The sequence below is a fragment of the Phaethon aethereus genome (assembly GCF_964289735.1).
Source record: "Phaethon aethereus genome assembly, chromosome: 26".
Taxonomy (NCBI): Eukaryota; Metazoa; Chordata; class Aves; order Phaethontiformes; family Phaethontidae; genus Phaethon; species Phaethon aethereus.
Window position 1 is genome coordinate 658,439 of NC_138602.1, and position 72,089 is coordinate 730,527.

Below are 72,089 nucleotides of genomic sequence, written 5' to 3' on the forward strand. Positions count from 1 at the left end.
CTGTCTACAGAAAACCTAGGCTCAGAACAGGACACACACACAGGTTAGGTACATCGCATTGTATACACCGGCTTAGCAGTCTGGGAATCATCTGGAACAAGCTTCCCCTCTTCAACTGTTTGTTATTCTAACTATCAACCATTATGCAAACTAAAATATTAAGTTCAAAGCACTAAAGAGACTAATTAACCCACACACCAGCTCTGGAAGACAGGAAAAGAAATCATATTATAATATCTATTGGGTCAGAAGAGAAGAAAAATCAGAAGACTCAAGTAGCTTGTCCCATACTACATGAGGACATCCTAGTGGAAAAAGTAAAATTAAGATGGCAAGAGCCTAGTATCGTTATTTTACTATTCAAACTCACTGGTATAAAAAGAACACTACTCTCTTGTACTCTGAAGTCTAGTATCAAGAACAATGCATATGCTTTGGTTAACCCACTGCTTACAGCTCTTAGAAGTCACTAACTTAAGCATATGACCTGCTTATTGAATGTAAGTTATTGAGAATGGAATTAAAGTGATGCAAAGTAAAAAAAAAAAACCACAAAACTAGTCTATGAACATGCAGAATTACTCAAAATGCACAACGCAAGTGCTCAGCATTTCAGTTATGCAAGCTGGTAAGTTCTACCATCTCTTAATTTACAAGTGCTATCTTCCTAACTTAGGTTATTTCTTCATTTGTATGGGTTCTTGTGTTAATAAAAATGTTAAACACCCACCCCATAAATCTTACGCTTTACAGTTCTGGCTTTCAAAACTACAGCATCAACTTCTGGAAGCTGAGCAAGGGGCCTAATGAAAATGGAAGCAAAGTACATAGAGACAGCCTTATTTTACAAAAACATGTAAAAGTTTATCTCTTTAAGAAATAGTGCAATCCAAAGAACAAACCTTGTCTCTGTTTGAAGTTCTGAATTTTGTAAGAGTCTCTACACACTCTTGCTAGTGTAACGAGGTGCAGCTCAATGAGGAATCTGAATGGCACAGGATTTACACTTCTGCAGAAAACATTTTTATTTAAAAAAAAAGCACAGATACAAAGCCTTCTGGAATGCCCCAACAGCTGGACTTACAGCTACCACTCACCATCATTACACAAAGAGATTAACTGTGATAGCCACTGGACTTAAAATAATCAAATAGCAATAACGTGCTTTAGCCAGGATCACGGTAAGAGGAGGGGGAAAAACACCACCAGCAACAAATTGGGAAGTCTTAAGAGCACTGCAGCCGCCTTCAAACCCACCAAGAACATACACTGCTGCCTGTGCGAACGGCCACACAATTCCAGCTCCTCTGAACCAGGCTGGGGCCAGGGAGAACACCAGCATCCTGGTGCCCAAACAAAGAAAATGGTCTAGTAACAACACGCTGGTTTGTAATGAAGAATCCAGGCTTAGGTGCCCTTACTGACAAAGCTATGGCAATGAGTCATGGGCAGACAAAAAAACCATCTCGGGTAAGCAGGTCTTGGGCCGTATGGGGCTGTATGAGTGAATGCCTGATGCTCCCTGGCAGCTGCACATGGGAAGATGCCTGTTTAGCTAAGCAAGCCCCTGCATTCCTCACCAAATACAGCCTCCAGATGGTTTTAGTCTGCAACTCAATTAGGAACACACTGTTTGAGCCCAGTATTACAAAGATAATTCTGAGAAGGATACTAATTCAATGATGACCACCACAACTCCTTGACTGGCTCTGGACAGCAAACAACTGTGTCTCTTATCACTGCAATGCCATCACTAATGTTACTTGGAGAGAAGTGTTAAGCTGTCTGAAGTCAAAAATTTTGGCAGTTCAACAGAAGGTTTCTGCATTGTCCACGATTCATTCATTTTACTGCACCCTCAACGTACATGACACCCTCACTTCCACTCATGTCCCATGCCCAGCTAGGAAACCACCAAACTGCTCAACTGGTTCATTGTCGGAATAAGAAAAGAAGGATGGTTCAGTTCAAAACTAACAGCATGTCAAAAGACTTGGGCCTTTTTGTCTATTCCCTCATAAGCAAGAAGAGTGCAACAGCACTGTCATGCACATCCAAAAAGCTTCTCTGCAAGCGCTCACTGCAGCCTGTTTGGAAGAGAGAAATCACTAACTGGCCATTCTGAGCCTCTCCCCTTCCATGCCACCCATGAGACAAACCCCTGAACAACCAGATGGATCAAGATTTCCAAGTTCTCATCAACAGCCTTCCACTACATTTTCATAAAAGAACGTGTGGCAAGGTAGACAGTAGATTGTCCTAGAAATTATTTCCTCATTCCCAACCTCCTGCACCTCCTAGCCAAAGAATACAGACCAATGGCAGATGTAGCAGGTGCAAATGGACCAACCCACTCATGTTTATCATCTTGAGAGCTTCAGTCCTGTGTCACAAGATGCCATGAAGCCCATGACTCATCACGTGAACTCTCCTGCTCCTACAGGTCCCAGAATAATTTACACCCAAAGTTTCCTCTTCACAAAAGTGTTCCACAACCATGTCATCACTGGTTGTAGTTCCGCACACCTGGTTCCTGAACGTGCATGTCTGTACGCTCCTGTTCATCATGCCAGACCCATGCTCTATGCAAGATCATTTATACTTCTCATACCTCTCCAAAACCTTTTCTCATACTCATGAAAAACTGGGAGAAGGGTTAAGGAGGAGGAAGTTAGGGAAGAGCTACAGCATCTCTCAGCAATTTCCAGCTGACTATTTCATAGCTCATTAAGTAGTACTTCAACATAAATAAATGCTGAAAATGCATCCCAAAAAGCTGAGAAATTCAGTGTCCCCCCAGCTGAAAACCTCCTGCTTAACTTTCCCCGCTGCTGTCTTTAAAGACACTCCTACGTTAAATTTCCTGTATTTATAATTACCTAAGTTTACTTAGTGTTATGCAATACCATTTCAAATGCTTTACAAAAGTCTAGGTAAATAGGAGATACTACATAATTTTTTAGGTTATGCCTTGGTGGGATCAAGTCTCCTCAGTGCACAGCCCCTTGGGAGAAGCTGCGACAGCCTTCACTTCCTAGGCTTAGCACTTTGCAGGGCTAAGTGTCCTGCCTACCGAAATGCATCGCGTAGTACAGAGATCAGATTAATGGGGTTGCACCTGCCCACACCACATTCCCCTATACACATTTGCCTGTTACTTGCCACCTTCCACTCATAAGATACTACTAGGACTGATGAGTTAATACATTTACTACCAGAACTCCAGTGCTAATGATGCACTTACACTTAAGAACGTATTAGTCTCTTTGCTTTGCATCAACTAGAACAGTCATTTCCTTGTAGGTACGCTTACTCTTATCACCGATCCTTCTTCTGCCAAATATATCACATTCTTACTTTAGCTGAAAATGAAGTCTCTCTCTTTCCCACCTCACAGCATCATGAACAACTCCTTCACTTCCTGATCTTTTACGTGTATCTTTTGTTGCTAACCAGTCTTCCCTCACCTCCATTTACTCTTATTTTCCTTTAATATTTTGGGTTGCATTTTTTCTAGCCCACTTTTTTTTTTTTTTTCTCTCTTGCCAGGAATGTAGGCCAATGATTGTACCTGCAATTTTGACCAAGAAGCAACTCTAACAGTCCTTCACGTCCATGTAGTTCACCTTCTAGTCTAGCTGGTTTCCCTGAATAGTTCCTCCGGTTTCGTCAAGCCACCCAGCTGACACCAAGCACTCAAAGCATGTTTGAGTGCATCTTTTGATGGCAGTGCCCCTTTAAGCAGCCCCATGCTCAGCTGTTTGATCCCACCCTTTAACTGTCCCTTCCGCAGTGCTGGTATGTATATCCTCATGGGACTACAGGGAAAACAGATCCAAAAACTGATCCAGGTTTAAAGTAACCACTGGTGAGGCTAATCTTTCATTTAAGTAAGTCCTACCAACAGTTTTATCAGCACAAATAAGATCATGTTGGAGGGCTGGTATAAAATGCTGGAGATTGAAGCATTTATAGCAACACCGTCACCTAAAACCATATCCAGAACTCACCTGTGGAGTCTCCTTTATGTCTACAATGACATTCAATTATTATTGGTTGGGGTTTTTTTTAGGACCTGGACACCCAAAATCCTCTTGTCATAACAATATTTTTGAAGCCGTATCACATCATGTCATTTTAATAACCTACTTAGCTTTCACACAGATATGAGTGCCGACAGTGTGAAAGTGCAGCCGCTGTAAGGAATTTCTCATTCAGCTACCTCCAATAAGGAGCAGGAGATGGACAGGCCTCAGCTGACAGCAGAGCTCCAGCAGCAGCAGCGCTGGCCAGCAGGCAAGACGATCCCACTAGAGCATATATACTACAAAAGACTAAAACATTTCTGAGCAAAAACATTTAATCCTTGCTCATATTAGGGCATCACACCTCTTCTCCTCCTTTGGTTTGTGCAACAGAAAGTTTGCTTAGGATTAGATGACGTTCACCTTTCTCACTGAGCAAAGGGGTGAAATGGCTCAGCTCTCCCATTCAAACAACTCCCTACCCCACAGCGACACAGAGCATGGCCACCAACACTCCTACTCAGAGATACCTTCCTTTTGCTGAGCTTAACACGCAGCAGCTATGAGACTGTCACCAAGTTATTCTTTGCAGAAGGAGTGTTTCACAAATTCCGTCAGGCTGCCTTAATCTCACCAATTCAACAAAAAATCTGTCCTCTTCCCTTTTTATTCTTTCCTGGATATGACCAGCTTGCATTATTCCCTCACCCAAACCCTGAACGCATACCAGCAAAGGAACCGGGAAATCAGATTCCACACAGCGGATATTAGAGCTGTTCTTCTGTAAGATCAGTATTTGTGATACGAACATGGAGAGGCCAAATTCAGGGCAAACATTCCTTCATCAAGGCCACCGGCAGTCCAACAGCATGTGAGGCTCAAACCTGCGCATGCTGTACACCGAGACTAGGAGGAAAACACAAAGCTTCAAAACAAGACTCCATCTTGCATCGCATCTCTGGCGCTGCCTTTGAGAATTACTGTGTTTAAGTAACGTAAGATGCAAAATCAGGACAGCCAGCATGCTCCCTAGGAATATCACAGTGCTGGAGACACCGCTGCCCAAGAATAAGACAACTGGTGCAAGTCCTTATAAGCCAGCCAAGTGATTGAACAAGGCAAACACATCAACATGTGTCATACTGCAAACCTTAACTTTGCCTTGTACAGAAAAGAAGCACTTAAAACACCCGTGGCAAGGCTTCAGTATGTTTTATCTAAGCTAGCACACGCAGCCAGGACGTCTATCCTGGAATCCAGTGATAGGGCTGGGGGAGCAGGGCCCGGCGGTGCACCCCAGGCTGTGTGCCATGGCATACGCAGTCAGTCACTGCCATTTCACTAGAATCACAGTCCTTCTTGAAGCTGAATTGTCTTCCTTCCTCCATTCCTGCAGTAAGAAAGGATTAAAACATTAAGGCCCATGAAATATGGTAAAACAAAAAGGGGAAAGAACTCAGTAAAGGTGGCTTAAAACAAAATGAAAATAATTTCAGAAGTCACTGACTCCCAAAGGAGCGACAGCATTTTGTCTCACAGGGAGAAGTGAAGAGGAGGTGCTCCCTGAAAAGCAGTGATATTCTGCATTACAGGACCACTGTGGAGAAATATTAAGATACAATATATAGATGTGGCCATTTTTATAGTTATTTCAAGCCAAACTTTAGAAAAATTTGGATGTTAAATTTTTACCCAGCTGAAGATTAATTTTCTTAAACTTCCATAGCTTGCTCATCACATTACTGTACCTTATAACTGCGAAATTTTATATAAATTTGGATTTTTAAGGATATACATCGTTGTATTAATTATTTCTATACTGTGTAGGCATGTAGAATAGCATGTATGTGCATATACAGCAGATATACAATGCTAATACATACAATCAGATACATGTATGTATACTAAACAAACTATAAATACAGTCTACATACATTAACACACACACAGGTATTATATGTGTGTATGTACACACATACAAAAGTATATGTATACTGTGTCTCCTGAAAGATGTCAAAGCAGAAAGACCAATCTGGGACAGAAAGGTGAAAGAGGATATATGGTCACAAAAATGTTTCATCCCAATTTTTCCAAGTCCAGTTTGACTGAGACCAAAACCATTTGTGCCATGACTCTAGAGAAGCACGCAAGCTTACTTACCATAGCCATTCGTAGGCTGCAATACAGCCTTGAAATCCTGAACACATGAGCGCACACTCCTTCCACGATACCTGAGCTGGAGCCTACTGAAGTCTATGAGAAGGAAGCAGCTCAGCACTGTTTATACTGACTCAACACTGCTCCTAAGCCAAACAATTTCTGCTTTGCTCTCCTTTACGATCTTTCTTTGTAGCATGCACGGGCTGGACTTGGGGGCAGAATCTGTTCCAACACATTCAAACAGAATTTCAGTTAAAGTAAGTTTAAGAGGACCACCGATACCTACTCAAAGAATACAGGAAGCCCCAAACTCATTTTTATTAAACTCAGTGAAGTTCCTTGTGTGTTATAGTTTAAGTTGAGAACATGCTCTTTAATAAGTGCTCCAGCTACAGCTCTGCAGAAAGAAGTCAATCCATTTTGAAAAGTTCAACATTTAAAGCATTATATACTATACTTACAATTCAAACAAATAAAATCTGTATTTTAACTGTGACAAATTTTGTTTAAATTAATTTTGTTGCAAAGAAAAAATATTTGCCAGTGAGATGTTAGTAGAAGTTATGTTCTGACAAACTACATTCAGATTCCCATTTTGCTAAATTCATTGCTTCTGTACATAAATACTTTTTAAAAAGAAAAAAAAAAGTAAGTATGTCACAGTACAAAGAGTGAAACATCACTATTTATTCCCCTTCATTCAGCTGCATGGGTAACACACACGTATGTAAAAAAAGTTACCCCAGAAGTTCCACTTTTCCTTCCAGTCTCCTGCTGTCAGCAAGCGATGAAAGCAGAAGACAGTTTAAGGAAAAGGAAGGCAGCTTCAAAAATCAAGCAGCAAAAGGAGAGGAGATATTACGGGAACAGGCAGGGCCCCTCTGACATCCAACTGCTGTGCATGCTGGGGAGCATGACGGGAATGAAGGGATGGTGGCCAGGCTTAATGTGCTTTCCTTAAATAGCTTCTCTTACTGCCACTGCTGGAGACAAAATCCTGAGCTAAACTCACCATTAACATGACCCAGGAGGACATTCCTTATACTAATATTTTCCCATGTTTTTTTTTTTTTTTAAAGACAGGAGATGCAGAGAAAAATATAAAGACAGGATGAAATTTTTTCCACCTCGCTTCCCGACATACCAGAAAGATGGTAATCAGTGCAGTTTAACACCCCCCACTCCTCCTTCCTCCCCCACCCATTCTAGAAATGGAGGGGGTGTAATTTCGCAGTAGGATACCCCAACAGTCCCCGCAGCAGAGGAAGTGGGGGAAGAGTCAAAAGCCAGGGAGTCTATTGGGAATTCTGTGAAAGCAGAATCTCCACCTGGGGGTTAATGGGTCTGCACTATATTTTTTGTTCTGCTTTTGAAAAAACAGACATTTCTGAGAGGGGCCCATACTTCACACAGCCATATTTTGTTACTAAGCTTTTTTGGTGGTTAATACATGTTTTCCCTCAAGGCTTTTCATAGAAGAAAAACCTGCAAAATACAATGGTAGTCAGAATGAACCTGCATGAAGTGAATCACATGGCACTAACATCTGGGAGGAGTAAGAACACAGAAGTTGTCGCAGCTCCATCCAAAGGAAAACCCAGGAAAGGCCTAAAATTCTGCACTGGTGATTAAGTGTTCCTGATTACAATGATGCTGCACGTTCAATAATACGTTGTTATACTTGTAGTAACAAAAAATGCTCATTTCCGCTCTTTATCAGTTTAGCCCAAAGAATAATTCCGACTTGGTTAACAGTGCTGGACTGAACAATTCCCATAGCAAGAAAAAACCAAGCTGGAAATCTAGTTTTCCACTGCACCACAATGCCTGAGCTGACGCAGCATTGCCATCTATTCCATGTTATCATGCATAAGACTATTTTTTTCTTATTTTACATCCCTTTTCACAGGTAAATCATTAAGGTAAGAGAAAAATCAGAGCATATGCCTCAAAGGTATGATGATTAGCCCAGCTCTGAAAGAGATGGATAATTTCTGCAACTAAAGAATGCAGCACGGTACCTGCTGAAACTCAGTAGGAGCTGACCTCAATTTATCAAAACTTTAAAAATTTGTCTTGGTGAAAAAGGGAGTAACACTTGAATACAGTCTGTTCAGAGCCAGCAGTAGCATATGGGTTCCTTCTGACTGAAAGGTCATGGTTTCATGAGCATTTCTTAAAAAGGTCATTTACACAACCTCCCCCATGGCCGTTACATCAGGGTGCCTATCCTGCCTCAGAGCTGCAACTGGACAAGAGGAACAGGAGTACCCTGCCTGACCTGAAGACTGATGGATTTCTTGTTCTCAAGAGCCCTCTTCAAAAGTTTCAATGCACATTTCTGAGTAATAGTGTAGCTGGGCTTTGGTTTTGGTTTAATCAGGATGAACACCATAAGATGGAGAGAACAACTTTTTTTCCTGAAAAATAAAAAGGAAATCATGTACCATCGTTTAATTCCATCTTTCTAATAATGCTACAAGTAACAAAATCTTTAGGGGGGTAAGCTTGATTAGCCTATTCATGAACACAGTTCAGATTCTTCTGAAAAAAAGTAAAATTCCAAATTGCACAATAATAATCCAATTCCTGCAGGAAAAAGAAGACAAAATATGAACAATTAAGTAAAAGCCTAACTCTATTTTGCAGAACATCACCTTTCATCATGGATCATTTAAAAACATCATGAGTATGTTCCAAACAAGTACTCAACAAAACCAGTAATGAACATGTGGCAAAAGTACAAAACTCCTTTGCACTATTAACAGATAAGTTCATTTAAGTATTAATACTAGCGTAAAATATGTAGGCGTTGTTTCATTTAATTTTGAAAATACCATATAAAAAACAATGCTCATAATTCCATCCACGGGATTCTACAAAGCTGCTGCTTCATTCAACAAATTTAAACTGTTTCAATATGAAAATTGCTCAAAAATCATTGCAGAGAATTTCCAAGCACTTGAACTGAAGCACAATCAAAGTATGAACTTGGTACATTTTTGCAGTTATTTCTAAAATAAGTTAATTTACATAAGTAGTCTCAAAATAACACAATGGGATTCAACTTCATTTTAGACATTTGGAAAGCAGTGTCATACTTTATTTAAAATAAACCCATGTAAAAACAAAGTTTAAATGAAAATGGTACCTGAAAAATAAATTATCTGATATAAAACAAATCAATAACTTAAAAACACACTAAATATACAAAATGTTTAACCATATACTGTACAGTATGGAAAACAATTAATAAAACCTTCTGTCCCACAAACAGATTAATTTATAAACAAAAGATTACATAAGGGAAATTAAATCAATAAAAAGACTAGAAGTACAGTATTATTCAAAATTACTGGTCAAATAAAGGTTTATCCCAACTTTTGTGTCAAATGTCTCAAGTAATTTTCTTCTCAATGACCAAGTGAAAAAGTTCAGCTGTACTACTGAAAAGGTGCTCAAAAATGTTTAAAAATAAGGAACAATAGTATGAGAATAAAGATTCTAAAACGTGAACACAGTAGCAATTTTTCAAGGTTTCAGGTGGCAGTTCTACTATTACTGATTTTTCCATCGTTACCAACAAAAAGAATTTAAGTGCTGAAAATTCCACTCAACAGAAAAATATTTCTAGTTCAACCTTTGTAAATATTTTACCAAGTGTGATATATAACCAATAACCACAGCAAGCCTGAAGAAAACAATACAGGATTTAAAGTCAAATCCACTCACTGAGTGTTGTGTTTTGCTTTAGAGATCATAAAGGCTTCAACTGGTTTTTAAATCATGCAGAGGAGAAAGCAACACTTACAAGTTTTGTTTAGTTTTACTACATAGGACCACTACAAAAAAGCAATCACAAAATGATGCTGTACCCGATTACTCTAAGAGTAGACACTTCTAGAAATTAACTGCAATTTTCAATTCTGCTGGCTGTGTCATGGAGAAGTCTCACAATACGCAGGTACCACCGCTTACAAGCAAGAGGGAGCTAATTGCGACCCTCTTTATGAAGTCTGCATTTTTTTTAAATTAAGTCGAAAACCAACAAGGTATAAGAAACATAGAAAACAAATGCTAGCCTTTTGATCTTCATATTCATCAGTTCTATCGTGCTGAGTCTCCAACATTGAGAAGTGCAGAGATACGTTAGAGGAACTTGCCTACAGCACAGAAAGATTCTTCTCCTTCCAAATATAGAGATTAAAGTACCTAGGGTGACAAATTCACTTCCGGGGTGGGGGGGGAAGTGCTGCTCCACTAAGGGAGCTATGTTTTCTTGTGCTAAATGTGAATTTGGTCCCTTCACTCTAAAGCTATTCTTAGGAGCCTAAAAGTAGAAATGTTACAACAAGGTGCTTCGCTGACAGTGTTACAAAGGACAAATTTCCTCATTATCAAAGTCAAAAATATGGTAACATTATGATAGAGGTAGCATTAGGATAAATTGCTCTGTATTTAACTTTCATGACTGAACCATGAGATCACTGTCAGCAGTTCACAAAAAGCTGTATATTAAAAAAACCTCCCACAAACCCTAACGTTTTGCAAGTAGATGTATCAGAGGACCTACTTTCAATAAACAGTTTATGTTATTATAAGACCTGTTTATTTCATTAAAAAAGTAAGCATGGGCACATTCTCCAAGTTTGTTTTTTTAAAGCACATATGTAACTATAAACTACCCAAAAAGTACCTTTAGTTATTACAGTTTATAATACACTGAAAAAAAAAAATCTCGCCTGAAATAGCTGAAGAATCTCTATTTTATTGACCTTATCCAGAATATTAAAGCAACATAGAACTATAATAAATGTTTAAGTACCTTAGGGACTACTCATTGCCAAAACTTAACATTCAAAATAATGGATCACCTTTACAGTTATTTCATCATTTTGGTTGTAACTGCTGAACATTCTTTCTATAAATAAACTGACCGACTAGTACTCACTGCAGCAGGAAATTTATCCTATTTTAGTGACTTGTGTATCTCTGGATTTTCAGCGGGTTTCATGCTATCATGATACAGACGTGCTGAAAAAACATAGCCAACCAAAGGGAAGGAAAAAGATGTGTGGACACTATGGGGACACTGTTCTGGACAGTGGTGTTTCCTGCCTTCTCCTTCCACCCTAAAAGATGGATCCTCAAGTCCTTCTCAGGCCCAGATCTAGAGCAGAAGCAAAGGGATTGGCACAAACTGAGCACAGGAGGCAACATTAACTGCATTGGCTTGGCTCCCCTCCCTCCACACAGGAGAGTGGAGCAGAGCATCTCAAGTAAGCCAAATTCTACGATGATGTAGCTTGAAGAACAAAATAAATTCAGCACTTTAGTATAGAAACACCATCTAAAATGGGATCACTAGAGACCTAAACACACTAAGCTGCTTTGATCTGCTTGTGTTTATAGCTTTTCTGATGTTGTGATCTCCTCATCTGAAGGAACTGTACTTGCCTTTGCCAGCTTATATAAAGTACACAGCAACATTAGAGTTTCTTTTTCTGTATTTACTGTGAAATTTCCCTATCTACAAATGGTTAACAGAAGGTTTAAATTGTGGTTAGACTTGTGGCTAGCTTTCTGCACAGGAGTGAATTCCACTCATAGTGGAAATCTAGGAAGCAAATGTAAGTTACTGAGCAGGAATAAAAACTTATTAATAAATCAAGAGACTGGAAAAGACCAAGTCTTAATAAAGCCTTCAAGGAATTTTAATTTTGACAAAACTCAAATTTTTTACATACTAAGAAAACCTGTTTTGGTGAGGTTTTTTTGTTTGGTTTTGGGGGGTTTTTTTTGTTTGGTTTGTTTCGTTTTTATTCTGTACAACACAACTCAAGCCCAGAACACCTTCAGAGACGTTTGGAGGTGGTCTTCAACCACAGTCAGGACAGTTTTGCTCTTAACTAGGCGTTGTCTCATTTTTAGAGTGAAACTCCACAGTCTTGCAAAGAATGAAGACTGCTCATGTGCAATTTTGGAAGCAGCCCCATAACAAGAGTGTTTAGCAGCCACACCTTGGCCTGGTATGAGCTTTCTTGGAGTGCCAGATACAACAAGTACTTGAAAAAAAAAGTGGAGAAAAGGATAGGTACCAAGTAAGGGCAGCAGAGCTTCCCTTTCAAAAGAAATACCAAGATTAAAAAAAGTGATTCTAAAGCTAAAAGTGACAAAGCAATAATTAAAGTAACGCTAGACATTCAACAGCTGGTAAAATTTCCTGAAAAAGATAATTGGCTTAACATTCAAAGTCCTGAAGGATGATCAAGTCCCTACGAATGATCCTGCCCTCGCATAGTCAGCCTTTTTATTGCCACAGAAGCTAAGACTCAAAGGCGACTGATTTGCAGACTGCCTTCCAAACAAGATGGCTCATGGCCAGCAAAGCGAAAACCCAGGGTGACTCACCGCCGGAAAAAGCTACAGAAGCAAAGGCCTGTTTCTGCTGAAGTGCTAAGCATTCACATAGAAACAAGTTCTCTCTTTGTGAAAGCAAGTGAGTTTTGGATGCAAAGCAAATAGGTCCATTTGAAATTAGAGCCCAGCTGAAGCCTGACAACACTATCGCCGCTCTTGCCATAATATTCCCAATTGGCAAATCTTTAGCTCTGAAGCTAACCTTGACCGTAAGGAGATCAATGAAAAAGCCTTCTCTCCCTTTTCTTTTTAAACACAGGCAGATAAACGTCTCATTTTGTCACCGTATTCGTCTGTCTGATCAAATAAGCATAAAAAGGAAATGGTGTCACCCAAATTGCAGGTTCACGAAAACCAGATTGATACCTTCAGAAATGCTGGCACAAAAAAAACTTGCCCTGACCTCCAAGACATCGTAATTCTCTTCAAAATCTACACGTGAGACCCTGCAATAGGAGCATGGCCATTACTCTATTTTCATTAGGAATTATACCTCATCCTTCAGAAGCACATCCTGCCAGGCTTCTAACCTATTCTAAAGGACCCCAAAACATTCCTATCACAGCTGTTCCCTGTAGCACATCTGCAGTATGGACCATCAAATCCAGGCCTTTAAAATCTGATCATCACATCCCAATCCAGCAACCAAGACTTTCTAGTATTCTCCACCTTATTGAGCCTACTGCATCTTATGAGAAATATAAGAGACCTCTGCTTTGAGACAGGCCTTTGGTTTTACGAAGATCTTGTAAGCACTGAGACAGAAGTATCACCTGAAAGAAACATCTGTATTTCATCAAATTAGAGGACGAAAAATCAGAATATATCTGCAGTTTTTCTAAACTCCCTGAAGATTAAGAGGTCAAAACCTCTCTTGAAACAGGTATGTTCAAAGGAGAGCTTCAAAGGAGATTATGCTGGATGACATGGTAAGGAAGCCAGTTGCTCATACCTTTGAGTAGAAACACTGCTGGCATATTACTTGTTGTTAGAATTTTAAGACCAGAAGTTTCCTTTTGGTCTTTACTAGTAGGATGCATAGCCTATAGTTTTCCAAAAGCATCAAGAATACATACACAATTTTTTCTTGACTTTAGCTATTTATTCCATGTATTTATTGACTGTTAGAATGCAGCAGACCATATACTTCTTCTGGAATCAGCTCTTGATATTTTAGCATTTCCCCCCCCCTCTTTCCTGACTCAAGCAGCAGTGCTTTGCTCACACAAATTGCCTGGTAACTATTTTCAGTGCAATTCAAAGGAATCTGGGATCAGATGTTTCCTAAAAGAGATGTTTTTATACCACTACTGAAACAATATCCTGCATTTCCTTCTTGTTTAGCAAAGAACGAGAGATGGAAACATAGGGAAGCAGTCAGATGACAGTGGTGCCAAAAACACTCCATGAAGACGTTTTTTTTAAAAAAAAAAAAGTGACAGCTAGCAAGCTCACAGCAGTGTGCTGCTGATATGGTTGCAATGGCCAGCATGCTTGCAAGGATTACTGATGCACAGTCATATTTAGGGAGTCATTCATTGGAAGTCTGAACCCCCCACCTAAATGCTGTGATAAAACAGCAACTCTCATTTAGTTTGAAAATTAATCTTTATATGAAATAAGGCAAGAGAGAATGACAGGAAATTGGAGAGGATTGCAGACCCAATCCTGTGAACATGATAGTGTGAGGTTAAAAGGTGATGGGACACAGTAAGAGGACTTCCTTATACTAAGCAGTTTTAACTTGGGAGAAATCCCCCGAATGCTTCTGAATCTCTCCTTGTACACAGAAAAGAAATATTTGTTGAAGTGATAAGTGATGATAAATTCATGGAAACATCTGGAATAGACCTACAATAGACAGCCAGAAAGCACACTTTGGGGGTGGGAGTTGGTTGGTGCTTTGTCACAGCCACTGTTTTAGAGATCATCGTGCTTCTCAAAAGTGAACAGCAGAGTGAACAGCACTGTCGGGAAAGGCAAGGCTGAATGCATTAATAGCAAAAATCCCACTTAGGTTCACTGCACACAAGCTCAAAACCCCTGGGAGGCTGCTCATTGTGCCAAGGCCTATCTACGTGTCTTTAAGTATGCCATAGGCAGTTCCAGAAATATCAGCAACAGCATTTCCTAGACAGTGCTGAAGGTAGTTAAGGCAGATGGGCAGCTACTTCAGCCGATCTTCAGCGGCAGCACGCAGAGATGCTGATGCAGACTTCTTCAGTCTGTGCAAGACTGCAGACTCTATTGTAGAAAGAGAAACGATTGCAAACACAAGGCAAGGTCAGTGAGGGATGGAGTGATACAGGCAGCTGGCATAGAATGGTCTCTGGAATTCAAAAATAAGCTTTGGGACTGGTAGAGGTTCACACACAAAAAAGGAGACACTCCAATAAAACTGCCACTCTCCCCCTTCTGGCAACTGAACATAAACCCTAGACCTGAAAGTTGCCCAGGCCAAGTCACTAGTCGTTCACAGTATCCTTACACAGCCTTTACTTGATAGAGTAATCCTTTCCAGCTTTCCTATCAAAGAACACCTGCAGGGTTACATCAGTCTGTGGCACATAGTTTCTATGTCAGAGATTTATTGTAGTGCTCTTCTTTCACAACCCTTTTTCTTCTACTCATCTGTCAAAGGAGTTAATTTAAAACTCTTTAAGAGGAACTACCGTTCTTTAAAACGACACTCTTTGAAAGCTGGACACTTCGTGCAATACTTAGCAAAAAAAGAACAGAAAATAAAAAACAAAACAAAATTTGAGCAAAACAAAATCAAATTTAATGTTCTTAAATGCAAAAGTAAAAACAAACAAAAAACACAAAAAAGCAAAAGAAAATTAACAGAAACAGAACAACTCAAAGTTTCAAGGCAGTCTGCAGAAAACTTGGGGGATTAATCTTTAAATCTACAAATCAAAGGTTTTTTTTGTTAATATCTAACTTGCAAGTAGTAAGTACTTTTCTGCTGAGTGTTCAATAAGTAAAGCTAGTTGTCAAAACAAAATCCTATTAAAATAGAAAAATCTAGCACTCATTAGAAGGGATGCGAGAAATACAATGCTCAAATGTTTAACTTTTTTCTTTACAAAATAGAACTACCAAAGGAATTCAAACTATAATGATCTTTGTAAATGAGTAAGTATCTTGCTGCATTATAATGTACCAGTAAGTAGTGCACCATGCATTAAATATTTGGACAGAAGAGATTCAGTTCGATAAAGTAGCAACACATATTCGCACTCTTTTTGGAGTTGCATTTTGACTCTGAAATCTTGCTGGAGTTTCTTTGAAACTCTTTGGTCCATTCCTATTAGAAAGCGGGCTTTAAAAGTAATGTTTCTAAAACCTTTGAATTTGACAGCTTGGCCACTGCTCAGTGTGCAACTTACCTCATCAATGGTGTTAAAAGTTATGCTGGCATGCTACTACTTACAAGACCTTGACTTTAAAAAGCCTAATCCTCAACGATATATGTAGTAATGAATATTAATTGATTAAACAATTTACTGTCAACTAAAAACATTAGTATTTCTCAACTTTTCTTCCATACTACCAAAACTGGGGTAGAGAAGGTCAAGGGAATGGGTAGGAAAAACAACAACATAAAAAACCCAAGAAAATTAATTCAGCCTGATATTTTTCAGAAAATTCCAGTTTTTGCAGACAACATTCAATGGAACAAATGTTAGTCTCATAAGTGAAAGCATGCTTCAATTTTACCACCATCCAGAGGGTCTAGTTAATGCAATCTACTTAAGATTTCAGGGGATTTTTAACATGTTTTAAATGAAATAACTTAAAGGAACTTAAAATTGGTCTAACATTGTGGGATTTCAAACATTTGAACATGTCAGTTGCATCCCAGAATATAAAACCTTTTTCACTTCTCATTTAGACTAAGACAAACACTTGTGAAAATTGGCGCAAAATGAGTTTACACTAACAAAAATGTTTCAACTTCTGTCACTCAATTATCTATTTCATACAAAAAGCACGAGCAAGTTATTTGTGGGACTTGTTGGTTTTGAAGGAAACCTGTAAGATTTTGTCCCCCAGGCGGTAGCCATTAAGACTTGCTATGGCCATTGCAGCTTCTTCATAGTTTGTCATGGTCACAAAACCAAAACCTTTGCACTTGTTGGTGTTGAAATCTCGAATAACTTTCACATTGGTAACCGCACCAAAGGGGCCAAACATCTGCCAGAGGATTCCCTCATCAGCATCTTGACCAAGGTTGTAGATGAAGATACACCAGCCAGAAGATGCGTTTCCTGGAACATTTACACCAGAAAGCCCACTCATGTGATCTACACCCATAGGAGAGAACCTAGCAAATAAAAAGCACAATATTTCATGTAAAAGTTCAATTCAATTAAGCAAATTAACTTGAATGGGAAGCAACTGAAAATGAGTATTTTCTACATGGACATCAAAACCGCCAGAAACGTTTCCCCATTCAAATTGACAATCAAATTGACAGCTGCCAGGAAAAAAAAAAAAGTTAAGCATTCCAACTACTTTATCAATAGGGAACTAACCTTAGAAATAGGTAGGCAACAGAACAGTTGCAAGGCAAGATTAGGTGATCACCTTCACAGGGGACCTGGACTGATCTTTGAAACTTAGCTAGGCTGTTAAGAGTGCTCCATGGCATCAGTGCAGAATTGCTCGAGTACAGGTAACAGGCAACACCCCCCCAGAGGCCCCAGCTTGCTTCAGGCCACCCCCAGGCATCTCCCACTTATTTTGCTCAAGGAGTTTGCATCGCACATCCTACTTTTCTTGCCTCTAAAACAGCATGTTGGGAACTCTTAAGTCAAAGCATTTCTTTGGGTTTTGCTGGGGGGAGGGAAGGGGTGTTTTGTTGTTAGGAGTAGAGATTGTGCATATTAATTTTTTTTTTGTGGAACAGAACAAAACCTACTCCCTTTTCCACCATAAGGCAGCAGGTGCAGGCAAACACTCCCCAAACCAGCAGGCTACTAAATAAGCCACAGTCATGCATACCTGCAGCTAATAGGCAGCTAAGGAAATATTAGCACTTCCTCAATCAATTCTCAGTTGCTGGGATGCCCCACATTTCCAGCTACAGAATTTAAATCTCAGGTTTTTATTCCTTAATACCAGTTATGCAGCTATTCTAACTGCAGCAGCTTTCAAACATCAAAACAGCAAACCACATTTAAGTACACAGTTTTACAATTTCAGTATGCATGTATGGTTTTCTTATTAATTTTACATCTGACTTTACTGTACCGGATTTTTTAAAAATCACCTACCCACTCTTCCTAAACCCTGCCTCCTGCATAGTACCCAGCAGTATTTATGCATAACAAAAAGCAAAAAACCTGTCCTTTTTATACCTTGCTTTGTGTTACTTTATTTTCTCCTATAACCCACATCTCTAATTCCCCTTTATTCTATTTCTGGTCTCCACCCTAGAAATTCAAAGTTTCAGAATATTTTAATGCAATATTACAGTTGCACAGCTAAGCACTCAAAGGTCAGGAAATGTGAAAGTTAAGGTAAAAAACTCAATTTGATCCCTTGTGCTTGTGTATTATTTAAAAATGTGAGATCACATGATTGTAGAAATATAATTATACTATACCAGGGGTTCCCAAACTGTGGTGTACCACTGGTGATATGCAAACCACTTAAAAGCGGTACACGTGCTGCTCTCTGCCAAGAACATGGCGGTGGCAGTTCCTGATTCTCTGCTGACCTGGAGAAAACAGGGAACGGATGTCTGGGCAGTGAACGCTGCATTAAGTGCCAAACAGTTCCTCGCTGACTTTTTCTTGCCCTGCGTAAAGATAGGAGCTGCTGCTGTCTTTACACAGAAGGGAGGGCTCAAGGCAATGTGTATCAGAAGGAAGGGAAGTGGAGCTGCAGCAGCACACACATCCACGCAGGGAAGTCAGCTCATGTTCAGTATGGCACTTTGGCTGATGTACTCGTACAAGACTACTCAGTCACCATCTCTCCCACCCCAGGCTCTCCATTGCTCAGAGCTCATTTCCTTGGGCCCCTGAGCTATTAGACCCTCCTGTACCCAGAGGCGGGGGAGCTTTGGTGGTACAGACCCCTTCCCCTCCATCACACCCTAGCTGCTGCTGACTGCCTGGAGCCAGCCAGAGTTGACCTGGCTCAGCCCGGCTGCAACACAGCCGGTCGCTGACACTGCTGTTTGTAGAGCACAGTGTGGACACACCTGAGCTCATGCTGCACATACTCACTGCTGCTGCCACTGTTGGCCAGCCCCAAGCAAATCCAAGTTTGGGAATCCTTGTACTAGTAAAACTGAAAAAGCAGTTAAGAGTATCAGAATGTGAATCAGACACACTAATCCGTGTAATCTGGTAACTATGTGACATATTTACTGTTTATTTTGCTTTTATGTAGAAATGTTCCTGTGTTTGCATGCTTTACACGCTTACTTTTTCTGACACACACGTTCAGCTCTGTAGCTTCTTTCCATTTGAGTAATGACCTGGTAGGATGTATTTATCTTAATATCTGGAAAGTTTTCATCTCAACAGATCACCAGTCTTGGGTTCCTGTTCATAGGTATGTGGAGCAAAAAAAAAAAAAAAAAAAAAAAAAAAAAATCACTAAGCTCAGAATTCTATAATCTTGGTTCCAGCAGTCAGTGTAGCTCTGAACCCACTTGCTATAAAGCCTTGAGCTCGGCCCAGAAGCCCAGATCAACAGTACATCAAGGACTGGAAACACTTGTAGAAGAGCAGCTCAGCTGGAGGTTGAATGCAGGAAGACAACAAATCTAAATGCATATTACAGGCAAAATGATTGAAAATAGCAAGAACCTCTGTTCTTTGGATAGACTAATTTTCAAACAGATTCTCCTCTCTTCCTGCTTTGACTCAGAAAAACATACACACAAAAAAAACAAACCAGGGTAAAAACAACCCCTAAAGGACTTGAAAAGTAATTTCAAAAAAAACACCATATTACCTCACACATAATATCCCTCTTACCCAGATCTAACATGTTTTTCTAAAGTGAAGCTATACTTTGCAAGTTCACATGAAAAAGAAACCTTTCACAGAAGTTTCTGGCTAGTTAAAAAGCAACCATCAAAAAAAATTTACAAAATTGACTGTAAACATGGTACAGGATTAGACCTATGTGAAAGGCTAAATTTACATTTAGACATGGAAGCATCACACAGGACATGTGGCATGAGGGAGAGCACTCACACAATGAGTAGAGCAGGCTCCTCCTGCAATTCAGATGACCTGGCAAATCTCTATGCTTATGCTAGACCAAAGGCCTGCATAAGAGGGACACAAGATCTCTTTGATTAGCTTGGGATAACAGCCTGTATGTAGCCAGGCACAGAGTAGCTGACACATAATACCTCTTTGTCCTTTAAGATTACTCCTAGGAAGTTATACTTATTAAGGATGTTCAAAAAGACTGTCTGATTTGGGCAAACACTAAAGCACACAGAGATCCAAGATGTTTCGGAGAAAATTTTAAAATTCCATTAATACTGTAATTTGAGTGTTCTCAGTCTTATCATACTTACTGCTAGCATCCTCACTTTTGCATTTATTTTTATACTGTCTCTTCTACTTTGCTTTTTCAATCCTCCCTAAGCATCTGTAGATGATGTTATCTATGAATGGTTCTTTTAAGTAATGCTAATCTCAAAAGTCTGACATCTTGTGACATTTAAGTATCAACACAGTATAAGTCTTTTTAAATTGTAATCTTTTTCATTTTATACGCTTCTCATTTATATGAATGGTCTTTGCTCTACTGTTATGAGACACTGTTTCATTTAATAGATTCTAGGATTATTTTACACAGTAGAGTACATAATCTCAAAAGTGACACTCCCAAACAAAAACAATGTTTTTAGTTCTATGAAAGTCCTATAAATTCTTTTTGCTGAACTCTTTTCACTGCAATATGAGAACGGCTATATACAGCATCACAGGTGGGAGCAACCCCACAGCTTACATAATGCTAATAAGCAGTAATGTTATTTTTATTATTAGCCTGTGTTGCCTCCACACATGAGCTTGGCATCCTTTCATTTTTGAGTAGTTTCACAAAGAGCAGGAATTCAACTACACTGATACTGGTCATGTCCACCATTTTCCCCACAAGTAACTTTTTCTCCTATACCCTGATACAGATAGGAAACAATCTACTGTGTACAAAACAAGTCTTGTTGAGTATTCAGTGATACAAGCTTTAAGTCTGAAATAACAGGGTATTAAATCAAACAGCCACACATCAGAGAGCAGCAGCAATCAAAATAAGGGGTTTCAGTACCACATTCTTCTAAAACTTTAATGAAATACTATTCTGGATGAAATATTTTCTTCTCTAGCGTTCTCAACACAGACAACTTGCATCTACATTACAAATTGGCTTAGAAGTTGAAAATTTAAACAATTTCACTGGAGTGAAACAAAACAGATGTGTGGGAGCTGTTCGAGCAATCATGTCAGTGACAGGGTTAAACACTAGATCTAGAGTCTTCTCATATTTCCACTTCATCAAAGAATTATCAAGAAATAACAACTCCCCTTCAGGCATTTTGGACCTAGCTCATAGACTCCGGTATTGATAGAAGTATGCCCATTAAAATAAGACAGAAATGGCTCCAGCCCTGAACAAGCCTGAAAGCAAAGCCATCTGAACTGGGAATATTATTGAGATTTGAAAAAACATTCTTCTAGCATACAGTTCTGGTGAACTGTAAAAGCATAGGACTTCTAGAGACTTTCACCAGCCTTCTCAAGCTTTAGGAGCTAAACTCCTTAATTTCAGAGTTCAACACCTAAAGATCTGCTATTCTGTTTAAGTAACCAAATCTTACACTCAAAGAAACCCTTGCCCCAGATGTTTCATCTATACTCCAAACACAATCCCATTCTGCAGTGCCATTACTTTTGGATGGAAATGGAGAACACTTTGGACCATGTCTCAGAATTAGCAGGCCAACCCAGCATTCCAGTAGAACAAGGCATTAAGGCCAGTTCCTGCTGTGAGCCACAAATACCACAGTAACTACAAAGGATTAACAGAACGTTAAACAAAGGGTCTGAGAGTTATCTGTAGAAATAAATAATTACAAATTAGAGATACTGAAGGCTTAATCCTGGATTTACAGGGATATGATGGAATGAAATGAAGTGTAATCAAAATGTCAAGTTTAAGTATTCAACTTCTACATAGCAGAGACCACAACTGTAATTTATACAGACTATGAGCTCTTTGGAAGTAGCTTATCCTTTCATTATGTTTTGCTCACTACACAAAACAAGACTCAGTCCAAGCTAAGGTTCCTAAGCTTTACCACAGTATCAATCATTATAATGCATTAAGTTCAGCATCCTTTAAGGAAGACTCACAGAAAAACTTGCAGTTAACACCAAAGGTGGGAAGAAAAACAAGAAGGGCTGTGGGATAGTGCATGTGTTGTGCATATGTGTACATATGAGCATGCATGCACATATGACTCAGGGAATGAAGATTTATAGTAAGTGTTAAAGTTCTTGCAAGTCTGTGACAAGACATGAAGAGAGATGGCCAGTTCTAGTCTTCAAGTCAACTGGTGAATCTTGTCTCCACGGTGTATTCGGAACAGCATGGCTTAACCTAGAATTAACTCAGCTCTATTACTACCTCTGCCAATCTATAGCACCTAAAAATCTTCATCTCTTTCTCCATCAGCAAGCCTATAACTAGCAGCAGAAGTTCGTCAAAATGTGTTGACAAATAAGGACTGGGTACAGACAACTTGAATGGACATAGCTACCACAGAAGCAGGAATGGAACAGAAAGAGACAGAACATGTTCTTTTATCTTATCCCTACTTGTGAAGACTCATGCCTGTAGAAACATAGGAAATGCACACAAATAACATTAATGTTGCCCTTAATGGTACAATAAAAGAACAATGAACAAACTGAAGTGGAACCAAACAGTAACAAGCTTGGTGGTTCATCTAGCTTGGAGGTATCGCCAAGGTTGAGTCAGCCTATGCCCTGCATCAAAACCGCTTCCGTGAAGAGGTGGGTCATTGTCATAGGAGAATGAAGGGAACAGAAGACCCAGTGTGCAGACCAGATCCACTTAGGGAAGTCCGCTGCCTCCCTGGGGCCTGTGTTAAAGATGTGAAGAGAAAGCTTCCTACCTTGGAACAGCCCTTAGAGTATTATCCATTATTGATTTTTTCACATAGGCAGCGATGAAGTTGCTACAAGAAGTCTGAGGACAATCAAGAGAGACCTCAGGGCCTTGGTACGACTGCAATCCTGACTCTGGGATTGGGAGCGTAAGTAGTGTTCTCCTCTATCCTTCCAATTGCAGGGAATGATGAGGGAAGAAGCACAAAGAGCCAGCAGATCAATAGCTGGCTCCAAGCCTGGAGTCACCAGCAGAATTTTGTGGGTTTTGATCATGGGTCAGTTTACACAACATTGGCCTGCTGGTGGGGTACATCTGTCTCAAAGGGGGAAAAGGATCTTTGCACAGGAGTTAGCAGGGCTCATTAAAAGAGGTTTAAACTAGATTTGAAGGGGGAAAGGATAAAACCAGGCTTGCTAGAGATAAGCCTGGGGGCAGCATGCCAATGTTTGAGGGACAGCGTGCTAGTGAGGTCCTTCTGTTTGCCATCTCAGTGGAGGAAGGGGATGGAGATGAGGCAGCAAAGTCGCAAGGGTTATTGATGTGTTAGAAACCATGGAAGCACCTGTGAAAGGTCATATAGGGATTAGGGCTCCTCCCCCAAAAAAGGTGGCAGGATCAATAGCCCAACTGAAGTGCATCTACACCAATGCATGCAGCATGGGCAACAAACAGGAGGAGCTGGAAGCCATTGTGCAGCGGGAAAACTATGATATAGTTGCAATCACAGAAACATGGTGGGGTGCTGTAATGGATGGCTGTAAACTCTTCAGAAGGGATAGGCAAGGAATGAGAGGCAGTGGGGTAGCCTTATATATTAGGGAGTGTTTGGACTGTTTAGAGCTTGATGATGGTAGCGATAGGGTTGTTTATGGGGAAGGGGAAAGGCCAACAAGGCAGGTATCATGGTAGGAGTCTATTACAGACCACCCAACCAGGATGAAGAGGCAGATGACATACTCTATAAGCAGCCCTTAATCACTAGCCCTTGTTCTCTTGAGAGACTTCAACTTACCAGAAATCTGCTGGAAATACAATACAGCAGAGAGGAAACAGTCTAGGAATGTGTGGAAGATAACTAGGGAAGGCACCCTGGTGGACCTGTTGTTTATTAACAGAGAAGGGCTTATGGCTGATGTGATGGCTGGAGACCACTTTGGGCACAATGATCATGAAATGATAGTTTTCAATTCTTGGAGAAGTAAGGAGGAAGGTTAGCAGAACTGCCACCTTGGACTTCTGGGAGGCAGACTTTGGCCTGTTTAGAAGACTGGTAGGAGCAGTCCTGAAGGGCAAAGGAGTCCAGGAAGGCTGGACATTCTTCAAGAAGGAAATCTTCAAGGTGCAGAAGCAGGCCGTCCCCATGTGCTGGAAGATAAGCCAGAGGGGAAGATGACCAGCCTGGCTGAACTCAGCTGGAACTCAGGGGGGAAAAAAAGTTTATGACCTTTGGAAGAAGGGGCAGGCAACTCAGGACGACAAGGATGTCATGAGGTTATGCAGGGCGAAAATTAGAAAAGCCAAAGCCCAACTAGAACTTAATCTGGCTACTGCTGTAAAAGACAATTAAAAAAAAGTTTCTAAAAATACATTAACAACAAAAGGAGGGCTAAGGAGAAACTCCATAATTTTATTAGATACAGGTTGAAACATAGTGAGAAGGATGAGGAAAAGGCTGAGGTACTTAATGCCTTCTTTGTCTCAATCTTTAATAGTAAGGCCAGTTGTTCTCTGGGTACCCAGTCCCCTGAGCTGGAAGACAGGGACAGGGTGCAGAACAAAGCCCCCATAATCCAAGAGGAAGTGGTCAGTGACCTGACAGAGACACACACACACAAGCCTATGGGGCTGAATGGGATCCACCCAAGGGTACTGAAGGTGCTGGCAGAAGTGCTCACCAAGCCACTTCCAATCATTTACCAGCAGTCCTGGCTAACTGAGAAGGTCCTACTTGACTGGAAGTTACCAAATGTGATGCCTATCTACAAGAAGGGCCAGAAGAAGGATCCAGGAAACTACAGGCCTGTCACTCTGACCTTGGTGCCGGGGAAAGTTATGGAGCAGACCATCTTGAGTGCCACCACATGGCATGTACAGGACAACCAGGCAAACAGGCCCAGTCAGGATGGCCGAGCCCAGAGAGTTGTAGTGAATGGAGTTAAATCCAGTTGGCAGATGGTCACAAGTGGTGTTCCCCAGGGCTCAGTATTAGGGCCAGTTCTGTTTAATATCTTTAGCAATGATCTGGATGAGGGGATCGAGTGCTCCCTCAGTAAGTTTGCAGACGACACCAAGTTGGTGGGAGTGTTGATCTGCTGGAGGGTAGGAAGGCTCTGCAAAGGGATCTGGACAGGCTGGATCAATGGCCCAAGGCCAATTGCGTGAGGTTCAACAAGGCCAAGTGCCAGGTCCTGCACTTTAGTCACAACAATGCCATGCAACGCTACAGGCTTGGGGAGCAGTGGCTGGAAAGCTGCCCGGCCAAAAAGGACCCAGGGGTGCTGGCTGACAGCCGACTGAAGACAAGCCAGCAGTGTGCACAGGTGGCCAAGGTGGCCAACAGCATCCTGTACCAGAAATAGTGTGGCCAGCAGGAGCAGGGAAGTGATCATGCCCCAGTACTCTGCATTGGTGAGGCCCCACCTCGAATCCTGTGTTCAGTTTTGGGTCCCTCACTACAAGAAGGGCATTGAGGTGCTGGAGCATGTCCAGAGAAGGGCAACAAAGCTGGTGAGGGGTCTGGAGCACAAGTGTAATGAGGAGCACCTGAGGGAACTGGGTTTGTTTATTCTGGAGAAGAGGAGGCTGAGGGGAGACCTCATCGCTCTCTACAACTACCTGAAAGGAGGTTGTAGCAAGGTGGGGGGTCAGTCTCTTCTCCCAAGTAACTAGCAATACAACGTCAGGAAATGGCCTCAAGTTACGCCTGGGGAGGTTTAGACTGGATATTAGGAAAAAAAAAATTTTACTGAAAGAGTGGTCAAGCACTGGAGCAGGCTGCCTAGGGAAGTGTTGGAATCACCATCACTGGGAGGCATTTAAAAGACATGTAGATGTGGTGCTTGGGGACATGGTTTAGTGCTGGACTTGGCAGTGCTAGGTTAACGGTTGGACTTGATGATTTTAAAGGTCTTTTCCAACCTAAATGATTCTGTGACTCTATGATTGTAACTGGTGGTTAAAATTTAGTTTCACTTGCTACTACTAACGTAAATACATTAATAATTTCTACTATTACTGAGTGATCGTTACCAAATAACTTTAATTCTGTCCTGTATCTTAATTACGGATGTGAATATTATTTGTACTGCTTATTCTGACGCATCTTAATTCTGCTATAAATTTTAAGGGGAAGAATGACAATGAAAATGTCCAATTACATCAAAAATTGAAACATGAGACATAAGCCTCACGACTTTATAGGACCAGAACACATTGAAGCCCTGGGTGACACAAAAGACAGACATGTATGGTTTTTAATAGCTTACTTAACTGCCAACAATGTAGAATTTCATTCCTTGGTGTGGCTTAGAAAGCTTGGGTGTGGAGATCTGAATGAGTGTTTCAGAGAAATGAAATCTTGTTTGAGGAGCTGCCTGCATCAAACTTGCCTGGGCTACAGTTGAATAGAACCAGAGAATGACTGAGGTTGGCAGGGACCTCTTGAAATTCTCTAGTAAACCTCCCCACTCAGAAGAGGGGCACCTAGAGCAGGCTGATCAGGCCCATTCCAGTCAGGTTTTGAGCATCTGCAAGAATATCGGTCCACAGTCTCTTTCGGCAACCTGTTCAATCACCCTTAGTGTAACACAGATGACTGTGAAGTACTAATTCTCACTGGAGACACATTACACTAAAGCTTTATGGAAAAGCCACAACAATACTGCAACAGTAGCACTGCAAAAAGCTACTTGACTTTTTAGTCCAATTTTGCTGAGCTAATTGGATATCCCAGAGGAAAAAAAGAAAAAGAAAAAAGTAAATTCTCAGCAGGGAAACACTACTCTTGGAAACTCTCATGTACACATCTCATAACAAAGCCTAATACTTATCTGCAAGACAGTAAAAACAATGCATCTTCCAGAATGCTGTCCAACTATCAACACCCTCCTTTAAGCAGCTAAGGCAATTCAAATTCAAGCCTATTCATATTCAAAGCAACTAAGGCAATTCTCAAAGGCAAAATACATATTATCTTCCACAGCTCTGGAAACAGACAATATGTTGCAATAACTTACAAGAAGTCAAGGAAAGACAGAACACTGCACAGCTCAAGATGTAGGAAGAAATCCCACAGAATCTCTTAATCAGAAATAAGGTTTTCCTATTTTACTATGACACCTCTCTGCTGGAACCAATGATTCAGAGCTTTAATTAAGTTGCCAAATTATATTTGCATTCAGATATATGGACTACAGAATGGGGATCTGTTGAGACATGCATCTACCAATACCCATATGGAATCTGCTACTTTCTATCATCTCACTATACACTCAATTGCAGGAATAGACACTGTAGTGTACGTACCTTTACATAATTAACTTAAATATAAATTTTACAAGTAAAATTGTACATTAATCATATTTTAATTCAACAATTTATTTACATAACACTGCAGGACATATAGTGCACTATGTATTCATTCACACATGCTGCAATGAAGGTATTGCTGCACAGCTGCAAGATCACAGTTTCCCAGACGGACACGGGAATAGTAGTACCGCCTTAAATGCATTATTCTTCCTAACCTACCTGAATCTTTGCGCCTGGTGATGCACTGGCCCTCCAAACCGTCTAGCTGGTGAATGACACAGCTGCGATAACAGTGCCACATTTTTGTTCTGGTTAGGATTGGCTGCAAACTTCACTGTAATGGGTTCGGAGGAACCTGGGGGTTTGTGACCATTGAAATTTGTAATTGCCTCTTCTGCTTCTGACCTTTTGTCAAACCGGATAAATGCGACCCCTCTGGACAAACCTTTTAACCAAACCAATAAAAAAAATAAAAAAATTGAAGTTCAGGATAAACTCAAAATAACTTTGAAAGCAAAGAAAGAAAAAGTTAAATATTTCTATGGTCACAGCTTTCAAGTTCTCTACATTTAGTAATGTTTCTTCAGCAGCTAGAGAATAAAGTACAAAATTAAGAAACAAAAGACAAATTAACACATTCGTTTCAGCTATAACAACCACAGTGACTAAAACACTTAAAAAATCCCATGGTAGAATTTCATGAAATCCAACACCAACTGACATATCCATTAACACAACGAACTCCCAACATTTTAAATGAATTCCACAAAAAAAATATTCTAGTCCATTAAAAACTTAGCTTTGTTTACTATATCACTAAAAAGCATCTGCAAACACAAAATTGACACCAATTTTTCTAAATGTTTTCAGTTCGCCTCACTCTGGTTCGTAGATTGGTGCATGAAGGTCTAGCTCTAATAAAAATACTTTAACATTCTGAAATGAAGAGATCACAATTTCATCTACAGCACAGCCTTTATTTCTAGCTGTCACATACCTTATTTTTAATTCATGAAAAACTGACTAAAAATTACCTCTTGGTAACTGTACTGAAACTGCTGTTAAATATCTGCATCTTTTTTTTTTTCCCTAGTTGCAGACCCCAGCCACTGGATGCTGTTATCCTTCTGACTGAGGTAGAAGTTACACCTCATGAGATCTCTTCCTGCCCCCGCCGCCCACTTCTCATTTGTGACTTGACGATAGTCTGGAAATATTGTTTATCACAGTGAAGCTCAAAGGGTGCTTTTTGTTTAAATTTCATTCCAGAGCAGGTATTATGGCTAGACTAATTCTAGGACCTTGCCAACTCTGTTTCAGAAAGGGCTATATCAAATATTTTCATGTTGTCTCTACTCTACACCCACATAGGGCAATATTTGTTTAAGCTTATAATAAATTACGAAGTTGTTTATAACAATTGAACATTATTTCCTGTATTTCACAGAAGGAAATGCAGCACGGCAAAACCCTTGGCAAAAGGGAATCCAACCCTTACAACTACCCATAGAATAGTCTCTAGGAAAGGCATATTTTCATTTGGGGCACTGGGAGAATTTCCATAAATAAAAACTCATCTTGTTTATTGCATGTTGTTAAGTATGTAGAGTCACACAGAGAAGGCCTATTTCCTAAGTCACTCCACTTTCTGAAGAAAAGAACTGCAGAACAATGGCAGGAGATGGCTAGCACCAACTGCACAGCTGGTGTTTCTAGAGTGATTTGGAAAGAAGTCAACCTGTGAAGAAGGTATTCAATTTTTTTATTTCTTGCTGGTTACTTCCAAAACAGGAGGCTGGACCAGATCAGCTCATCAAATTAGAGCTGATGGCACTATATGCTCCAATACCACTGAGATTAGCCTTTCCATGCTGGGAAAGGCACAGAACAGCAGCATCGCTCAGAAGTCCACAAGGACTATCCCACAAGCCCAACATACTGTTACTTCTTCTCCACTTCCATGCTCTTCATCTTAGCACTTCTCACTTGATCTATCACAGTGTTATAATATAAATATTGCTGAAAGCATACTTTGAAACAGATTAATTCCCAAACACTAGAGAACAACCTCTGCTGAGAGGGTACGCCTAAAAGCAGATGAAAATTTGTCCTAACTGACAAATAGATCAAGATATGACATGCAGTGTGGCTACATTCTTGAAGTGAAAAGAAACCTAGGCTATACATGCATTAAAAACTTTATCACGTGAACAGAATACATTCTTCAAGCAATATATTATTAAAGTTATTTGAAAGCAAGCAGTATATTCTGAGCTGACATTGAATTAGACAGCATCATGCCTCAGCACACTCAATGAAAATGGTATTATTCCTGGAGAGATTTTAATTGCATGACTTCTGTCACCTCATTTTATAGCTCTGTCAAAGACACATGCTAGCTATCTAGACTCCATTGGCAGCCAGAGAAGGATGACTATTTTGGACACTTGTATTAATAAGTTTTCTGTGCCCTACAAGTCTTTCTTGCTTCGACCTACAGTTGTCACCTAGATAACTATCTCTAGAGATAGAGCCACACAGATACCGAAGTTGGACAAAATGAACCCTTCTCTCTAGGAAAGGAAGAATAGGATTTTCCTCGCTCAACACTGGAGTGTCTGCAATGTCAGTATCCAGCTCCCATCTAGTCACCTCAGATTTCTTTTATGCACAATCGCATTCACAGTGCAGTCTGACCAAATTGAAACACTTAAAAGCAGATGCCTACACAAGGCCCTGGCTCTGATGGAGGTACTTAACATTGTGGACTTTAGCATTTAGGTAGAGTAATCCCACCAAAAGCTGCTGATGGCCTACTCGAAATTACAGTAGATTCCTAACTAAGCATGAAAGTTGCTGCTTAATTACTATGTATAAATGTGTAAACTACCATATATGAATGTTAAATGTGCTAGAATTAGATTATCTTCTATTCTAATATAGCACATGTATGATCAATGAAAAAGTGTATTTGTAGAAGTTCTCTCCAAATTCACACATGACGTATGGGCTACTGGAAAAAAAAAAAAACACACACAGGACACCCCAGGTTACAGGATAAGCCATACTCTTCAATTGAAATAATTAGGTAAGAAATTAAAACTCTGTGAAAACACATTGTAACACTGTGTCAATTAACATTACAAAGGAAATCCTTAACTTTGGTCTCTCCTGAGCTGAGTGCTTAACTAAGCAACTTCTCCCTTTTCCTTTTTTTTTTTTTTAATAAATGAAACATTCAGAAGTTTCAAAAGGATAGTGCTAAGTGTATTAAGTTCATTCTTTTGGTTAGCAGTAACCACAGAGGACTCAAATGTTTTAAAATATGAGGAAATTGTGTGAGTTCCAAGTTGGTATAAAAGACAAAACACATTATTGTTCTGCTTTTTAATATATAACCTGGAATTTTCCTGTGGATAATAGCTGCATTTGTGTAAAGTAAAGGTAACATTAGTACTCCAGATTACAAACATTGCCCAGAAGCACACTGCACTACAGTAATATCAAGTGTCATAGCAAGAGAGTAATTTGGCACATCAGCAGCTCAGCCTGATCAAACTGACAATAAGAGGATAAAATATGATACGAGGTTTAGACTGTAAGCTAGCAAAGGAGGCAGCGTTAAATCATTCTCTGTTTTAAAGACGACATTGGAAAAGGATATCCCATTAAAATTATTTCAGTGGTTGACACCAGATGTCATGGTTAGTTTGTGGAAGTCTAGTTTAGTTTAGGAACTACCAGTCTCTGAAAAACACCACAGATGCTATACACTACAGTTTTATGAAGCTAGTGCAACAGAACTCACCCGTAGTTTGATCCACAAGCACACGCGAGTTGATGATGCGTCCAAAACGTGAAAACATATCTTCTACATCTTTTTGTGTCATTGACCTTGGTAGTCCACTGATATATAAATTAGCATCCTTAATAACTTCAGAACTTGGACGAGCATAGGAAACCTTTAAAAAAAGAAAAAAGAAGGTATGTTCAGGGTTTAAATAGGAAAGAGTAATTTATTTTATCATGAGTCATTTTCATTTATTCCCCACTAAACAATGCAGGCATATTTTACTGGAGTTCAAAGAGCAGAACAGGAAGAAGGTAGGGGAAAATTTCCAGAACAATAAGGAAAAAGTCATGTCTCTATACAACTCCATTTTGGGTTCATCCAACAGATAAAGAATATAGTAGCACTGCTATACAAAGATAGCAGTAGACTAATAGTGATGCTTCCAACAAACATATTTGCTACGTTGAAGAATCCCTGTCTGAAGTTCTGACTTGGGTACCGGACCTGTCAATAACCACCGATCGCACCAAGAACTTGTGATGTCAGTGGGGGGTTTTTTTTGGGGGGGGGGGTGTTCTTTTTTTTTTTCTTTCTTTCTTTTTTTTTTTTTTTTTTTTTTTACAGCCTCATAAAAAGATTTTACCAGCTGGAGTGCAGTTTCCTATCTTAATTTCTGCTACTAGAGAAAATGACAAATATCACCTAAGCATGTGTGATTTCCTACACATACAGTACTAGCTGTTATTTTGGAAAAGGGGTGCATGTATGTTAACATGATTTAACATAGGTATCAAGTATCTGAGATATACATGAGTTCAAAAACATGGCAACAGTTTGGAATTATCCCACCTACTGTTGTAAAAAATGGTGGGAATAAAAAAAAGGAATCTTTGAATACAAAGCTGTTAGAAAACTCAAGAAGCTTAACAGCTCACTTTACTCTTCTCCCAGATCCTACCTTTCTTGCAGTTGGAGGGCACACAAGCCTTACCACCAGAATGAAGTTTATCAGAAGGCCATTTTCATAGAAAACAGAAAGAATTTAGACATCCTACCTTGATAGTTTTTGACTGAAGTCTGAGGCCATTCAGTGTGTTTATTGCTCTTTCAGCATCTTTTGCAGTAACATAGTTCACAAAGCCGTAGCCTAAGCTGTGTCCTACATGGAAGAACATTTTTTAAAATTAATCCTAACACAAGAAAGTTAATCACCATCAAAATTAAAGGAAATGCAAATGAGAAAAAGTGAACTCAACATAAACATAATCCACACAGCAACTATTTAAATAAGCCAAAGAAGTTTCTGAAGGCTAGCATACATCATATGAAGTCACTCAAAGCTCTTTCATTTGTCACTTTGGACATCCCTCTGTCTTCAAGGACAGTCCCTATCAGAGGGCCACAGATGATCCATCAACAGTAAGAAATTCAAGACTAAAACGCCAACTCTGAACAGTCTTGTAAACTTAAATTCTTGCCTTTGTTGCACACTCATTAACAGACTTCATAAGTACAAACTTGTAGAAAAAGAGCAGAAAGTGAGAAAGTGTCAACGGATGAACTGCTGCGTAAGAAATCAGCAGGCTACTCATTTCTGTGTAGCTATTCCAACGTTCACTCCTAGAGACAAGAGGGGAAAAAAGTTTTCAATCTTTCATACATTCATATAGCTAATGAGCAGTAACTCTCCCCAACACAGGATAAAACTGAAGAGTGAAAAAATTGTCTTTAATGCAGACAATTCATGTACTATTACTTTAATGTTGTTTATGCAAGTTTACTCTTAACTCTGACAAAAAGAATTTGAGAGCAATAATACAAGTCTCCAACACATTTAAGACAAAGGATATTTATTTGGTTATTTATTTGTTCTGCTTCTATTTCTAACCTCCACAAATGCTACCATCAATTATAACACTACATACTAAGATCATTTCGGGCTGCAATTCCCCAACAGTTAGAGGCTCTTATCACCGTAGACCTAAAAATAACTAAAATACTTTCAAGACTCTTTCAGTGCAATAAAGCAACCCCCCATTCAATAAAAGATACACCTTTTTCAGGTTTATCTGAAACACCTTCTCCTTGTTTCAGCCAGATCAATGGGATTTTCTAAAGAAAATTTAAGTATGCATAGGAGAATGTGCTATTTTAACAATATACTATTTTAAAGTAATGTTGTTATTAAGCTCTGTCGTTAGGCTTGAGAACACTAGAAGACGCAGCTAATCCTTATAGAGGAGGATTCTCTTCTGAAATGTAGCCCTTTAATTACACAGCATGGCTCCACAATAGTCTTAGCTAGCAAGGAAGTTTTCTTACACTTTCCAGAGATTTCAGAACATCAAATATGGCCCCACCCTGCAAGTCAGATTATCCTAGCACAAAATGTCAGAGAAGCTGAAGAAGAGGGCTCTAACAGACACTGCAGATTAACCCCGCCTACTGAAAAGAGAATCACCAGTCTACTGAAGGAATTGAGACCTATGAGTCTAAAAGCCATGAGGGATGGAAGGAAGCTCCAAATAACCCTCACAGTGTTATTACTAACAGCATACATGATAGATTGACTGCAGCATAACTGCAACAGCACAACCCCCTTGCCTGTCCTCTGCATTTGTCCGCTTTGCTGTGAATCGTAACAGACCAGTAACTCATCTAAACCCAAATAATGTAATTGCCCATTTCCTAATACACTCCTTGTATAAACAGTCCCAGTTAATTTTTACTGTCTTGCTAAAGCTCTTAAAGAAGCCAGATCCCCTTTGTGTTCAACCCACATACAGGAACAATATCCTGTCCTCTTACAAACCTAGTGTTAAAACATCTCCACTAGCACAGATCAAACTCTCCTTCTGCGCAGCGGTAATGGCAAATCGCTCTTTGATAACCAAGTAGGATTTCATTCCGCACAGGAGACAAATCAATGCAATAAAAGCAATATCTTAGATGCCAGCTTCTGCAGCTTTATCCTTTAAAGGTCTACAGATAACATTGATCAGAATTCTGCAGACATATCTTACATGTGCCTACAGCATGGTTTTTGTCAATTTCTTTATAACATTCATTTTCTGGTTTATTAGTCAGAAATGGTCAGTCATTTAGATCAAATCTCATTAGTCAATCACTTACCTATTGAGATTCTTTTCCCCCGATTAAGAAAATGAATAATTTAAGAATTAGAAAAATGTTTAGCACCTGGACCCTGGCTTATTTCTCCAGAACCTGACCAAGAAAACAAAGATGAGTTTAAGAGGGAACAAATGCGACGCAGACAGTACGCAACGACTTTTTCTCTCCTAAGAGGGTGGGAAGAGTCTGACAGCCCTCACAGGTACAGCACGCCAGCACCTGCTCTGATAACCCAGAGTACCAGCTGCTTTATATATATTTTCAGTCTGTCCCAAAAGCCACATAAACATGAATATTCCAGCAAACTACAGAATAAAACCAGGACCTAATAAAAGTTTATAAAAATAGGCCCTTAGAGACCAGGGAAACAGACTTCAACAAGACTAATCCCTCCAAGTCTGAACCACTGAGCCCTGGCAGTCAGGGCTGTCACTCCGCAGGTGGACGCTGCACTGGGGAGGGGGTGACTATATTCTTCAGGCAGGGGAAGAAAAGCAGGATTGCACATACAAATTTATTAAGCTATCTTTAGTACACTGAGTCATGCAGATTAGGGGCTCAGCCTATGACCAGTGTGAGTGAGTATCCTTCCCGATTTCACTGCAACAAGTTTGCAGAGAATGCAGTAGGCAGGCAACCGTTACTTATCCAGCAGCTTTCCTGCGAAGCATCAGACAGGTTACATGTTTATGCAGTGTTTGAGATCAGTGACAAGATTAATCTACTTACATACAGGATAAAACCAAAGCTAAGTAACAGCACTCGTGGACACACAGGACCAAAAGGGAACACATGATCTGGGTCCCATCCTTGTAATCACAAACTGTACATATTCCCTTTCCCTAAAACATAAGCAAGGTTCACATTAAAAGCAGTTAGATTTTTGTCCCAAGCACTCCGATTGAAAGCATGTTCTACAAACCTCCTCCAATGCTCTCCTTTTCTAAATGCAGGTCTCCACACTTTGCATCCACTTGTTCTTACGCAAATACTGTCCTTGAGCATACACGAGCTTATCCTTCCAAGCGTCTGTTCCCTGAAGTACACACAAGCAGTGACCAGATCCCCTTGGCCGCCTTTGCTGTTTTCATCTGAGCAAAATTCTGCACCTTCTCTATTTCTAATTTTATACAGGTTGCTCTATGACTATTCCTTAGTCGTAAGTTTGAAAGCCCTGGGAAAAGACAGCAGGGACATATTTGGGCTGACAGAAACAAACTCAGATTAAAAGGAGATGGGTCTGAAAAGTCATAGGATTACAACAGTTACCAGATTTTCTCATATTCACTGTAGGCATTTGACAATAAATTCGCACTGAAACCCAGAAATTATAGTCCTGTTAACTTCTACCTGCCACTAGATAAGAAAATATCTACTACCTATCTTTCTCTACAAAAATCTAGAATACAGACCTTCCCTCTTAGACTGTACTTACCACCTTTAAATTACATCAGCGTAACATGACTTTACAGTCCTTAAGTGCTAAAAAAAAGCCAACCCAGGCAAAACTGACAACATATATTAACGTATCTTGCTCTAAATACTTAAAACCATCAGTCTCAGCCATCTCCTGCCATTCAGTTACTTGTTTTCATCTCTAAACAGGCTAGGATATCTAGCACTCAACAGCCCTATCACTGCAAGAGGCATGTTCCACAGTTCCCCTGACAGACCTGACATTCACTCTTCAGGAATGCTCTCTGCTTCACAATTTTATTCCGTATTCCCTCCTCCTAAACAGTACAAACTACCTTTCTTTTAGGACATGCCAGAAAACATTTAAGAAATCAGCATTTACACAGCATTATGTCAAGTGTTGATCCCAGGCAAAGAGACAAGTTATTTGCTTTATCATGATGTTAAGAGCCTGCTAGAAACCTGTTGTGCAAAAGAAGGCAGTACTATAACAGTTTTACTAGATAAGTAATTAAAAACCTTTTTAAAAGTTTGCATATACATAAACGCAAATCTACAAGAGACAAAGATAAGAAAAAGAAATAAGTAGGTCCTTAAATTAACAAAATGACCATAAAACCTAGTTTTAAGCAAACTACCATACTCCTTCAGCAGAAAGAATCTAGTTTTGTTTCCGCGATAAAAAGCCCTTTCATGAAAGAGGGTACTCATTTTCTTTCTGTGCATCACTTGGTTTTCTGTCCATGTCCTTGCTTCCTTTCCCAGTTCCCTGAGATGCACTGCTTCAGTTACGAGCTCGTTTCTTATTCCCCTCCCGCTACTGAATGACAACTCTAGTTTCACTGGGGAGCCTAAATACAAGACCAGAGCTAGTACTTCTTTTCCACTTCACCGCTTTAATTAAAAAAACCCACAAGTGAACAACACAGAAGGATGGAACAGATCTCCCCAAATGTCACTCAGGGGAGGACGTGGCATCTTGGAGAGTTGGGTTTGGTTTTTTGTTTGTTTGGCTTTACAAAGTGTGCTGCGAGTGACAACCAGATAGCTTAAATATGTATGAACGCATCAAGAAATATCACGTCCAAATATCAGACATCCATGTGCTGAAAAAGCAGAATTCAAAGTGGTGACACTATAGTTTCAGAGGATGAGAACAGATTAAAAGTACTCAGATGTGCCTTGTGTGGGCTTTCTTTAGTGCAATTACACTACTGTATAGCTGGGGACACATAATCACATCAACCCTGAGAAAAATGCAAGCATTCTTGCATCAAACTTCCAAAAAAAAAAAAAGGTTATGCCAATGCAGAAGTGCAACAAGGTAGGATCGGCAGCGCAAGTGATCAAGAGGCTATATTCTAACCCTCTGAGACAAGGCAACACTATGCATACAGCATCTTTTGTTTCCTAACATCCAGGAAAACAAGCAGATGTGTCGGCAGAGCAGCCTGGCTAAGCAGGGAACTCATGGCAGAGCTCCAATGCAAACAGGCAGCATGAAGGAGATGAAAGAAGAAACAGCCTACAAAAGGAGGAATTTAGAAACACTGTCCACTCAGTCTCAGGAAAGCCAGAGCTCAATTGCAGTTGAGACTTGAAACAAATGCAAAAAAAAAAAGTATCAAGGGTAACAAGAGAAGTTTCTACTGCTGGCTCAGCAGTACAAGGCTGAAAAAGAAAAATGTGGGACAGCCGCTGAATGGGGTATGATTTGGTGAGAGTGGTACATGATGCCTTCTTTGCCTCACTCTTCAAAGTCTAGCAGGCCTCTGCACTCAGGGAAGGAGTTCAAGGAGAAGGACTGTTGGATGAAGAACAAGTCAGGGACTGACTGATTGACAGAACTTGACCCATACAAGTCCCTGGGATGAGATGGGCTCCTTCTAAGGGCATTGAGATACCAGGCTCACATCCTGTCCAAAACTGCTCTCTATCTAATCTTTGAATGGTCACGGAAATGGGAAGAGGTCCCGAACAACTGCAGGAAGGCAAATGCCACATCAGTCTTCAAAAAGAGACCAAAAAACCCACACACGCACTCTACATGTATACTGGCAACAAGTGGAGTTTTGCAGGGATCTATCCTGGGACCTGCTGTTTAACTTTTTATCCATGACCTGGAAGAGGTGATGGGAGTGCACTCTCACCAAGATTGGAGATGACACCAGGTTGGGAGGAACCTGTCAATACACTCGAGGGTAGGGCTTTCACCCAGAGGGACCTAAACACACTGAAGGAATGGGTCAACAGACACCTTATGAAATGCAGCAAGGACAAATGCAAAGTCCTGATCACGGGAAGGAAGAAAGCCTGGCAACAACACAGACTGGGTAGTTATTGATCGGAGAGCAGCTCTATGGAAAAGGAGCTGATAATCACGGTATAAAGCAAGGCAAGCATGAGCCAACAGGGCACTATGACAGAGACAGTTAACAGCATCCTGCATTGTACTAACAGAAGTACAGTCAGAAGACAGAAGGAAGAGATCATCCCCCTTTACTCCACACTCACTAGACCACACCAAGACTACTGCATCAAATTGTTAATATAGGAAAGACACTGATAAACCGGAGTAAGCTCAGCAAAGGGCCACCAACATCCTCAGAGGACTGGAGCATACAGAGGTTTACAAGACCAGATGGGATAAAGTCCTGTGTAACCTGGTCTGACCTCACAGGTGACTGCTCTGAGCAGGCCAGACTAGTGTCCCTTAAAACGGCACCATCCCAAATGACAGAATGAGGAACTCAACACTACATTAATCCGAGGTTCTTCCAGTTCTACAGAACAAGGTCTTTTTGTATTAAGACAGCCTAGATGCATACTTCATCTAAGTAGGGATGTGACAGAACTAAATATTAATGAAAGGTTTAAAGAAGGTAAAGAACAACACTTTTTTTCTCCCTCACAGTATTTTCTCCCATTCATGGAATCATTTCCAAGTTTTGAGTTTATTTCTAATGTAGTCCTTAAACCAAAGCCTGGAATTACCAAAACTGCTACATGGGTGGACTAGTTACTCTGTCACACATTTTTGGAAGGACCCACTCTCATAGTCTATTTTTAATTGAGTGAAAACCTCATTTCTGTAGGTTTCCACTAGTTTCCTTCTGTCTTTTTTTTGTCCAGTGGTCTCAGCCGATGATGCTGGTTTCTAGCTCCCACTCATGTCCTTCAGCCCAATGTTAAAGCTGCTCCACATCGTAAGAGTTAACCACTTTTTCACTTTAATATTCTAAATGCCAACTTCAGAACCTTCAATGTTCTACATGCACTGCCTGGCTTGACTTTGGAAACAAGAAGTTGTTATTTGTTTCCCTCTTGGCAGTTTTTGTTTTCATAATACAAGGTGTCCTTACAAAAAGGCAGCTTCTTGAATGATTTTTATCAAAACATGTTTTTGTATGTTAACAAACATCTCAAGTGCTTAATCACCCATCTTCAAAACTAACAGTAGAAGGGCATGATTTTCCATTACAAGTCTATGCACTGTTGTAAGGCTGGATTAGTCAGATCAACACTACACCAGGAATCACTGCACCATGCTCTACTTAACACTTTAAGCATACCATTTAGAGTACAAAACCAAAAGCTTAGGTTTATATTTAAGCATTTCCATTATATTTGTCCTTTAAACACCTCTATGGTCAGTGTCAATGCAACAGCTCAATACCTTTCTTCCACAGTAACTGCATTCAGCTTTATTACCGTTTCTATGACTAAGACACAGATTGCTATCTGATCCAACTCCTGCTTCTGCTTAAGACTTAAAACCAGCATGTCTTACTGAAAAGACTTTTGATTGCAACAGAAAGGAACTAGAAAGGAATCAAAGAAAATAGTATCTAGGTTTACTGATAACAATTTTCAAATACAGAATGTGTTCCCACTGCTTCATTTAGCTTTACAAACCAGGACACAAACCACTTTCTGTTCCATGGCCAAATGATGAATACTCTCATTTATGGAATTTTAAGGGCAAAATCACATTTAACAGGTTTGGAAAGCCTGACCTTCAAAAAAAACTCAGGAAAACATTATGAATTACAAATAAAGTGGCCTCTCCTCCACTTGCAAAATAAATGGCATTTGCCGTGAAACAAAGATGACTTCAAGCAATTCAAACAGACACTTCTGAAAAAAGTCAAAAGCTACAAAGCTAAGTTGATATAAGTCTGTTTTTTATCCCAGCTCAAAGAGACAGCTTCCAGGAACTCACTATCTCCACAATATTTAAAAAAATTCCACCATATGAAGCAAGAGTGACAGCTTTAAATCCTGAAAACAAAAGGTTTACTATTTTTAGTAATTCATTTCATTTAATGAAGCCCTTCTACATACTTATCATTTCTATACGTTCTCTTTATATTTTTTCCTTTCATTTCCAGAACATTTTTCTACTGAGATTTAATTTACGTTGCTCCAGGGCTCTTTTTCCAGATGAACTGCCAGCATCCTAGATGCTGTGATGTGAAAAGGATTTGTGAAGTGAACACAGAAAATAACAGGGCCAAAATTGTGCATGAATACCACAGGCTGATTTCCTGAGGAAGTCTTTGGGAAGAAATGCCCTCCCCACTTACTGTAAGATCTCATTTCTTTAAATTTTAGGATAGATTTCATTAATCTGTGGTTGGAACATAAACCTGACTACTCAAGACACCCAGGGCTGAAAAAAACCACTCCCGCCATCTCATGTCAGGAGTGTCACATGAAGACACACTTTCCAAATTAATGATACTTTTTTAGCTGCAAACATTACAATGCAAAAATCTCAGCAAGTATTCAGAGTCAACACAATCATAAGTTAAGTTGAACTAAATTGTTATTCTGCATAAAAATACCGATTCTCTGTTGGAAGAGAATGAAAGTACTTTAAGAAGATATAGCACAGTAACTCTCACTAAAAAAAAGTTGAAAAATATTGGAGTACAACTGAAGATTTTGCTACATGGCTCATTTTTATGGCTTGATGAGGGTAAAGAAAGGCAAACAAAGTGAAGATGTCAGCTTTTGTAAAGCCAAGTACTTCATGCAATGGCTAGTACAACTGTGTTGGCCTTTTTGACTTTATGTGCCTATGTATCTAAGGAGGGATACTAAGCATTGAATATATTTAACCTTTCAGTATCTTCAGATAGAGTAAAAGGATACCCACAATCCTAAAAGTAGGAAGTCTTCCTCCATTATGCCAGCCCTACCTTAAAGTTTTCAGAGAACACTGTTGAGGTCCCTCTGAATGGCAGCACAACCACCTGGTGTACCAGCCACTCCTCCCAGTTTGGGATCAGCTGCAAATGTGCTGAGGGTGCAATCTGTCCCATCATCCAGGTCATTAACAAAAATTTTAAACAGAATTGGCCCCAATATCAAATCGTCAGGTACTTCACTAGTGACTGGCCCTCAGCTGGATTTCATGCTGTTGATAACCAACCTGGAGAGATTGGTTTTCAATCCAGCCACAGGTCCTTCACTTGGTGACACAGGTCCTCCAGCAGTGATAAGACCATGTCCCTCTAGCCTACCTGAGAGGGCCCAGGCACACCCTGTAGCCTAAGACCTGCAGAGCTGCACCCTCTTTTTGGACAAGGTAGCTCTTTTTCAGTCAAGGCCTCCGATGTTACAGCTGCTACAATGACTGCTGGAGACTGTGCAGCATGTCACCACCATTGCTGAGTCTGTATCAGCTGATCACAACACAGTCCATGGTCCCCATCTGCACTGCTATGCCTGTTTACAGCACTTTCAGAACTATGCTCTAGGCTAAACTGTTATATAGGTCTGTCCTAAGCAATAGTTAAAAAGGTGCTTGACGCTCCCTAACCAGGGGTCAACTGTAAAGAAAGCTACAACCTCCCTTTGATCAAGTACATCTAACAGAGCTCAGAGCTCCTTAGTAGAAGTCAAGGTCTCCTACAGCTATCCTTCCCTGGCAGCAGCAAGCACTCCAGTTCCTCAAAGGGTTCCCAGCAGTCTGTTGACAATCCCAGAAGTTCCCAGAACATTTAGAAGCAGAGCCCAGGAACTGCTGCACCAGCTGCTGCTTCTGCTAGCTGTGCTCTGAACCCACTTAAAGAAGCCAAGCAACCTTTTATATTAAGTGTATTCCCATACTCTTGCTAGAACTCAGTTATTACCTCTGAGGTAGTTTATATGGCCAACTTTATGACAAAGGAAATTAAGTTAAGCTGGCAAAGCTAGAAGGGTGTTAACATTTTCAGTATTTGGCCAACTTGTCTGCAAACCATTTGCACTTTTCATTAAGTAACCATTGTTCCTAGGCATTCTTGAATGCACATTTAAAGAAATTGCATACCACCAAATGTGATTAAAAAGCTAGAAAAAAAATCCAGGGGTAATGATGCATTCCAATTACACAGTTAACAGCAAAACTGCGTAAGCAATTTCATGGTTGTTTTCCATGCAGAAAGAAACTATTTCAGCCAAAGAGAATATTTAAATACTTCCCACAAAACAAGAACACTTAAGAAGAATTCTGTTTCTAGCCTGGAGTTCACTGCAATAGTGAAATGAATAGTTATCTGATCATGTGAGGTAGAGAGCTACTTACCGCCTTTCAGCATCTGAAAGAGGTGCAATAAAATCTTCCTTCCCTTTTTGCTTTTAAAAGTTTACAAGGACACAGCCATTCATTTCTTTTTCAGCTGCATAATTTCTGTGAGAGAGTCTTCCAGAGAAGACATCACAAAAAGGAAAAGACAGGGAAAAGGTGAAGATGCACACCAATTCCTGAGGAATTCCAGCTACCCTAGAAGTCATTTATTTTTGGTCCTGTAAGCAACATGCACATGCACACTCACAGTGCGAGTGAGCCATAATGACAGTATTTTTTGAGATGGACCCCAGATTTCTGCACACCTTAACAAGTGACCCCAAAATGCCCATTCTGCTTCACATTTTTCAGCAACAGCAGAGCAATACCTTTGCCCCTGATAGCTGATGATCAAGGAGTTCAACATTAGCAAGCTCCATCAGAGCTCAAACATACACAAATGCAGAGAGCTGAGAGGAAGTCCACTGTCTCCTATCAATGTCTGCATAGAGATGGCCATATTTTGGTAGTTGACAGGTACAGACAGAGCCTTTGGCACAGTATGAAGGATCATACCCTAGATTTCCTAGAGTAGAAAGTTAAGAGTATCATAGGGATACCTTATTCCCTGCGTAAGCAGTACAGAAGGTGTAAGGGAGAACACGAACCCTCAGGAAGTTGGATGCCTCCCTAACAAAATTAACCGCTATTACACAGAACACTTACAGAGAGGTTGTACTGGGTCTGGCCGAGATGGAGTTAATTATCCCCACAGCAGCCCTCATAGTGCTGTGCTTTGTCTTGGCAGCTAGAATGGTGGTGATGATACACCAGGGTTATCCAACATTACCTGCCCCCTGCCCCAGTAGGCTGGGGGTGGGTGAGATTTTGGGAGGGGACACAGCCAGGACAGCTGACCCAAACTGACCAAAGGGATATGCCGTACCATATGACATCAGGTCAGCAATAAAAGCTAAGAGAAAGGAGGAGGAGCAGGGGGGCATTAGTTTTTTCAACGTTTGTCTTCCAGAGCAACTGCTATGAATACTGAAGCCCTGCTTCCCGGGAAGTGGCTGAATATCACCTGCTGATGGGAAGCAGAGAGCAAATCTTTTGTTTTCTTTTGCTTCCATGCACAGCCTTTGCTTTCTTATTAAACTGCCTTTATCTTGACCCACATGTTTGGTTATTTTTTTTTCCCCCCCATCCTAGTTTCTCCCCCCTGTCCCACTGAGGAGGGGAGCAATAGAGCAGCTTGGTGGGACCTGGCATCCTGCCAAGGTCAACCCACCACAGAGGTGCACACAGCAAACTTGTCACCAGGAACTCAGGGCAGGGCTATGGATGTCATGAGCAATAAACAGACCCCACAGTAGTCTGAGACCCTCAACACATGGGAAAAGTTTAACCCAACCTTCTCAGAGATTTGGGACAGTCAGGTTTGAAAGTACCAACACTTCAGCAGGGTAAGGGGAAGAGGAAGACCGAGAAACTAAATACAAGTTGCATTCACGGCAGACTAACTTCCAGCATTAGCATTTGGACTAGGAGGACTAGAATCTGCATACACCTGCACGAACAGCAGACTAAAGATAAGCAGGTTCTCTCAGAAAATTTACAGCTATTGATTAGAAGCAGCTGCATTGTGCTGTCAGATATCCTGACACGATGAGTCATCCGCACCAGTGCTGCAAGAAATTCAGCAAGACTAGAGTGGCACAAAGGCCTGGATTTCTGCATTGACAGATACTCAAGGAGCAGAAATACTTAAAAAATGTTCACCTGTAAGAAGAGTCCAGCACAGCGGATTAGCTGTAAACCCAAACCCCAGAATCTGGATGTCCCAGCAAAGTCAAGCACCCTCCCAGTGCAAAACATGGTATAGGACCTATTTCTTCTGTTGAGTCATCCATGGTAGGAGGCAGTGGCTCCAAGAGGACATTTCACACTATACACAGCCTTGGGCAGGAAATCAGTACAGAGGACAAATTTGGCACCACTGTGTCTGAAGTCCGTAGGGCTACAGTCTAATCAGTGCAGGCTGATCGGACAAGCCCCAGTACTGTTCCTTGCTTTCAGCCTCATGAGCCAGAGCTGCAGGAAGAGAGGACTTCATCAACTGAATTGGGTCAATGGCTACTCCCAAGCCCCAGCAATCGCCACAAAGGCCAGGATACGCAACAGTGAAAAGTTACATCTCGGACTTGACACTGTGCAACGCTATACTGGGAAGCGACCTTCTAATGTTTCCCCAGGGCTCACAGCCCTGAGGTATGGTTAGTGTTAGTCTTAAGAATTAATTTTCTTAAAACAGTTTTCTTATGATAATCCTGGACGTCCAAGACATAGTCACCATAAATACAAGTACAGTGAGCAACAATCCAATATTTGCCCACTGACCCCGAGTACTGATTCACTCATCACAAATTACACAAAGACATGTCTGGAGGTGCTTAGGAATGTAATACACAAATTGGAGAGTGAAGAGACCAGCACCCTATCTTTCCAGTAAGATTAGGAAGAGCTGAAGGAGCACTGCACCCTGTCTAATGTTCATCTACTGTGCACAAGCTTCTCTTTACAGTTATTGCAAAATGACAGAAAAAAAAGTTATCACACCTCGAACAACAAAACAAATACATAGTCATACTGTTACCAACTGCTATAATCCATGTGTACACAAAGCAGAAAATTCATAGTAAGCAATGTAAATCCACACTATGGTTTGCTGCTACTTTCAACTTCCTACAGCATTCATCAATAACAAAATAAAGGATAAGTAGTCTAGTGGTTTCAGAGAGTTTCTCTAAATTTTATAAACACAGTCTAATACATGGAACATAAGATTGTTCAGTACCACGCTGTATTGGAAACAAAACCCAACAACATATATACCTTGATCATGATTAAATACTTTACTCAAACAAAACAAAACTTTGTCTTTCAAATTGATTCTTGAATCAAAGTAATCAGTCTCCAGAAAGCTAAGGCTATTTCAATAGATCATTAAAAACTGCATTCCAGGCAGAAGCCATTTTCTGCCCTACATGTTTCATTAACAGAGAATTGAGACAAACACATCAGTCATTGTTTTATGAAAAATAAGCATTATTAAACCAACATTGATTTTAACTTTGAAATACAGTCAATAAAGGCAACTCCAAAGACAAAATGCTTCGATTTAATAGAATGCCATAGGGGCACCAAAGCTGCGATTTCATTGAAAAGTACTAAACTGATCTAAAAAGTCTAATTCCAACAAAAAGGAGAGGTTACCTCCCTCCTGCCCAGGGCACTCAACCCCACTCTGTCTTACATGCCAATATTATGACTTAACTGACCTCACAGAAACCAAGGTCAGGGAGCTAAACAGGTTTTTTTGCAGCTCTAGTTTTCTGCTAGTGTGCCATGGGGTCAAAAAAATGCAAGCGGTGGCACACGGAAAGCAGAACTCTGCCACAAGACTGTTCTTTTGGGGGCTGCCAAACATCAGATCTGCTTAGGGTGGAGTTTCGCAATACAGAAAGCTTAACGCAAACATGAAGGGGCAGAAAGAAAAGCAAAAGGAAGAAAAAAAGGTGGTACTTTTAGAAGGTTCCTGAAGCAGCCAATTCTTAGTTACTGATACTCCAGAACTATCAGTGAGCATTGAGAAGACTAGGAATTACTCAGTGTTGCAAGTGAATGAAAAACTAGGTAGCAACAGAATTAAGTGGTCTGACCAACACAGCCATGCAAAATTAAACGCTTGCAATCACTTATAAAGAAAAAAGAGCATTTTGGCACTCAAGGACTCTATGCAACACTAACAGGAACAGGAATTTTACTCTTGATTCTTCAGAGGATTGTTAAGAAAAACCTGAAGCACACAAGCATATGTTTTGGACTTTAAACTATCCAGCACTGTCAAGTTCCAAGTTAAAGTTAACCAGGCTTTACCAGAGTATTTAATGCTACAGGGAACAGCGTGAAGTAGACTCTCAAGCTTCAGGTAGTGATGTGTCTTTCTTCCCATTTAAAATATCCTTTGATTAATGGCTTGCTACCATTAAACAAGTGTTATTTCCTTGCAAAATTAGCCTCTAGAGCAAGCCTCTACTTCTAAGGATCTTAAACGGTATAACATCATCTAGGCTGAACACTCAGTTATCAAAATATTCAAAGAAATCAGTATTCTATGTAACTATTTCATGATGATTTTACATATACACTATGTAAGATAATACACAAAGAATTCTCATGTGTTTCATCAGCTTTCATGCCATTTTTACAGACAGTGGAGTAGTTTCAGACCCGCTACGTTATGGATTAGATAATGATCTAAGTCAGTATTGCTAGATTCTGAAATACAAGATTGAGCATGTACCACAAAAAATTCCAAAAGGCAACTGTCTGCAGGCTGAGAACAAATAAGCATGCTTAGCTAGTTAACAGCACAATTACTTTTATTTACAGAAACAACCATGCCCTCCCACTAAATCCAAGATTCCTTGAATTCTGAACAAGAATGATGAATTTGTAAATGAAGATTTTTAACTGTGCAAGGATTAAAACATTTTCACAGAGTAGATAAAAAGCTCCTGCAACTAGATAATGGCTTATGGAACCAGTTGCTCTACTATCATTTGGTTGTTTTCAAGGGAACATTAAGTTTCACAAATCTGAACAATTCATTCCTTTCATTCTTTTAAAGCTACTAACAATCCTATTTAAAGAACTTACAAGTTAAATGCCTGAAGAGTGATAAGGCCTACGACCATTTTAGATGCACACCACACCTTTATTTTACCGATCAAAATCGGATCAAAAGGTTTGTTTGCACATTCAGAGCTCTGGTAGAGTCAAAAATACTCAGACTGTAGGAAGAATAAATAAGCTGGGAGCCAAATTCAATGTTTTAGACATGCCTGTTATGTTCAAATTTAGGAACTGTACTCTTGGAATTCTTAACCATATACAAAGTAGTCATTAATTTAGTCTTAAGTATTCTATCTTCCCAATACTCAATATCTAGTCTTAGCATTACAATAGTTATATGAATACTTGTCAATAGTTTGATTACACACACAAATATTTAATATTTCTACATCAAATTGCAATCAGTTAAGTATTTGCTTGAGCAGTCTACCACAAAGTAAAAATTTCTTATATACTAGATTATACCTGCAACTTTGTCCCGAATAAGTTTTGCAGATTCAACTTCGCCAATACTGCTAAATAGACTCCGTAACTCATCTTGCGTCATGTTCTGAGGGAGGTAGTTCACAATTAAATTTGTTCTACCAATATCATCCCTGCAATCTTCAGCCATGTGATCTTCATAACCATTAGACATTTTATAATATATCTGCAAAGAGAAAAATCCCAAATAAGTTCTAGATCTTTACATTTCAATAAGCTAAACTTTCTCCACCTGAAATAAGTTTGAATGTTTATTGTTAAAAACTGAGAACAAGCAACTGTTTCAACTACACATTTTTTCCACTCACAAAACAAACATTATTTGTTGAAAATTTCAGAACAATTCATTCTTTCAAACTAACATGCATGGCATTTTACAAAACTATGTACCATTAAAGAGCTTTCAAGAGTTTTGTTTTTTTATGTTCATAAAAAGCATCAAGACAAATTTTGTACACATTCCTGTAAACATCAAAGTATTCACAAACTTAAAAATCAGGTCCCCCACTTGACTAGCCAGAATCAAAACTGCCACCTCAACCTTAATTCCACCCTTATACTCAGGACTCTTAGAAGACCTAAAGAGGAGCAGCAGCCAGACCTACCAGACCCAGTTCAGTATTTCAACTGGGAACTATTTATTTTCTAAACATTTTCTCCTTTCTACATTGCTTATTCTGCATCTTAAGGCCCTGCTATTGTTAAATGGTTGAAATTGGGTGACTGCTTAATTGCATACATTAAACAGATGAATCTGTACTGGAACACTAACTTTGGTGCATATTGAGTATTTCATAGAGTTCTGGTTTTGCATCTTTTTAAAGAAAGCCTTGAGAAAACATCCAGAAATTCTATCACATGAAGAAACTCTCTGCCTTAGTCAGCATCAACAGGGACTGAATCCTGACATTTCAGGTGCAGAGGACATCTACAACTCAAACTCGCAACAGACCCAAGCTGCTCTTCCTTCATGGCCTGCCAGAATAGTACATTTTAAAGTGCTTTTACATCTACTTTGAAATTGTCAAAATCAGGATACCTAAACCCTGTTCCTGCAACAGCAGAAAAATGAGGTCTAGTAGATTCGGGAAGCCTAGACTGGCATGGTCTTTCTGGAAAACATCACCACCAGGAAGCTAATTTCTTGTAAAGCTCCTGACTCTGGTTCTCAAGTTCGCTGCTGCAGATTTGTTCCATCTTCTCAGTCCAAGAAAGCTAAACATCTCTAGATCCAAAACAACATAGTTTTGTTTAACAGCTCTTAAAAACAGCTGCAAAGCACGCAAAATTAACTACAATTAACAGAATTTAGCTGCTAAAACCCTGAAGTTCATTCATGGCCTCCTGATGCTCAGTTCACCACTCCTCCTCTTAAGTCATCACTATTTGTACATTTTACCACAGAATCCAAACACTTTGGCCTATTAGCAGCATACAGGCATGTCAGTTTACACCATAAAGTTGCAATAAAGTTTTGGTATTAATGTGTTTCCAATTCAGACTCCACCAGTAAAGGGGCATAAACCCACTTATTTTTGGATGAAATTAAGGCTGACTTGCAACTCTAACTCCCTTCTGAAAGTGCAGTGTAAACCTTCCAAGTTCAACATGAAATCTGCTTCTTATTGAATCTGTCACTGCCACCACAGAAGAATTACCACACAGTGCTCAAAGATGCACTGTGTTTACTTTAACAGAACTTTTGGCAGATACACTCATTTGGCCAAAAGAATAACATAAGATGCTGTAGATAAGCAACTACTATTAAAATTCCTCTAGTTGCAGTTTGCTTGAGAACTGAGCATATTATCTGAAGCAGGTATCACTAGCACAGTGCTAACTTGCCTCAGGGGATAATCAATCCAAGCTGAATTAGAACAGTTCAAGGTACTATTGCTTCTCAGCCATCAGTAAAACATCAGGTCAGGTGTTCAGAGGATGCAAAAGCTTCTAGATCATCTCAATGCAGAGTGAGCCAGCAAGCCTTGCAGTATCACATAAATAATACTGGCTACATTCAACAGTTTATTTTTGCATTAAGATGGGTCAGAAGCATTCATACGACCACATATGCTTCTCAAAGTGATTTTGAGACACAACCATTGACACAAGACAATCTATATAGCATCAGCTACAGGCACCGCTGCCCTCTACAGTAAGGGCCTTAAGCAGCAATGGTACACGGCTTTATTTTACAGATCAGGATCTACTAAAGGATGAACTTTTCCAGGGACTGTACCGCTACCGACAACTAGATGTTGAATAATGGAAAGAGTCAGGAACTGCAACTAGAAATCCTAAGTCTAGAAAGGGAATGTTACCTGCAGGAAGGGACTCTCAGTCCCTTCACCAGTACGTATTGTTAAGTCATGTTTGGCATTTATTTCCTACTTTCTCCTTGCAAAGGTCAGATTTTTTTAAATGGCAATAACAGACTACACCATTTGAGAATAAACCATGACTAGACTTAGGTTAATTTGAGATTTAGCACAGTATAGATTTAAACTGAATTTTTTTTTTAAATATGTGTTAAAGCACTAACAGCTGGCAGCTTATAGAAGGAGAGGTCTTGCTCCCCCCTCACCGACTGATTAGCCTTCTACCCCCCATTTCTGTGTTTCAAGTGTCAACACAAGCAAGCCCCAGCACCCTTCTGCCCACAGGATAACCAATTTGTACCATGAAAGCAATGGAAAACTACACCAGGAGGGAAGCCCTTTTTGTTGTGTCAGTAGTTTTAATTTGCTTTCCTTGCAGCAAGATAAGCACCAGAGCTAATGCCAGAGGATAGGAGAGCAAGGGGAGAAACTGCAAAGCTAGAAGCAGGGGAAGAGAGTCCCCCTGTTAGATGATTTTAAGCTGCCAGGTTGTCTCAGTTGTACTGTGACATTATGTCCTTAAATACACATTCCCTTCCAGCTCTGTCAGAACTGCCTGAGCACTACCTCAGAAAAAGTTTCCTGTTCTGCTAAATGACACTCAAACAGCTGAATCTTCTTTCTTCAACATATCTGAGCTATAAAAGTCAGATGACCTACGTTTTCAAAATGGTTTTAAAAGGAAGACAACTTTGCCTTTGCCCTGTATAAAATTCAAGCCCTACAAGCACAACACACCAATATCCTGATGACTATGGAAGCTATACAGTACAATTAGAGTATTTAGTAAGCAAAGGAAGGAACGTTGGGATTTTTCCAGCTTTATAAGACAAAAGTTCAAATTTCCTGCACTTTAACCAAATTTGCCCAAGATATGATACAAATCCTTCCTGCTGCCAAGATTCTCCTCCTGTCAACTTTAAGAAGTTGCTGCATGTATTAATGCTTTCGAAAAACAAATACTTTTAAAAAATAATCTATTTTCCTTATCATCCAAGGTGTATCCGCTACCTAAAAAGGTGGCTCCACAGCTAGATACCAAGCACAGAAAGCTCCCCAGCACACCATGATGGCAAGTTACCAGACTTACATCTGGCATTAAGCAAAATTGACAGGAGTTTGGCAAGTGGCTATCAACTTTAAATCATTTTACCACAGCCTCTAATCTCACTGTCTGCAATACTTACCATCTGTATCTCCCCATTATAAACAAGGAGTGCCTAGGGCATTGTTGATTCAGAAGCAATTAGAACTGTGAAGGAAGCCTTCCATCTGCTTTTCTTCAGACATTAGAAAAAAAATTACAAGAGGCCCTTGCATAAAGGCCTGGCAAACATTTTCATGGGATACCAGGAACAAAGCATGCAGAAGCGATAGGGACATAGTAGAGAAGAGGAAAAGGAGCAGAGCGCTCATCAAGAACATGCTCCTTTCTTCCTAATCTTTCACCAAGCACTTACACAATCTACTGCAAGACTAACACTTTCTGGCCATGCTGGAAGATAGTGGGAAACCACTTCCCTCACCGGTGGTGAATAGTTCTTATGTCAGTGAGAATAAAAACAGCCCCTGAAGAATTGTTAACCTTTGCATACTGAGAAGATTTCCAAAAAGAAAAAGGTGGTATAAAATGGTCAGTATGGATGAAATGAGAAATGCCACATAAGAAAACAAGTCTTCTATTCTGCTCTCACTGATATATGTTGAAGAAATCTCCTGATCTTTCTTTACCAAAGAGGGAACAATCAAATTATATCAGTAAATATTCCAGATGTGAGAACCAGGCCTAAAAACTAACTTGGATCTATAACTTCATTAACTGACGTTTGTCAGTCCATGTTGACATAAATTAGAAGTCTGAATGCACTTCAGACTTGAATGTACAATTCTCAGTGGAGAGGTCAAGGATGGAAAAAAGGCCTAACAGCTCCATTTGGGAAGGCTACCTGTAATGAGACTGGCTCGGTACTTTGCAGCCTTTCAAAAAACGGTCTTCAACACTATGTTCCAAAAAAAGTAAATTTTAAGACTAAGTTCCATTGCACTGCAGTCCTTAAAATGAGAATTTTTTTAAAAATAACCAAACCCTGCAACAGCTTGATTTAACAGGCAGCCTTCTTTTTCACCCTTGTCTAAGATGCCCTCAACTTACGGTGCCAAGGATGCATAGAGCAACCAACAGGAACGGTATGTACTGGGCCGAATTCCATTAATTCTGGAGGTGCTCAAATTCACATAACCCAACACTTCACTACCTGCTTCAAAGATTGCTCAGTCACCAACAGCCAGGTCTGCATTCTCAGGACTGGACTGAAAAGTTCTCCAAGGTATTTTTTTTTTTTCCCAGAAACATTGCACTGACCATGACAATCACCTTCTCAAAAGGTACACAAGATCCCAGAAGGTTTAAAAGACAAGTGACAGAAATGGTTCTCGCAACAGACCAATAAAAGCTTTTTCCAAATGACACGTGGTATCTCCATCCAGAATTCTAGGATACAGTGCTAGTAAGTCTTCCACTGCGAGCAGTTTGCTAAGAAGGAAGACCTCTACAAATCTGAGTAGATGATCTGTAACAGAACATTGGCAAGAAAGATAACTGTCTGTTCAAGATCAGTCTTAGCATACCTTCACCTTGTTCACAGGTCTGCAAAGGCACTAGACCACTACTGGGATCACAAACTTGAATGTAGACACCTAAACAGATGATAGATGATAATGTGAGCATTTTAGCTACTGTAGAACTTAAGACAGGAAATTCTTTGAGGAGCAATGAGCTCTGTGCTCCTTCATGCCAGCAATTAGCACCTTCATTAAAAGCCAGGCAGCAGGTCTTACCACTCCAGCAACTGACCTATTCTCATTCATGCAATATAGTTCTCCAGACAGTGAAAGCCACGTAGCACCGCAGATGCACAGGGGAGCACTAACACTAGCTGTGCTGAACACAAGGTCAGAGCTACCTCAAACATATTTCTTGTCTTTGATATCAGAAGCACACAACGATCTCTCACACTTGGCCAAAGAGAGCCAGATGAATGCATTCCTGTGGCATACGGTTTGTGGCACCTTCACTGGAACACTGGGAATGGGCCACACTGAGCACAGAATGGCTCAAACCACAGCAGAACTGAGGCTGCTGACACAGGTTACTGACCCACACCTCAGCCTTGCTTTGCAATGAAGTGCAAGTTAGCATCACCTAGGACACGCTATGCAGGAAGTGCTTCAGGAGACACTGTCTCAGAGTCCCTAAACTGATGAAGTCCTCTCGTTGGGGTTATACTGGTGAATGAACAGGGATCCTGCACTGACACAAGTGACACTGGCAGCATTCTGCTGGTGAGCTGTCTTGATCAACTTGGACTTCAGTCTCAAGGGTTTATTCTTAAATACACTGGCTGACCTCAAGAATCTTGATGGGGCGCTTCAAGTAGAACTTCAGGGCTATACAAAGAAGAGACCTCCTCCTGTTTCTTCAGCACATGGATGATATTTGTTGACATGCCCCCCCGGCAAGTCATGGTTGACTCAGAGGCAAACAACACATTTTGCTATCTGTCTTGGACACTGCTCTACCACTCAATTTTGAAGCTGCTGAGCAGTCTTCCTTGGAGATCACACCTGAAATAGAACAAAAAGGACACTACTACAAGGGAAGTGCCAAACCAATCCACACAGCTACAAAAGGCAAATGCAGAGGTGCTGAGATGTCTAGGTTCAAACACATGCCAAAAGCAATGCCAAACACATAAAAGGGCCTGCAGAAAGCCTCCACTAGTTTTAACTGTTTCAGGAAAACAGTTTAAGAATGATCCAACACAGTATTGCCATGCAAATCTTGCTTTGCAGCCAGCTGTTGGGACAGGATTGAGAAGCGAGAGTTTAACCAAGACATAGAAGGGACAGAGACTGTGGAAAAAAACCCTAAAAACCTAAATGTTTTCTTCTCAGAAATCACTGTAAGGAACAGAATATTTTTCTCCTTAGACATCACACCAGCAGAAAAACCTCCACTAGGCCTACAAGCTGAGTACATACAAGTTTCCCAATGCTCCACAGACAGAGTATGTCTCTTATTTCTTAATCCAGACCCCTCTACTTTACATAGGCCACAGATTCTTTCCCCATAATCTCCAAGAAAACCCCTTTTATTCTTTACACAAACTCCTTTCATGTCCCCAACACTCTCCACATTGCACCCCACAAGCACAGACCTCTCCATGAACATCCATACAGACAGGTCAATGACAGTACAGTGCAAGACCCATTGTTATTTGACTCATACTGCATTCATAAAATACTACTTCAAATAGCAGAGGATTTTAATCTTGACCAACCATCAAAAGCCAACTGGGAGAATCACAAAATCCACAGATTCTCTCTTCAATTCAAGCATAACAGTTATACAGCATATGAGGGAGGAAAACATTAACTTTAACATAAAAGGTTATCCTAGCATGTACATGCACAGTATAGGTCACAAACTTCAAAACCTCAACTCCAATCTGAACTACATGCTTAAGTCTTTTCAACAGATTATTTCAATGTATACTTGCAAAGGCAGGTGATAATGCTTAAGTTTTCCTTATGAATAAAAAAAATTTAGATACGAAGTACTGTGCCTATGTTTGAGAAATGTCTGATGCTGTTTCCAAAAAGCAAGTCCATGACCACAAAGGAAGAACCTTGATCTCACCTTTTCTTGCTTGTTATGCTTGCTTAGTCTAATTGGCAGCTACTGTATTTCAGAGCATGAATCTTGCATTTCGTTGCAATAGCCATCTTCCTGAACTTTGAAGCGTCATGTTTGTGTACGTATGAAAGCTTAAAGGCAGAAAGTGAGATGTCACAGATTCCTCCCCCCTAAACTGTACCGTTACCCTTTTTCTCTTTTTATTGTCCCATAGCAATCAATAAGGTTGGTGTTCTCTCTCGCATAGCTGTCTCACCTGAATGCCTCTCCCCTGCAGCCACAATATTTTAAATCGGCAAACAGGAAAAATTTAAATTCGATATTCAATTTGATTCATTTGGCATTTGATCTCCCCGCACCTCCCTGTCTAAGAATGAAACCAACTCAGTCTACTGAAACATGCTAATAAAGGTCACTTAAAAAAAAAAATTGTCTTTAGACAGGATGATTCTTTTACACTGAAACTCTTAAGTGTTAAACCACATAAGTTGTTTAACTTATACATTACACTAATGTGTAAGTTCTGTTTGTAAAACTGGCAACCAAACAGATACTTTCTGCTTGCCAGTCCTTCAGATTTTTCAGTTAATAGATCTCATCTTTTTACTGATTCCTTTCTCCCTTTGTGAACCTGGAATGAAGACGCTGCCCTTTTTCTCCTTACCTTGACTAAATTTAAAATTCCAACATTTTTGTTGGTTCTGACAACAAAAATATTTCTGCACCAGAAGTGGCTATTACTAAAATCTACTGCTGCATTCAACAAACTTTATTTCCATATGCTAAATCAATGATTTCTAGTACAACATATTTAAAGCTTGGGAATTTTGTTTGTTTTATAACATTGGGTATAAATTTAGTTTTCAGTGTACTACTAGTCTAACAAATCTCAACTATCATAACTTTAATATTTTAGCAAAGCAGTTTTATGTATTCTTTAACAATCAGATTTTTTAAAAAAGCTTTTAAACACTTCTCTCAGTTGTTGTTATTCATGTCACTATAATGACATCATCAAGGTAAATGTTTTTGCCAATGCTTATATTGCCAAAGACAGAAGTATTTGAGGAAATAAAAAAAAGCTGCATTTTTCAGAGGAACGACCTCATTTTACCATGAGTCTGATGAACTATACTCAATTAACAGGAACAAAATTAATCATAGTTAGGATGCTGTCAGAAATCAGATACAGATTGGCCGTAATTACCACTGTTGCTTTAACACGAAGGCGGGGAGGAATCAGGGCCTCCCAACATCATCTCTGCTTGATATGTATGAACAAAGGCAACTAGAAACTATGCAGCTAAGATACTAAACATATGAAGCAAGATCTGGTATTTCCCCACCTTCCAAGGTTAACAGTTAGCCTTGACAGAGAGAGTAGGCTACAAAGCTCTGCTCAGAGCACCATGTCCATACTTTCCACAGTTGTTTTGTCCCTGGGTCAAAGATGCTGACAGTTAACATAATGGAGTTCTTAAGCAGAGATGAGACAGCTGGACAACCTTTTGCAGCTGAGACTATCTCACCTTCTGCACTGGTATTTTAAAAACAACAGGTTTACAATAAACAGATATATAAAAAAAAGAAGTTATTACCTTCCTTGCTCTAGACAGCGTCAGACTGTCCAGCAATTGCCTCTTTCAATTTTTTCATCTACAAAAAAAAACATCTGGAGACAAAGAACTGTGCTGTGAGCTACCAACTCCTTTCCTATCCACAGGACACCTGCCATAGGTGAGACGTGGATACAAGAACTACAGATTCCAGACATATTCTGACAACAGCTGCCCCACACATTGATCCATCCTTGGATTAGCAGCTGGTACTTTCACTTGGATGGGACAGGAAGGCATGTGAAGTAACAGGAGGAGGAGATGGCATCCAACTCGTTTACCAGCACAAAACAAGTAGCTGGAAATCCATCTCTGAAGGTTTGATGAAACACCGCAACTTGCTACTGCGCTTCTACAAGGAGGCAGTGAAAGCAGTGGGGCAAGAGAAAAATCATACTTTATACTTACTATGCCACTGCTACTAGTATTTTTTTTTAAAACAGCAGCAAAACCACGCACACAAGGAGTGTCTCTGCCTTCTCAGCATAGCTTATTTCCACACTAACCCCTCAAAAAACAAAACAAAAGAAGCTTAAAATCTATTTTTGCACACATCACCTACATTTAACAAGGTACCATAATGAAATGGATCACTTAGGCCAGCAGTTTGAAGCTTGCAGGTGCCTAAATCACAAAACTACCCATCAAAAAGGAGAAGTGCCCTAATAATTGCCAGTAGAAGGCAAAATTTAACACCTCTTCTTTGCTGAACTGTGTCACTCTTCCTAAAAACTTAAATTGGCAGGAATCTCCTGCAGCTGCCTTCCATCCTTTTGCTGAAGTACTTCAAAGTGCAAAAAGAGCAGCTTCTCTAAAACATCTTTTCCAAGTCTGCAAGTACAGCAAGCTTGAGTTTCCTGTAACTAAAAGTCTACAACCTTCACAGACATGTAGTCAGTGCAACATCTAATAACATTTTACTGTACTCAATTCACAGAGGGCTTATAACAAGCAAGAAACAAGACAGCAACCAACGCTTCAAGAAAAGCAGCAGGCTAGAGCAACAGCTTAAAGAAATAGATTCTGAAAATAAAACGACAAGTCTTTGAGAGATCAAGACAAAGAGGGTTTTTCTCAGAACGAAGAAGGGACAACATGCAAGAACCAGCAAACAGAAAATAGAATGCTTTAATTAGGAGCACAGAGCATATTTCATGGTAAGCTAATGTCAGCACTAGACACTGGCCACATTCAACAGACACGATTCAGTTAAGAAACATGCTATACACAATATTCACACTTCCATTTAGACTGTGCTTACAGCTACTACTGCTGTTCCCACAAACCTGGCACTGCATAAGACAACTCACATAGGAAAGCAGTATAGCCACATTTATCTGGTGCTGCAAATCCACCCACATTACAGCTAAATAACTAAGGTTATAAACTCACTATACAATATATTTAACAATACCAGCTTAAGATGTTCCTGTTCATATTCCAATCAAACTAAGTGGAGAGCCTACTGCAAGCACAGGTTGTAGTCCTATAACTCTGAACTGATGAACACTTTGAATCATGAAACCACAGACTCATTTGCTTCGTTATACAAATACTGTTACACTGCTCCAGAACAAAAACTAGGACAGTCTAGAGTAGTGCATTATGCTGCATAGACTTAAAAGCTCAGCTATCTAGACTTTATTATCTATCATACAACACAGACATAACCCAAGAGTCCACACAGATCTAAGAAATTGAGTCAACTACATGGGCTTGATAAAGCCTATGGACCATACGCATTGTCCCCAGTTTTAAAAAGAGATACACTGGTCAGAGAACTCTTCATACAGGTCTAGAAAGAAAAGTAGTTAAAATGAATACTGGGTAACTGCAGGCTGGTAAAGAGGTAAAAGATGAGAAATATGAGCAGTCAAGCCCCATAATCAGGGCATAAAAGATAAAAGGAACAGAAATACAGATGACAAATAGTGATCAAGTGTCAGCAGCAACAAGCATTAATAAAGGGAGTGAATCTCTACCCTTCCCATTTCTTTCTTTATTTTCCACAGATGCCTCATTAAGTAGATCACAGGATCCCAGTGCAAGTCCTTCATGCAAGAAAACGCACTTCCCTTCTCAGCAAGCCTCAGACGTAAGCCTCTGCCCAGCAGATAATGCTACTCCACTACCCAGCATTACAGAATATGGTAGCCAGCACACACTTCCACACAACCATTCCACTAGACCTCAGTGGCCCTTTCTCTGGGCTACCTCTACACACATTCCTTTCACCCACGTCCTCCCACTGAATGGTCCCCTAATACATTCTTGCCTCTTCCAATCACTAAAAAAGGGTAAGCGCTCTACCTTGAGCCTCCCACGAGTACTAACAATAGTAGGCCGCTAGTTTAGTAATGGTTTCTTCCGGCCAAAAGCACTTAGCACAGCATTACTTAACCCTGTTCCTAGCCAGCCCAAATTAGCATTACTATTAATTAACATGTATCATCCACATCAGGAAGCCCCCCCCTCAGATACTGCCAGTCAATAAAGATGCGCCAGTCTTAAAGAAGGTGGGAGATTTAAAAGCTGTGTCCGTGCATAGGCAAAATAAACACGAAAGACATCGACATTAACCAGCAGAAGAACAGCTCCGAGACGAGGCACGGACCCAGGCAGCGCATCTCCCACCCCGGGCCGGCCGCCTCCGCGGCAGCCCCAGCCGGCGAGACCCACGGCCTTCTCGACCACGGGCGCGGAGGCCTCGGGCCCCTCCTCCGCCGCCGCCCGTGCCCCATCCACCTCCTGCAGGCCCCGGCAGCCCCGCACGCTGCGGGCTCGCTGCAGGCCCGCCCCCGCCCGCAGGCCGCAGCCCCGCTCGGCGCCCGGCCGGCCCAGGCCCGCGCGCCCCCTCGGGCTGGCCCCTCCCTCCCGCAGGCCCCAGCTCTCCCCTGCAGGCCCAGGCCTCGGCCTCAGCCTCGGCCTCGCCGACGCGGCCCTCGACGCCCGCTCTTGCCCGCGCTGACCTCGCGGGAGCCACCGGGGGCTCCGTGGGCGCCGCCCTACAGCCCGCGGCGCCCCGGCCTCACCTGTCGCCGGCTCGGCAGGGCCTGGGCAGCGGGAGGCTAACGGCTCCGCAGCGCGCACAACAAGCCGCTCGCAGCGCCGCCAGCCGCGCCCCCGCCCCGCCCGCCGAGCCCCGTTGGCTGCCGCGCGCACGTGTCCCACGTCCCGTTGGCCCGGCGTCCCGTCCGTCAAACGCCGGCCGGGGGCGGCCTCTCGCGCCCCGGCGGGGGGAGGGGCGCTGCGCGCGCGGCGCTGGAGGCCTGGCGTGGGTAGCTGGGCCTCGCGCGCCGCCCCCGGGTCCGCCTCAGGCCCGGGAGGGCCCGCGGCCTCCGCCCGAGCCAGCCCGGGCGCGGAGCATCGTCTTCGCCCCCTCTCCGGGCGGCGAGGCCGCGGGTCTCCAGGCAGCCTCTGTGGGTGAGCGGGGGCCTGCAGCGGCCCGCTTCCGCAACGGGCCTGAGGCGAGCTTCCGGAGAGGCGGTTGGTGGCGAGTGCAGGAAAGTGGCGGGCAGCGTGACCAGAGCGATCCCCCACTGGGACGGCTCAGGGCTTCAGGAACGGCCAGGAGCGGAGCCTGTGCTCTACTAGGGCCTGCTGAAGTCATAGGAAGGACCTAGGAGGAGAGCGTAGATCTTGTCTCCATTGCTCCCTGTGCGCAAGTCCTTCCACACTGCTCTTGTAGAAGGAGAAATGCAAGCTCTTCCCCATAGCAAAAGTCAGACTTGGGTAGAAGATGTAGCAGGACAGCCTCAGGCTCTGGGGTGCTTGTGGTCAGTGCCTCCCTAGTAGCTGAAGTCTCCTCTTCCCATGGGTGTCGAGTGCCAGCTGTAGCTCGGGCAAATAGGGGAGCCTCGCTGAGCAATAATACAAAGGAATGCCCATGACAGGTTAAGAGATTAAATTGTTCCTGTGTAAACAAGATGCAAGTGATGATCTGCAGGAGAAGCTATGGTGGTCAGTGCTTTCCTACACTCCTTCAGTCCTTCTGCAATGACCTTAAGGTACCTGCCTGTCAAGAGTTTTCACTGGGCCCACTGCCAGCAATTTTTTGGTAGCCAAGGGCATCCTCTTATTTCTGAACCTATTTCCACTGTACAAGAGGAGTCTGTGAATGTAAAATTCCACTGTTCTGCAGGAAACAAACGTCTTTTTGTTACTAACGCAGCATTCTGCAATAATACCCATGATAGAAAGCAGTACACTTAGTATTTGACATACTTGTAAGCTTGCAAGTCTATAAATCCTGTATACCTGTCAAGGTACTTATCTTTGGCCAAGAATTCAGAATATTGCTGCATTAAAATGTGTGATGTAATTTTTCATTCACAGACAACTCATAATTTGAGTTTTATTTAGTTGATTAACATAAGTGAAAATCAAATTAATGCACCTTTAGGCTAGAAGAACAGTGAGATCGCACCTGAAGGAAGGGAACTTGCAATACAGAAGCCAAACCATATATAGGACTATGTGTTCTTTGCCATTTCCTTGCACACACGTGTATGGAAATACTGTGTACTTAGTAACAATTACACTGGAACACATGGAAAATCACACAATGAAAATGCAAATATCTTTCTTCTACCTGTCTTGACGTGGTCTCTGGCAAGGCCTTGTACAGTAAATTCCCAACGTTGTTGCACTGATGGTTTATCTGCCCAGAAACCCCTTCAAGTGGTCCTGTTATACTGGGCCATTATGTACATGCTCCTAAGCTTCTATACATTATGACCAGGAACAGCCCAGCCTCTGCCATAGGTGAAAGGGCACAGTATTAAAGAAAACATAATGGTCAGCATCATTAAATAAAGGGTGCATAGAGGAAGTTAATGATTAAGAGAGATGTTAAGAGACGTTGCCATTTTCTCTTATTCTTTATCATAGCTTTCAGTGCCAGATGGGGAATCCTCACATGTAAACTCCAAGCCTGACAGGTCTGGAAATATCCTTCAAGGCCTTATAAAACATTAAAGATGTTTGTGCATCTGTTATTTGCTCATGTTGCTATGTATGCCAGCCACAATATCACAATTTTGTCATTCACAGCTTTCTGTTACTGTGAATTTGGTATTTTCCTTGTATCATTCAGGTTTTAATTAAGCAATCCCATTCTTGGACCTAAGATGGGTCTTAGTTCTCCAAATATTGAAGCCATGGGCACAAGACAACTCTGCACAGAGCTTTGATACCTTTATCTTGTAACAGCACATTTGCAACCTCATAATTTCATTTATCACCATAAACTCTATGTTATTTAAAACTGTGATAGCAATTAGAAGGTATTATCCTATTAAACCATCAGTTTTTTAAGGAATGATCTCATTTTGCTGAAATATATTCATTACGTGTTTCAGTTCAATATGAAAACACAGCATGAAGGTTTCATGGTAACGTTGAATTTTAGAAGCATGGTCTCCCAGTGAAATTGCCTTACAATGACGCAACATAAATGACATCAGGCTCTTCACAGATATGTTCAGTCATGCTCTTTCTTGAGGTATGTTGAAACATAACAAAAGCTCACTGCAAACGGTAATACTGGAAGGCACTTGTTAACATGGTTCTTACAAGGCAGGAAAATGAACAGTGTTAAGTGAATTACTGAAGTGGTTGCCACAAGGACAAATGGTTATAAACCAGCCATGAATAAACATCAGCTAAAAATTTCAGGTTACGAAAGGCAGGAAATTATTGCAAAGCTTTCCAACAGCGCAAATGCAATACAGATGGGTAGGAAGGCTTTAGAAGCCTGTCTGAACTCGGGTGCACTCCCCCAGTTTAAAAGCGCTCAGCAGCAGCTGCCACCCCCTGGGCACGCCGGCACCCCGGCAATGCCAGGCTTCCTCAGCAGCAGGGTGGCTCCAGGCTCCGCCAGGCTCCGGGCAGCAGCTCTATTAATTAATGTCCCTATTTTTATGTTATTTCCCTTGTTATAAAAAAACACTACTTTCATAACACCTGTTTGTCTTTCCCAGGACTGCAGTACGAGTCTCTTGGAGCACCAGCCCCATCCTTCCTGGGGCTCGCGTAAAATGGCGGCCGGGAGCGGCCAGAGCCGCGGGGCAGGTAACGGCGGGGCGGGGCTGTCCCCGCTCCGCCCCCCGGGCGGCTCCCGCACCGCCCCCGGGCGGCCCGCGCGCCGCCTCAGTCCTCAGGCGCCCTCAGGGTGGGTGAAATGGCGGCTGTGGCTCGCTCGAGGTGGTGTTGTGCTCGCAGGTGACTTGCCGTTGCTGTCCTGCCTGTGGGGCACTCCCCCGGGAGCTGGAGTGGCAGCCCTGTCCCTGGGGTCTGCCTCGCTGTCCTGCATAGGGCCTCTTTTCCTTGGTGGGTGGCCATACTGCAGGTGCTGGAGTGTCCTGGGGAGCTCCTGCTTCCCTGATTATTCTGCCCTTGTTAAGTATTTCCATCCTGAAAGGTGTCCTGGCTCCTGTACAGCCTTCCCTCCCTGGCCTCCTCAGTATCTTTGTTTCTTTTGCTGCTTTAGGGTCTCAGGTTTCTCTCTGATTTCTCCTTACCATTACGAGGCCACTTTCTTCACTCTCTCCTGTGGCTCTCTCTCTCTTCAGGGTCTCAACCCCTGGACTTCCATTATCTTCTACCTCTTTCAACAAATGCCCTGGCATTGCTCCAAGACTTTGCTTACCTAATGCACCCATTTACTCATTTTTTGGTTTGTGGCACCATATCGTGATCTCATTAGCCAGATTTGAGGACTCCTATATTGCTCTACTGTCAGCATCCTTCTGAATAACACTTTCTGGTTTTCCTTTTCTTGGAGTTTCTTTATGCTGTCCTCACTCTTTCTGGTATTCAGTCCTTGGTGCTTTTGTCTTTGTACTTGACAGTAATTTCTCCCCCCGAGATCCGGTCTGATAATATCCACTTGTTTGGAGTTGTTTGTCCTCTTCAGAGTCCTTTCTCCTGGTCGTTTGCAGAGGATGGAGTCATACTTGGTATTTCACTCCCATGGGAGTTACCTTCCTTGTGGTTAGTTGTAACAACTCCTTTTGTTCTGCCTGTGCTGTGCTGTCATTTCACTTGTGAGGTAAATTATATCACCTGGGGCAGGTTTGTCTCTTCCTTGCACTGCAGTAAGATCACCCCCATTTAATTTTTCGGTGAATTGTAGGACAACTTCTCTGGCCTTTCTCCAGTCAATGTAGAAAACAGTGGAAATATCTGTGTTGAGCTTTGAAGCGGAGTGAAGCCTCTTCAGTTGATAGCGGGCATGCTGGCTGGTGAACATGTTGGTTCAGGTTTCTCTGCACCAAACATCTCTAATTAAACCAGCCACACTTAATAATTTGTGGATGGATGTGGATAAGTTTTAATTCAATTTAAATTTGCAGTTATTATAAGCTGTTATTGAAGCTGGTTTTTCTCTTACCCTTTCTTGGATTTCCCTTTTCCTTTATGTATTAATAGCTTTTGTAAGTGTTCCCCCACCACTATATTTGTTGTGCAGCAGTGACACTATCTATTAGCCTAGTTTCTGAAATCATCTCCTTTAAAGTTTAGTAGTGTATAAAATACCTCTGCAGTTAAACAACAAAATGGAAGGAAACAAAATGGAAGCTTTTCTGGTTGCCAGTAATCATCTTTATTCCAAGCTCATCGTTTATGAAGCTTGTGGTTGCATGTGGTTTTATACCAGTTGTGAATGGTGTCTATGTAAATTGTTTAACTTGATGTAGTAGTTATTTGTAGCACAGTTCTATTTGTCCAGTGAGCTGTTAATTTTCTACCATGGTTAAAATCTAGAAGTTTTGATAACCATTTTTATAATCTTCAATCTTGCTGCATATTTCAGACTAAACAGAGAAGCAAATGGCTGGGAAGTGCTTGGGATATTTTGTGGCAAATCTGATTATGCATTTAAGTTTTGGCATTTCAGATCCCTTCTTAAATCATAATAACTTGCAGTGGCCACTGGTAGCATGCTTTAATTTGCTCATGTCTCTGGTGTATAGGAGCAAAGTAATACGTTGGGGTTTTTTTGTAGTAGCATACAACACTACTTCTGCATATTGCTTACTAGTTCTGGCCTGGGCATGAAACCTCGTTGCATGCTGTAACCTTGTTTAGCCTAGAAATACAGACTAAGCTGACTGACTACATTCTGTTGTCTCAGCTTGGTGTGAAAAACACTTTGTCCAACTGTCAGTAAGATAATATTAATTACATTTCTCATCGTCTTCCAGTCCTTGAAATTTCAGGATGATGTTAAGCAATAGTAAAATGCATAGTAAACACACTTTGAATTACTTTTTTTGTTTCCCCAAAGTCTTGGGGAAAGTGCCTCATTTTCTATATTTTGGAATGTTTGGCTCAGGTGTCCACATATGAACTAGTAGCAGGGAGTTATGAAGAGCCTGATGTGTGCTTTAAGAATGGTTGTTTAAGAGCAGCTTGTTAGTTTTGAGATCAAGTATTTACTGCCACAAGAACAAATACATGGAAATAGATTTACTATCCTGTTCTTACATGGTTCAAATGTCTACAGTGATGTAACTGCCTTATTGAAGCCACAAATTTAGTCTGCATGCATCAGCAATGGTAAGTCCATTGATACTGCTGCCCAACTTGGCACTGAAATTGTTTGGACTAGCACCAACAACAATTACATAGTGCTCTGTGTTTTTAATACATTTGACATGAATGGTTTGCTTTCACTGCCAGAGGTTTGTGGTTTCCAGAGCATGTATTCTTGATGGTCTTAAATATGGAAAATGTGGCGATATGAACACCATAATGCCTAAGGAATCTCCCAAGTTTTATGAAGTAATTAGTTGGCTTGAATATTTATGGCACTTGCGCAAGCCTTAAGTGTCTCTTATCACCATCGTGGAAGCAATAAAGCACTACAGAATTACTGTGTTTTTCAGACTTTCAGTGTCTTCCTACTTCAAGGGTGTATTTCAGAATTCTGAGAGAGACTTTGTAAAGTCTCATTATCACTAAAATATACCTTCATCACGTAATCTTCATAAACTTCAGTTACATCAACAAAAAGAATTCCCCGCACCAGGGCTTTATGGAGGAAGGCATGACTACACCTTAAAATGTTTAAAAATTTGAAACATCAAAGCCCTGTTGAATCTTGTGTTGTAGTAACATGAGTCTGTACAGGGCACCAAAGTTTGGAGAAAGCTTGAGCATCAAATTAGATCAGAATCCTAGCAGAAAAGGATAATGTAATTGTTGTGCTAAGCATACCAGTTTGCAGTAAATATTTAGTGAAGAAACATGTAGTCTTGATCTGTTTTTATCCTGAAATGTGTAGACTTTTGCATTTTCAAGTTAAGTGCTTTAGATCATCCTGTAGATTAATACATTACACAATGAAGTGCAAAATCTGTCTTCAGGGATTGTCTGTCAGTCAACTGATCAAAGTGCCAGCTGGTGTGTGGCTATCCAGCAGTATGTCTGATAGTTGGGTTGTTGCATTTTTTGTCCTGTTTCCAACATTACACTTATGTTTACATGCTGACCACTTTTCTGAATAGGTAGTATATGTCTAAGGATGTTAGGGATCTGCTCACACAGATCCACATTATTTGTGCCTTTTAAAGGATTTAACTTCAGAAATTCTAGTGATCTAGTCCCAAGTATCTTGGGTGTTAGAACTGTCAGGAGATACATATGATCAGCATAGTAACAACAACCCAAGCGTCATCTTTTAAAAATCTCTCCTGAGAACAGCTTAGAGATACTGAAAAGCATTGAGTCAAAACTGGCCTAGGGAGAATTCATACCCAGTCTAAGTTCAGGCATATCAGCCGTCATGGTCCTGTGTGAGCACTCAGGTATGACAGAAACCGATTCAGAATGGCCCCAGGCATATCAAACATGGCCTTCAGATAATATCATTATATCCCAGTATTGATGTTGAAAGATCTCTTCCTATCTTCCCTCCCCCAACCCTGCTGAGTTTGCTACAGCATGTGTACATTTAAGCTGTTTTACATGACTTGGTAATTAGTTGTCCTGTAACTATGGTCTGCTGCATTCTAACATGACCTCTCACGGTTTAGACAAAGTTCAGCAGCAGATGTGGGTGTTACTTCTACTGCCTGCATGATACGGTGTGGGAAAAGTTTCCATATGGTTTGAACTGGGTGAGCAGTAAGCTTCTGATGAAGTTAAGTTTCTCTCCTGTGAAATCACGATGCTCCAGGCTTTAGGATCTACCTAATAGCAATAAAGAATATTTTTTTTCTACTTTATGGGTTAAGCTTGTATACTCAGTGCTTTTGCTAGTTAACTACCTCTAAGATAATACTCTAAAACATCTTTTAAGAACAATACTGTGTAAAAGGAAAAAAAACAGCCAATGTGACTAAATAATTTATCTTTTATGAAAGTTACAAGATGTTCAGCTATGCATTACTTTATTTTTTTAAAGTGTTCACCTTTCTCTAGAAGATGCCTGCACTTCGAAGTTGTGGTTTATTTGAAGAGCTAAATCTGATAATAAACCTAAGTCAAGGCAATAATGTAGATTCAACTTTCTTTTTGAATGACAAAATTCTGCTTCTGGTGAGGCTGGGAAGCTGTTAGGTTTTGAAGACTTATGGCATGATTCTTTTGAGTTTATACATTTTTCAGTGTATGAATTCTTCAGTATCTTTTGAAGTCTTTTTACAAGGTACTATTATTCTTGTTTCTGTCTTCAAGGCTCTCCTTACAGAATGGAAACTTAATGCTTGCAGTTTTTAAAGTAATACTAGTATTGAATTTTAAAATGTTTCAGTTTAAGTGTAAGCTATTGCCAGTGACTCTCCATTTTAATAGTTTCTGAAGTTGGAAAAAGAAACTTTGTTACTGTAACTTGACCTATGCAGTTAAATAACTAAACGTGGAAACTCATGGCATTATAAACTATTTAAAAAACCTTTGCAAATGTTGACTTTTTAAAAATAAAAGCTCTATTGTTTGAATGTTGAGGTGAACCGTGGCTTCAGAATAGTATTTGCGCAAGCAATGGAGATAGAGCAAGAGGAGGAATGCTCTAATAGTTTTCTGCCTTCTTTGTTAAGGAGAGAAAGTGTATGATCCAATAAAGGCTTTTAGAGCAAGTTCTTCTTAAGTCAGTTTTCCTCATGCAATTGAACCGTGTCGTTGTAGGGAACTTGTTCTGTTAGCTGTTACAGTTAATGAACCTTGATATTTTTTCTCCCCTCAGTTTTGGATCTCTATAGCTTAAGCTTCCCCACTGCAATAAACTATTTTATCTGCATTGTATGGCTCATGTTTACTTTAAACCTGACAGCAAACTAAAACTTCTGAATATAGTAATAGGATTGTAAGCTAATGGCTTAAGGATATTTGAAAAGATAATTTATTCACTTTCTAAATCAATAGTTTATCTGCAATAAAACTTGCAAGGTAGAAATTGAAGGACTGTATTTTCTTTCAGGGAAGATCAGAATTGGCTATGGTAACTCATGAGGTCTGAGCTACAGCTGTTTTGTCCACATCATAGACAAAAGAGCAGCTTTTTTTGTGATTGAAATAATACCTACAAAAATTCTGCATCTAATTGTTAACTTACAGCTTACTAAGGAAGAGAACAGTGTTGGACTTCTCACACTGGGCAGAAGCCCTTTAACAATTTTAAGTAACACTAATCCTTAATTACTAGGAATTCAACAGCTATTTGTTTATTGGTTGACATTTTCTGGCTTGTTTGTGTCACTTTATCTTAGTTCCACGTCTAATCAGTTACGGCCTTAATTTTATATCATGGACTTGAACTGCATTAGTCAATCTTCATAAGCAGACTGGCCTGCAGGGTGATATTAAAATGTGGTATCAGTAAATTCTATGCATGGAAGCTGGGTCTGTTAAGTAAGACTTTTCTTACTTGTTTCTTTTTTTTAAAGCACCCTGCCATCTACAGTTTGATCACATCACATCAGTGGAGCGAGCTGTACTGTACAGCAAACTTCCATGTGGGCTTCTGCTCTCCAGCAGCGTGGGCTGTCAGGCCAGTTGAACTGTCACCTCTGGACTAAGTCAGACGCAGTTGGGGCAGGGCTGCAGTCATGCCTATCAGAAGTAGGAACTTACTTCCCAGCCTGTCCTAACACCAAAATTTCAGGAAGGAGCCTGGGGAGGTTTTAGTTGGCAACCTGTATTGATGGTATTTGCTTATGCTACTTGCACAGTCAAGACAGTAATGATTAAGATTCTTTATGATCTGTGTGTCTAGTCTTTAATTGAAAAGACTCAGTTGTCACTAAGTTCAGTTTTCTTCATGCCTACACAGTTCATTTAGGCATTCAACTGTGGATTTCAGATGATGGGATAATGAAAAGAAAACCCAATTCTGGAGCTTGCCACACAACAGTTTAACGGAACTTAAATTTTACTGTTGAATATTCCTCCTCAGGTAGCTCTGGAAGTAATAGGCAGTGCCTCAAGACTAATAAATCTGAGCTTTTGGTCTAGGCTATGGCAAGTAATTCTCCAGGACTCCAGACAGAGAATGCCTTGCTGGCAGCACTGCATCTCAGGTGGTGGCTATGTGGTGTGTGTGCATACAGAATTATGGTTATGTTTCTGAGGTTTCATCAGCAACCTTTATTTCCCAGATTAGAGACAGGATTTTTTACCATTTTAGGAGACATTTGTTCCAGTCATCTGTGGATATTAGTCTGCCCAATAGAGCAGATAAAACAAACCTGTCCACCGTAAGGACTCAGGCTGCATCAGGAAAAAAGGGATGTGGCTTGTAGGCAGTGAGGGCTCCAGGTGAATTAAATTAAGGATTTCCTGTTTTGGCACAGTATCAAGTTATGAAGATTTTTGCAGGTTTGTATTACTCATAGTAGAAGTGTCAGTTTTGGAATGTATTGAACTAACCACTGTGATTTGTCAACAGAAACTATTAGTACGTCCCAGGTGGTTACTTTTCTCTGGCTGTCAGAACTTGTTTTGCTGGCATGTTTGTTCCTTGACTCTGCACTGTATTTAATTTTGAGATTTTAGGTTGAAATTGCAGGCCTGCTCCTTAAAGGGAGCTTCTTTGTAATTCTAAAATTAGCATGTGTAACACAGAAATTCAGACTAAAATCGTATAATCTCTGCGGTACTGTTTCTGCAGTAGTTTGTCAGAATCATTTTATTGTTTCTTGCTTGCTGAGACTGCTATCAGAGAGCAAAGTGCAGCTGATATCAGCATTTCCTAGGGACTTTTGTCTCAGTAGGGTATTCTGTTCTCATGCTTTAAAGATAATGAAGTGAGTCATTGTCTTTACATCTCATGTGATTTATTATAGACATACATCACTAATGCTTTCCGAGTGGAAAAAAAAAACCCAGATCTTTTGTTCACACTTGTGGCTTTGAACTACTAGGCTGGTTGTGAGTTTGCTTAACTAGGGAGTTGCTTTGATTTATTGTTTTAATCTATGTACTGAGAACACTTCAGCAGACAATGGAGCTCATGGGAGCTTTTTGATTATTTATTTTTATAAGTATACCTCTGCTTTGGCGTCAAGGATGAATAGATTCATCAGCACCTTCGTCTATATGGATATGCCAATGTTTTATTCTTCTACTGAAAAAATGAGGCTTATCTGCACTGGGTACAGACTGGTAGCTCTGATAAAGGAGTAGATTTGACATCTTGAAGAAAAAATGTCAACTTGTGAAGTGTTGGGAGTGTAGAAAACTTCTTAGACTGATCATCGATACAAACTGTGCAGTAAGATCTCCAAACCATTCTGTCATTAGCATTTTATATACTTTTGTATGACCCAGTTCATCTTTTGTCATGAAGATGACAAGGTGGAGTTATAACAAGAAGTAAAATAAAAGGAATATACACTTTAGGCATTTGTCCTAACCCAGAGGATGTATTTGTAGGGGCAAGTATCAAATTACTGCCAAGTGTAGGATAGGCTATTTGAAGGAGGAAGGAGTCCTGTAAGCTGCTGAGGAGCTCGACTGAAATGTAGACACAGTTGTGCTTGAGCAGAAAATACTGATAATCCTTGCTAGACGCTCCATGGCAACAGAAGTGATGAGCCGTTATGCAGAGGACAGAGGGAGAACAGGACCATTATCCACCTCCCATAATAAACAAGTTTCACAATTATAAGCCTTCCTTGCCCACAATGGTAACTCTTTTGCTGGTCCATGTTTAATACCGGTGATAGCAAGTCTGTAGACCTGATGACCTAAATTGAACTGCCTTTTAAAATTTTTACTCCAAACCAAGATTGTCCATAAGCTTTTTAAGGTAGAAATGTACAGCTTTTAGTTGTTTGAAATGCTGGATATTCCTGCTATAGTATAGATGAGGGTGAGAATTATGGGGCCCACCAGACTATCTCTTGGAATAAACTCATTCATGCAGGGAGAAATCCCTTCTGATGCTGAAGGCAGTAGAACTCCCATAGTTTTCACAGACTGTTAGTAAAACAGAATTGTATGTATTTTTTTCTCAGAATATTTGTATCATTTACAGTTCTGTAATAAGTGTGAGAAGAATTGAATCTTAATTTCCTGGCTGTAGGAGGTGCTGGGATCCAGTGCCCAATTGGCTCTATGCATTAATGTTAGAACTGCAGTGAAATTTGGAATGAATTGGTTGGAGAGATGTGGGGTTTTTCTGGTTGGTTGTATGTTGAAATTCCTCTTTTGTGTGAGATGTTTTCTGCCAGATTATAGTAGATTATATTGGCAATGTAGTGTGGCAGGATTTTAAACTTTGCAGAGTGCAGTGTGGGTCAGTATATTCATTGTCTGGAAAAAAAGATGAGCAGTGAGGTGATATAATCTAATGTTATGTAGGGCAGAACATGAGGAATTATAGGAAGACTTTATGCATGACTGAATAGTTAATGTGCAAAGTAAAATTTGGGGGGAAATTGTCCTAGCTTTTCCACAATATAAGGAGCTGTGCTGGCTATCACTACTCAGGAGCAAAATTTTGGAGTTTATGATAGTGCTGAGCAGTAGCTTATCCAATTTTAGACATTACGAACAGAAATAGAGGACAGAAAACATTATGCTGCTAGTTTTTATAGTGACAGTGGTTTGCCTGTGCTTGGAATACTGATGGCATGCTGTTCTCTGTTCTTCTTGTCTTGGAGAGGACATGGTAAGACTTGGAAGGGGCCTTGGGCTGGTGACAGAGATGATGAAAAGCAGACCATAGCTTCCATGATGACTGAATGGTCTGGGTCTCTTCAGTCTGGGAGACATGATTTTAAGCAGATACCAGGTGTTTACAAAATCTGAAGTGGCATGAGGCAGCTGGATGGGAACTGACTGTTTACTGTCTCTTCCAGTACTACACGAGCTCAGGTTTGCAAGTAAAGCTATGAGGAGCTAGCTTCGAAGCAAAACAAAGGAGGTGATGATTCTTGCAATAGGCAGTAGGTCTGTGGGAGTCTTGCTCAAGGATGCTGTGGCTGCAAAAAGCTAAAGGGGGAAAAAAAGGAGGTTGAGCAAGTATTTGAGAGATCTTAGAATCATAGAATCTTTGGGTTGGAAGGGACCTTTTAAGGTTGTCTAGTCCAACCCCCCTGCAATGAGCAGGGACATCTTCAACTAGATCACGTTGCTCAGAGCCCCGTCCAACCTGACCTGGAATGTTTCCAGGGATGGGGCATCTGCCACCTCTCTGGGCAACCTGGGCCAGCACTTCACCAGCCTCATTGTCAAAAATTTCTTCCTTATATCTAGTCGAAATCTCCCCTCTTGTAGTTTAAAATCATCACCCCTTGTCCTGTCGCTACAGGCCCTGCTAAAAAGTCTGTCCCCATCTTTCTTATCAGCCCCCTTTAAGTACTGACAGGCTGCACTAAGGTCTCCCTGGAGCCTTCTCTTCTCTGGGCTGAACAACACCAACTCTCCCAGCCTGTCCACACAGCAGAGGTATTCCATCCCTCTGAGCATTTTTGTTGGCCTCCTCTGGCCCCGCTCCAACAGGTCCATGTCTCTCCTGTGCTGAGGGCTCCAGAGCTGGATGCAGCACTGCAGGGAGATCT

The 72,089-nt window shown here is 40.7% G+C and overlaps 1 protein-coding gene across 1 annotated transcript; it reads right to left on the reverse strand.

Annotated features, from left to right (window-relative positions):
• Positions 1-16,610: 16,610 nt before the first annotated feature.
• Positions 16,611-47,543, reverse strand: ELAVL1 (ELAV like RNA binding protein 1; the record flags this gene model as incomplete). Its single annotated transcript, XM_082011085.1, has 5 exons — positions 16,611-16,935; positions 27,531-27,756; positions 31,120-31,273; positions 32,160-32,263; positions 47,372-47,543. 5 exons carry the CDS (start codon positions 47,541-47,543, stop codon positions 16,611-16,613), a joined length of 981 nt encoding a protein of 326 aa, XP_081867211.1.
• Between the last annotated feature and the right edge of the window lie 24,546 nt (positions 47,544-72,089).